General features: G+C 33.7%; 6 protein-coding genes, 1 long non-coding RNA gene and 4 pseudogenes across 7 annotated transcripts; 5 read left to right on the top strand and 6 right to left on the bottom strand.

Moving 5' to 3' along the window:
* Nucleotides 1-126: 126 nt before the first annotated feature.
* On the top strand, nt 127-753 carry LOC142605588 (germin-like protein 9-3). Its single transcript, XM_075777005.1, has one exon. It carries the CDS (start codon nt 127-129, stop codon nt 751-753), a length of 627 nt encoding a protein of 208 aa, XP_075633120.1.
* A 1,296-nt stretch (nt 754-2,049) lies between these two features.
* Nucleotides 2,050-3,974, bottom strand: LOC142606719 (uncharacterized). Its single transcript, XR_012839166.1, has 2 exons — nt 3,760-3,974; nt 2,050-2,682 (listed from the first exon to the last, which is right to left on the bottom strand). It is a non-coding gene; the product is annotated as an uncharacterized LOC142606719 (long non-coding RNA).
* A 2,436-nt stretch (nt 3,975-6,410) lies between these two features.
* Nucleotides 6,411-7,098, top strand: LOC142608457 (germin-like protein 9-3; annotated as a pseudogene).
* A 1,306-nt stretch (nt 7,099-8,404) lies between these two features.
* Nucleotides 8,405-10,441, bottom strand: LOC142608176 (uncharacterized). Its single transcript, XM_075779888.1, has 2 exons — nt 10,273-10,441; nt 8,405-9,043 (listed from the first exon to the last, which is right to left on the bottom strand). The coding sequence occupies exons 1-2, from the start codon at nt 10,400-10,402 to the stop codon at nt 8,628-8,630; spliced, it is 546 nt and encodes a 181-aa protein (XP_075636003.1). The 5' UTR covers nt 10,403-10,441; the 3' UTR covers nt 8,405-8,627.
* Nucleotides 10,442-14,456: 4,015 nt separating this feature from the next.
* LOC142605725 (germin-like protein 9-3) lies at nt 14,457-15,081 on the top strand (annotated as a pseudogene).
* A 4,846-nt stretch (nt 15,082-19,927) lies between these two features.
* Nucleotides 19,928-21,993, bottom strand: LOC142605654 (uncharacterized). The gene is made up of 2 exons (XM_075777085.1): nt 21,816-21,993; nt 19,928-20,628 (listed from the first exon to the last, which is right to left on the bottom strand). The coding sequence occupies exons 1-2, from the start codon at nt 21,943-21,945 to the stop codon at nt 20,225-20,227; spliced, it is 534 nt and encodes a 177-aa protein (XP_075633200.1). The 5' UTR covers nt 21,946-21,993; the 3' UTR covers nt 19,928-20,224.
* An 18,394-nt stretch (nt 21,994-40,387) lies between these two features.
* On the bottom strand, nt 40,388-41,407 carry LOC142605715 (protein S40-7-like). The gene has a single exon (XM_075777150.1). The coding sequence runs from the start codon at nt 41,312-41,314 to the stop codon at nt 40,550-40,552; it is 765 nt and encodes a 254-aa protein (XP_075633265.1). The 5' UTR covers nt 41,315-41,407; the 3' UTR covers nt 40,388-40,549.
* A 13,029-nt stretch (nt 41,408-54,436) lies between these two features.
* Nucleotides 54,437-57,845, top strand: LOC142608085 (small ribosomal subunit protein uS11x-like). Its single transcript, XM_075779791.1, has 6 exons — nt 54,437-54,612; nt 55,401-55,520; nt 55,621-55,666; nt 56,841-56,926; nt 57,082-57,211; nt 57,557-57,845. Exons 1-6 carry the CDS (start codon nt 54,610-54,612, stop codon nt 57,622-57,624), a joined length of 453 nt encoding a protein of 150 aa, XP_075635906.1. The 5' UTR covers nt 54,437-54,609; the 3' UTR covers nt 57,625-57,845.
* A 3,245-nt stretch (nt 57,846-61,090) lies between these two features.
* LOC142608369 (germin-like protein 9-3) lies at nt 61,091-61,894 on the top strand (annotated as a pseudogene).
* A 1,827-nt stretch (nt 61,895-63,721) lies between these two features.
* LOC142605689 (germin-like protein 9-3) lies at nt 63,722-64,362 on the bottom strand (annotated as a pseudogene).
* A 1,609-nt stretch (nt 64,363-65,971) lies between these two features.
* On the bottom strand, nt 65,972-69,284 carry LOC142606423 (germin-like protein 9-3). Its single transcript, XM_075777776.1, has 3 exons — nt 69,047-69,284; nt 68,711-68,955; nt 65,972-66,016 (listed from the first exon to the last, which is right to left on the bottom strand). The coding sequence occupies exons 1-3, from the start codon at nt 69,282-69,284 to the stop codon at nt 65,972-65,974; spliced, it is 528 nt and encodes a 175-aa protein (XP_075633891.1).
* Between the last annotated feature and the right edge of the window lie 2,805 nt (nt 69,285-72,089).

The following is a 72,089-nucleotide window of genomic DNA, read 5'->3' as shown; positions in this document are numbered from 1 at the left end:
AACCAAATTGCCTTTCCTTAAGTTCCTATAAATACTGGCCCTTCTATTAAGTCCAAGCACACACTATAACCATCATTTTAAGTACCATATTGGCATTTTACTTCACAACACCTCAAGTTCTCTTTCATGGCCTCAACAACTTTCAACATGAAATTCTTCGCGCTACTGATGTCTTCATTTGCCATCATCCAAATGGCAATAGCTGGAGACCCAGGCATCCTTACAGACTTCATAGTCCCGCCTAATGTCACCAATATTGATGGGAATTTCTTCACATTTACTGGCATGCGTGCCCTTTTGGGTGGCTTTCCCACTGTCTTCAGGGTCACAAAGGCAAGCTTGGCTGAGTTCCCTGCTCTCAATGGTGAGAGTGTTTCCTATGCTGTCCTTGAATTCCCGGCTGGCACCATAAACCCACCCCACACTCATCCTCGCGCTTCTGAGCTCCTTTTCTTGACTCAAGGTACCCTTCAAGTCGGGTTTGTTGATACAACCAACAAGCTCTTTAATAAGACACTACAAATGGGTGATATCTTCGTATTTCCTAAGGGTCTTGCGCATTTTCAATACAATGATGATGTAAAATTTCCAGCTATAGCCATTTCAGCTTTTGGGAGTGCAAACGCTGGAGCAGTTTCACTTCCCAACACTTTGTTCACCACTGGTATTGACGACAATGTCTTGGCTAAATCCTTCAAGACTGATTTTGCCACCATTAAGGCTCTTAAGGCAGGTCTTGCTCCCGAGCCTTGAGGATAGAATTGATCACGAATAAAGGCTACTTTATGATATCTTCTTGTTCCTTGGTGTTTTGTGTGTACATGTGTGTTTTTTTTTCAAATAATTAATCTTCTAAATCAGAAAAGTATGCATGTATGTATCATGTTTGAAAGCTTTTATTTGAATGTTGTTTCTCCTATTTAGCATCAACGAGACACAAAATCTTTCACTTTTTCTATTATTTTGAATATGTATGCATTTAAACATTGGAATTTTGTTAATTTTTTAATGATCAAAAGGAGAGAAGTATTATATTGTTACAGCATGAAATAGATGAGCTTAAAAAGGGTACACTGAACGATAAATGGATAAGGTAAACTAGAGTTCAATCACGACATTTAAAGTTAGGATCAATAGCTAATGCCTAAATAACTAGTCTCAAGACTCTCAACAAAGAAATGATTACTGATAAGAGTAAAATAAGATAGCTGAAGTTTTACATAATTTGTGCGTCAATAAATTGAACTAAGATGGTGAGGATTGGAATGCTCTAACACCAGGACATTGGTTTGATGAATATGGGGAAAGTGCAATCAAGAAGTTACAACTTAAAATACAATTGAACAAAATTTTGGATACAACTTGCCAAACACTTAATGATTTTGGACCTAACATGGTTATGTAGGGTTTAGGTCAATTACAAAAACATCTCCTTGGGTTTCAGTTTTTCCTTATAAATATCAAGAGTTTTATATTACCAAATTGGTTATGCGACTAACTTTCCTTTGCTCTTATGGACGAAAAAATTACATGACCACATCGGTGATGTGGTCATGTAAACCGATGTGGTCATGTAATTTTTTCGTCCATAAGAGCTAACGGTAGCTAGTCACAGAGATTAATTTAGCGGATATGAAAATTAGATGTGCCTGTAGTATTATTACACACATTCACATATATAATCATTTGATGGGCTAGCGTTTGGCCAGAAAAAGTTAAAATAATAAATAAAAATATTGAAGGAAATTACTCTGTTAATCTTTTGGTAGAAGGGGCAAAATTTTTCTCCAGAATTTTGTGTTGTACTTCACTATTTTGATCATCCTTCATGTACATTGTAAGCTAAATTAATTATCACAGACATTAAGGGGGGCGGGGGGGGGGGGGGGGGGGGGGGTTGCACCCCAAATTTATTTATTTATTTTTTAATTTATATGTTTTAATGAATTTCCATTTCAACCCAAAAAAGAAAAGAAAAAAAGAGATGAATATATTACTTGGCCAGAAGAAAAAGAAGATTATTAGAAGAAGAAGAAGAATAACAAGAACTGATATTCTAAAAATGTAGCAATAGAAATATATAGTAAATTAGCAACACATTCCAAGCAGCGTACAGTTACGTCTTATTTGAGTCCATAACTTACAATACCACAACAGAAACTTCTTGAAAGTATTAAGAGTCTTCTTCACACAAACATATAGTGCAGCCCTATATTATACCATTTTTACCCAACACAGTAGATTATTATACTATATAAACCACTTTCTTAGATAATCAAGGTATGCCTATGATGGGAAAGAAAGGATTAATGTAATAGCTAGATGGTGCTATACCCCACTCCGGTGGCAGAGGAAGATCGATGGTCTTGGATGAACCAAACTTGTTCTTGATGGGCTTGCATTTCGCAGCTTCGATGGTAGAAGGGCAAGATTTGGAAAAGCTGAGAGGAGTGGAGATGGTGTAGGTGTTAGGCTCATGGGTTGTAATAATTTTGGATACCGTGTTTTTCTTTGAGGCATAGAGCTGGGTTGGACCCCCAAGAAGCTTGGCATGGCAATTCAGTGGAGGAGATGATTTTGGAGTACTGTCTGAGGGAAGCTCGACTTCAAAAGAGCCATCATCTTCTGTGATTGCCGTAGCCAACTTTTTGACTCGATCACACTTCACAAGAACCTTAATGCCTGATACAAAATAGGTAGAGTATAGAAAGTTTAGCTGGTTGAGAGACTGGGCTAATTAATCAAGTCATTCAATGAGTCAAAGTTGGTTCAATTCATAGAAGCCAGCTGGAAATACTTTTTCACGAAAAATTTTACATCGATGTATCGATTGTGTGCCCAAAACCCATAATAATTGGCCGCAACAAAAAATTTATATAAATGTAATAAAATAATTTATGACTATAGTATTACTTATTTTATAATCAAAATGTTTACAAATTGACTAATAACTAATAAGTGTCACTTTCACAACCAATAAATAGAATCTCATTTATCTTTATGTGATTGATAACACTTCATCCAAATTTGTAAGGAGTATAATGTTTATTATACACACCCTATATAAAATAAAAAGATTTACAAATTGACTAATAACTAGAAAGACTTACAAATTGACTAATAACTAATAAGTGTCAATTCAACCACCAATAAATATCTTAGTTATCTTTACGTGATTAATAACACATTATCAATTTATAAGTTTTATTTTGTAAAATTTGTAGGATAATGTTTATTATACACACCCTATTACACACACAAACTCTTAAAATGCATTGAAATTACAATTTCCAAGTTTGAAATTTTGACTTCATTTCAAGTCATGATTTCTGTGTATTTCAATTTTCAAGTGTGTATTAGAATGTGTGTAATAGGGTGTTTACTAATATTTTTCCAAATTTGTATTATCTTCGGCATCGCTTAAAGTCATTTATTTCATCATGTATATTTGCCCCATACCTAAAATAGTAGTGTCCATGCAGTTTTAAAGCAATGCACTATAGTATAACTTAGCCCCACACACACACACACACACACACACACACACACACACACACACACACACACACACACACACACACACAAAAAGAAAAAAAAAAAGAAAAAAAAAAAAAGAGAGAAGCAAAACACTAAACAATGTTATAATGACACAAATACTATAATTTCCCTAGCTAAAATACTGAAGAGATGGCAACATAAGATTGTTTTGTTTAGGACTTCAAGCATGTAATTTGGAGGGAAAGAAAGTTGAGCACAAACCCGAGAAGACATCATTGTGACTGCAGTCATGGCAGGCGGCCTTGCCCTTCACAACGTAGCATGTTGAAATCTCTATCTTCGAAAAAGCCAAAACAAAGAGAAGTGCTGTGATCAACTTAGGTAAAGCCATGGAAGCACAGACTGAAAAGATATGAATGTGAACTTTGAAGAGAAGATGCAACATAAATATAGAGACTATGAACAAGATCTATACTAAATGAAAAGGGCCCCAGGGTTTGTTTAGTAGTTGGTGATAAAGAAATGCATTTATTTTACTTTCCTAAATTTCTTGAACACTAACAGCACGTACAGGAAGTCTTTTCAGCATCAGATTTTATTTCACAAATGAATGGGAGATGTGGACCACAATGACAATTGAAGTACTTGGTTTGAAATTTGCCACGTACGATATACTCTCCTTCGAGCTGGCTCAACTTTCTTTTTTTTCAATTTATGGAAAAAAACTTACGCGCTTTACGAGTGCTCCCTCCTCCCACATGAGAGGTGGGCCCCACACATAAGTCCCACCATAGGGCTCATCTCTCATGTGAGAGGAGGAAGCATGTAAGAATTACTCCCGATTTATATGCTTGAAGGGTCTTGCTAGCTCAACTTTCTTTCCCTCCCATTGGGCTCTTTGAGCGGGCTCATGCGTGCTTACTCATGAAGAAGTATAAAATTAAAAGGCTAAAATGTAAAACTGAACCTCTAACTTTCTTTAGATTTCATTTTAGTTTTCTAACTTTTCGTTTGTTCATTTTAGTCCTTTAAGTTTCAGATTTATTCAATTAAGGTTTTTCCGTTAATTTTTATCAAATTTTTTTTTGAAAAAAAATCTGAAAAATATTTTTTTAATCATTAATTGAATTTTTTTAATTTTAAAAATTTGAAGAAAAATTTATAAAATTGAAAAATTAACCACAATATATAGCAAAAGTTGATGGAAAAACCTTAATTGAATAAACTTGAAAGTTAGAGGACTGAAATGAAATCTAAAGAAACTTAAAAGAGTTTTACATTTTACCTAAATTAAAACTTAAGAAGTATATTCTTTTGAATTTCTTAATCCTACATACTGATTTTTCTTCCTCTCGAAAATCTCATTGGATAGTTGTGGAGGGTAAAAGTTTCCTAACAAACATTTAGGCCTTGGGCTTTATTGACGGGTGCCAGTTCGTTTTTGACTAAAGGCCTCTAGGCCCACAAGTCAGCTCACACTGGGAAGGTCCTAGGAGTTATCCGAGGATGAATGTCTCCTCGAACAGACTCGGCGATGACCCTGGAACTTGTCAAGAAGATTAAAGGCAAATTTCTAGAAAAACTATTGGGTAAGAGGGGGATCCAAGGACCCTCTAAACGCAGCGGTGTGAGAGAAATATATCAGAAAAAGGCTGCTGCCTCCACATTAAAGACCCTGCACCTACCTCTCTGGCCGCATTAATGAGGAAACGACCCCTGAACAGTAGAGTTTAGCTTTCCTGCTATTATTTAAAGACTTCAAGAATGTGGTGGAAGGTAGAGGTATCAAAAGGATAAGATTCGTGTGACACGTGGATGAATAGGGAAGAAGAAGGAGTATTTAAGAAGAGAAGAAAGGAAAGAAAAGGGGATCAGTCAGTTAGCTAAAAAAGAAGGAAGAACTATAATTTTTGGCATAGAAAGAGAAGCAATATACAAATCGTTATCAGCTTACGTCCGAGAAGGTTCCCTTATCATATTTGTTTATCATTTGCAAAGATTGTGGTATTCTAACCTACTTATCAAGTTTCCAATGTCCCTAAACTATATTTCAAATCCACACTCTACAAATCTTATTGTTTAAGGTTCATTGGACTTGAGCCCACGTCTATCTTTGGGTCCAGGTGCAATTGTGCACTTACAATAGTGTTACATGACTTGTGAACAAGAACAAACCACAGATTTGTTCTTGACAATTCTAAATTTACTTACTATTTTTATAAATAAAAAAACCATAGATTTGTTAAGTTGCATGGAAATGATGTAAACGACAAAGATTGAACAGATGCATTTTCTATCTGCAAGCTATGATGCTAAATCCAATTTCTACACTGACCTTGTTCTAAATATTCCCTCAAATGATACCGAAGACAGATGTAAATTTCGATCCAATCTTTAAATAAGTTGATATTCTATTCAATTTTATTATATATACCAAAAAATATTTAAAAAAACAGTATCAATATGATTAAAAGCCTTGAAGCTTAAATGATCACTGACATTTATTATCACCAAGAATAACTTCCGCTCAAGAATTGTAATTCAAGTTCTAGCATATTAAGAGACTCTATGCTAATTTCAAAAGGCATGAGCCCTTGATTCTTCTTATTAATATTTTTATTAAGTTTAGGAAGGCAGCTTTAAGGAATAGAAGGAACTAAACTTTTTAACATGTTCTATATCAATCACATAATGATTATAAGAAAAATTTGTTACTTTCTTGGTCTCATTTAACAGCCTAATGACAGAAATAAATAATATTATAAAAAGAAATGTAGCGACAGCAAGAATGACTTTGTAATTGTCATCTAAATTTTCCATCCAACAGGCCTGCACAGAAAGATTACGAACCTAATCTCCATTCCTTAAAGTTTCTATAAATACTGGTCCTTCTATTAAGTCCAAGCATACACTATAACCATCATTTAGGTACCATATTAGCTTTTCCCTTCACTACCCCTCAAGTTCTCTTCCATGGCCTCAAAAACTTTCTACATGAAATTCTTTGCGCTACTGATTTCCTCATTTGCCATCATCCAAATGGCAATAGCTAGAGACCCAGACATACTCACAGACTTCATAGTCCCTCCTAATGTCACCAATGTTGTTGGGAATTTCTTCACGTTTACTGGCATGCGTGCAATTTTGGGTGGCTTTCCCACTGTCTTCAAGGTCACGAAGGCAAGCTTGGTTGAGTTCCATGCTCTCAATGGTCAGAGTGTTTCCTATGCTGTCCTTGAATTCCCGGCTGGCACCACAAACCCACCCCACACTCATCCTCGCGCTTCTGAGCTCCTTTTCCTGACTCAAGGTACCCTTCAAGTCGGGTTTGTTAATACAACCAACAAGCTCTTTAATAAGACGCTACAAATGGGTGATGTCTTCGTATTTCCTAAGGGTCTTGTGCATTTTATACAATGATGATGTAAAATTTCCAGCTGTAGCCATTTCAGCTTTTGGGAGTGCAAACGCTGGAACAGTTTCACTTCCCAACACTTTGTTCACCACTAGTATTGACGACAATGTCTTGGCTAAATCCTTCAAGACTGATATTGCCACCATTCAGGCTCTTAAGGCTGGTCTTGCTCCCCAGCCTTGAGGATAGAGTTGATCATGAATAGTGCCTACTTTATGATATCTTCTTGTTCCTTGGCGTTTTGTGTGTGTGTGTTTGTGTGTTTGTGTGTTTTTTTCAAATAATTATTCTTTTAAATCAGAAGAGTATGCATGTATTATTATGTTTGAAAGCTTTAATTTGAATGTTGTTTCTCCTATTTAGCATCAACGAGACACAAAATCTTTCACTTTTCTATTATGTTGAATATGTATGCATTTAAACATTGGAATTTTGTTAATTTTTTAATGATAAAAAGGAGAGAAGTATTATTTTGTTACAGCATGAAATAGATGAGCTTAATAAGGGTACATGGAACAATAAATGGATAAGGCAAAATAGAGTTCAATCACGACATTTAAAGTTAGGATCAGTAGCTAATGCCTAAATAACTAGTCTCAAGACTCTCAACAAAGAAATGATTACTGATAAAGAGTAAAATAAGATAGCTGAAGTTTTACATAATCTACATGTCAATAAGTTGAACTAAGATGGTGAGGATTGGAATGCTCTAACACCAGGACATTGGTTTGATGAATATGGGGAAAGTGCAATAAAAAAGTTACAACTTAAAATACAATTGAACAAAATTTTGGATACAACTTGCCAAACACTTAATATTTTTGGACCTAACATGCTTCTGTAGGGTTTAGGTCAATTACAAAAACATCTCCTTGGGTTTCAATTTTTCCTTATAAATATCTAGAGTTTTTATATTACCAAATTGGCCTATGCGACTAATTTTCCTTTGCTCTTACGGACAAAAAAATTACAAGACCACATAAAGAAGACTTACGAACTAATTCATTGGTCATGTAATTTTTTCGTCCATAAGAGCTAACGAATAGTTAGTCACAAAGATTAATTTAGCGGATATGAAAATTAGATGTGTCTGTAGTATTATTACACACATTCGCATATATAATCATTAGATGAGCCAGCGTTTGGCCAGAAAAAGTTGAAATGATAAATAAAAATATTGAAGGAAATTACTCTGTTAATCTTCTGGCAGAAGGGGCAAAACTTTTCTCCAGAATTTTGTGTTGTACTTCACTCTTTTGATCATCCTTCATGTACATTTTTTTTTGATGAACTCCTTCATGTACATTGTAAGCTAAATTGATTATCGCAGACATTAGGAGGGGGGGGGGGGAGGGGGAGGGTTGCACCCCAAATTTATTTATTTATTAATTTATGTGTTTTAATGAATTTCCATTTCAACCCAAAAAAAAAGAGATGAATATATTACTTGGCCAGAAGAAAAAGAAGAAGAAAAACTTATAACAAGAAGTGATATTCTAAAAATGTAGCAATAGAAATATATAGTAAATTAGCAACACATTCCAAGCATCACAGTTGCTTCTTATTTGAGTCCATAACTTTAGAATACCACGACAGAAACTTCTTAAAAGTATTAAAAGTCTTCTTCACACAATCATATAGTACAGCCCTATATTATACCATTTTTACCCAACACAGTATATTATTATACTATATAAACCACTTTCTTAGATAATCAAGGTATGCCTATGATGCCTATGATGGGAAAGAAAGGAGTAATGTAATAGCTAGATGGTGCTAAACCCCACTCCGGTGGCAGAGGCAGATCGATGGTCTTGGATGAACCAAACTTGTTCTTGATGGGCTTGCATTTCGCAGCTTCGATGGTAGAAGGGCAAGATTTGGAAAAGCTGAGAGGAGTGGAGATGGTATAGGTGTTAGGCTCATGGGTTGTAATAATTTTGGATACCATGTTTTTCTTTGAGGCATAGAGCTGGGTTGGACCCCCTTGAAGCTTGGCATGGCAATTCAGTGGAGGAGATGATTTTGGAGTACTGTCTGAGGGAAGCTCGACTTCAAAAGAGCCATCATCTTCTGTGATTGCCGTAGCCAACTTTTTGACTCGATCACACTTCACAAGAACCTTAATGCCTGATACAAAATAGGCAGAGTATAGAAAGTTTAGCTGCTTGAGAGACTAGGGCTAATCACGTCAGACAATGAATCAAAGTTGGTTCAATTCATAGAAGACACAGCTACAAATTTTATAAAGAAAATGCAAGAGATACACTTTTTTACAAAAAAATTACACTAATGTATTGATTGTAGGGCTTGAACCAATAAGAATTGGCCATAACAAAAAAATTATAAAATAGTTTATTATAACCATAACATTACTCATTTTATAATAAAAAGATTTACAAATTGAATAATAACTAATAAGTGTCACGTCAACAACTGATAAATAAATATTTTAGTTATCTTTATGTGATTGATAACACATCATTTTTTTTATGAGAATTGATAACACATCATTAGTGTATAAATTGCAGTAAAATTTGTAGGGTAATGTTTATTATACACACCTTATATAATAAATAAATTTACAAATTAATTAATAACTGATAAGTGTCACTTCAGCGACCAATAAATAGATTTACAAATTGATTAATAACTAATAAGTGTCACTTCAGCGACCAATAAATAGATATCTCATTTATCTTTATGTGATTGATATCACATCATCCAAAATTGTAGGATAATGTTTATCATACATACCCTATATAAAATAAAAAGATTTACAAATTGACTAACAGCTAATAAGTGTCACTTCAATGACCAATATATAGATATCTCAATTATCTTTATGTGATTAATAACACATCATCAATTTATAAGTCTTATGTTGTAAAATTTGTAGGTTAATGTTTATTATATACACCCTATAACACACAACCTCTTAAAATGCATTGAAATTACAATTTCCAAGTTAGAAATTTGACTTCATTTCAAGTCATGATTTCTGTGCATTTCAAGTGTGTGTATAAGAATGTGTGTAATAAGATGTGTACTAATATTTTTCCATATTTGTATTATCTCCGGCATAGCTTAAAGTCATTTATTTCATCATGTATATTTTGCTCCATACCTAAAATAGTAGTATCCATGCAGTTTTAAAGCAATACACTATAGTATAACTTAGCCCCACACACACACACACAAAGAGAGAGTGAGAGAAGCAAAACATGCACTAAACAATGTTATAGTAACACAAATACTATAATTTCCCTAGCTAAAATACTGAAGAGATGGCAACATAAGATTATTTTGCTTAGGACTTCAAGCATGTAATTTGGAGGGAAAGAAAGTTGAGCACAAACCCGAGAAGACATCATTGTGACTACAGTCATGGCAAGAGGCCTTGCCCATCACAACATAGCATGTTGAAATCTCTATCTTCGCAAAAGCCAAAACAAAGAGAAGTGCTGTGATCAACTTAGGTAAAGCCATGGAAGCAGAGACAAAAAAGATACGGATGTGAACTTTGAAGAGAAGATGCAACTTAAATATTGAGACTATGAACAAGACCTATACTAATATAGAGAAGGGCCCCACGGTTTGTTTGGTAGTTGGTGATAAAGAAATGCATTTATTTTACTTTCCTAAATTTCGTGAACACTAATAGCACGTACAAGAAGTCTTTTCAGCATCTGATTTTTATTTCACAAATGAATGGGAGATGTGGACCACAATGACAATCGAAGTCCTTGTTTTGAAATTTGCCCCAATACGATATAATCTCTTTGAGCTGGCTTAACTTTCTTTCCCTCTCATTGGGCTCTTTTAGCTGGCTCATGCATGCATACCCTAAGGAAGTATAAAAATTAAAACTTAGGAAGTATATTCTTTTGAATTTCTTAATCCTACGTACTGATTTTTCTTCCGCTCGAAAATCTCATTGGATATTATTACTTGACTTGTGAACAAGAACGAACCACGTACACAGATTTGTTCTAGCCAATTCTGAATTTACTTACTATTTTTATAGGGCTAATTACAATTTATTCACCTATAGTTTAGCTGAAATTTAAATTGTCTATTCTTAGTTTGAAATTTGGCACTTTACTTACTCTCTTAAAAATTGGCTAAATATATAATATTGCTCTCATTTTATGTCTCTTGCCTCCCAAAACAAAAAAGAACAAGAGAAAATAAGATTAAAAAGTGAGGGTTTTGTAAAAATTAAGACCAAACATTAACCCCATTTTTAATATTTCCCTAACCCTTTTTACTTTGATTGCCTATTTGTGGAAACGGACAAGGACATGATTAATCATTACAACCTCAACCTGGAGGATTTCTTGATCAATCCCTCTCCTTGTGTTGTGTTATACTTGCTATAGACTTTGTTAGGTTCTAAGACCTTTATGTTTAAATGTATTAAAACACTAATTTGTAATGTTGGCAAACCATGATCAAAACGTTTTAGTCTTGTTTAGACTACTCAAAGTAAGTGTCTTACATGTAAAGTTGGAATTGAGTTGCTGTAGAATTTATTGTGCAATTTTGCCTGGCTCCATTGATAGAGAATTAGACTCGACCGATCGAAAGTTGTGCAAATTATTTTTCTGCAGAATTTTTCAACCCAGCCTAAGCCCGTTTTACGTGTAGGGTTTTATGTTTTGCTCTAGATATAAAAGGGAAAACCTTAGCCATATTTTTTGAGAGTTGTTAGTGATGCTGTGTGTGTGAATCTTTTGTGAAATCTAGAGGTGTTTGCCTTCACACATACTTAGGGCTATCAATGAACAAGACTATGTCAAGAACTTGATGATCATTTCAGTTGTATATTCAAGAATTTAAAGATATACAAGCAGGAGTGTTTGTGCTTGCTGGGAATCCAAGAAGGCAGTAGTTCAGGGACTCAGAGTTGTCACGTGGTCGTGGTAGTAAGTTTCTTACTCGAGGTAGCAATAGGATGTTAGTGGTCTAAGTCTTTATTGTGTAAACTTCAATTCGTTCATAGTGGATTCAATTTTATCTTAAGGATAGCTAGGTTAAATCCTCCCCATATTTTTTACCTATTTGGTTTTCTTGAGTCATCATATCATTGTGTTTTTTATATTTCTGCTGCTTTGCATGATATGATTTATATGTGTTAACCTAGATCTGCATAATTTACCTAAGTTAATCACTTGGCTAAATAACTAGGTTAATCTGGTTGTGTTTAAGGGGTCTAAAAACGTACAGACTTGAACATGGTGCTACATTTCTGACTTCTACTACCTAGTATCTGAGTTTTAGGACCTCTTTTTTTTGCAGACATGCACTTGTACAATCAGGCCTGCCAACTTGCAAATGGGGAGCTTAATGGTTTATTTCTTTAGGGAGCAATCCTCGAACTAAGCCAGGTTGGACAGTGAGAGTGCACGGAAAGGTAGCCTTGTTATAATTGGTAAGTTGGTGTTTAATATGGACAAGCAATTACATGTTTATGGGTATGAATACTATCTAGACCTCTCTGGTTCAGGTCGTGTATCTTATTAATGAATTTTTCAAATTTATAACAAGTATAACACAACACAAGGAGAGGGATTGATCAAGAAATCCTCTTGGTTGAGGTTGTAATGTTTAATCACGCCCTTCCTGTCCGTTTCTACAAACAAGCAACCAAAGAAAGAAGGGGTTAGGCAAATATGAAAAATGGGACAAATGGTTGTTCTTAATGTTTACAAAACCATCATTTTTTGATCTTGTTCATTTACATTTTTTATGTTTTCGGTGAAGAGAGACATGAAATGAGAGCAAAATTACATATTTAGTCCTATTTTTAACGAAAGTGGGTTACAGAATCCTAACTGAGCTAATCTCAGGTGGATAAAATGTCAAATTTCAAACCACAGGTATAGGCAATTTAAATTTCAACTAAATTACAAGTGGGTAACTTGTAATTAGCCTATTTTTATAATAATAAAAAAACCATATATAGATTTATTAAGTTGCATGGAAATGATGTAAACGATAAAGATTGAACAAATGCATTTTCTATCTGACAGCTATGATGCTAAATCCAATTTCTACACTGACCTTGTTCTAAATATTCCCTCAAATGATACCGAAAACAGATGTAAATTTCGAACCAATCATTAAATAAGTTGATATTGTATTAAATTCTACATTAATATATACCAAAAAAATAATTTAAAAGAAAAGGATCAATATGATGAAAAGCCTCGAAGCGGTTATGATCACTGACATTCATTACCAATGTATGTTTTAGACCCCTTAAAACAACCAGATTAACCTAATTATTTAGCCAAGTTATTAACTTAGATAAATTAAGCAAATCTAGGTTAACATAAAACAATCATATCATGCAAAGCAGCGGAAAAATAAATAACATAATTATATGATGACCTAGGAAAACCAAACCAGTAAAAAATCTGGGGAGGATTTAACCTAGCTATCCTTAAGGTAAAACTGAATCCACTATAAAATAATTGAAGTTTACACAATAGCGACTTAGACCACTAACATCCTATTGCTACCTCGAGTAGGAAACTTACTACCACGACCACGTGACAGCTCCGAGTCCACTAACTACTTCTTTCTTGGATTCCCAGCAAGTACAAGCACTCCTGCTTGTATATCTTTTAAGCTCTTAATACAGCAATTGAATGATTATCAAATTCTTGACATAATCTTGATTCTTGATAACCCTAAGTATGTGTGAAGGCAAACACCTCTAAATCTCACAGAAGATTCACACACACAGTATCAACAACCTCTAAAAACGTGGCTAGAGTTTTCCCTTCTATACCTAGGGCAAAACATAAAACCCTACACGTAAAACGGACTTGGGCTGAGTTAGGAAAATCTGCACTCAAAAAAAATCTGCACGACTTTCGATCGGTCGAGTCTAATTCTCGATCGATCGAGCCAGGCAGAAATGCACAGTAAATTCTGCAGCAACTCAATTCCAACTTTACATAAATGACACATACTTTGAGCAGTCTAAACAAGACTAAAATGTTTTGATCACGATTTACCAACATTACAAATTAGTGTCTTAATATATTTATCCTAAAGGTCTTAGAACCCAACAACCAAGAATAACTTCCGCTCAAGAATTGTAATTCAAGTTCTAGCAAATTAAGAGACTTTATGCTAATTTCAAAAGGCATGAGCCCTTGATTCTTCTTATTAATAGTTTTATTAAGTTTAGGAAGGCAGCTTTAAGGAATAGAAGGAGCTAAACTTTTTAACATGTTCTATATCAATCATATATGAAGATAAGAAAAATTTGTTACTTTCTTGGTCTCATTTAATAGACTAATGACAGAAATAAATAATATTAAAAAAAATGTAGCGACAACAAGAATGACTTTGTAATTGTCATCTAAATTTTCCATCCAACAGGCCAACACAGAAAGATTAAGAACATAATCTCCATTCCTTAAGTTTCTATAAATACTGGTCCTTCTATTAAGTCCAAGCACACACTAAAACCATCATTTAAGTACCATATTAGCTTTTCCCTTCACTACACCTCAAGTTCTCTTCCATGGCCTCAAAAAATTTCTACATGAAATTCTTCGCACTACTGATTTCCTCATTTGCCATCATCCAAATGGCAATAGCTGGAGACCTAGACATCCTCACAGACTTCATAGTCCCTCCTAATGTCACCAATGTTGATGGGAATTTCTTCACGTTTACTGGCATGCATGCCCTTTTGGGTGGCTTTCCCACTGTCTTCAAGGTCACGAAGGCAAGCTTGGTTGAGTTCCATGCTCTCAATGGTCAAAGTGTTTCCTATGCTGTCCTTGAATTCCTGGCTGGCACCACAAACCCACCCCACACTCATCCTTGCGCTTCTGAGCTCCTTTTCCTAATTCAAGGTACCCTTCAAGTCAGGTTTGTTGATACAACCAACAAGCTCTTTAATAAGACGCTACAAATGGGTGATGTCTTCGTATTTCCTAAGGGTCTTGTACATTTTATACAATAATGATGTAAAATTTCCAGCTGTAGCCATTTCAGCTTTTGGGAGTGCAAACGCTGGAACGGTTGCACTTCCCAAAACTTTGTTCACCACTGGTATTGACAACAATGTCTTGGCTAAATCCTTCAAGACTGATATTGCCACCATTAAGGCTCTTAAGGCTGGTCTTGCTCCCCAGCCTTGAGGATAGAATTGATCACGGATAATGGCTATTTTATGATATCTTCTTGTTCCTTGGTGTTTTGTGTGTGTGTTTTTTTAATGATTATTCTTCTAAATCAGAAGAGTATGAATGTATTATCATGTTTGAAAGCTTTAATTTAAATGTTGTTTCTCCTATTTAGCATCAATGAGACACAAAATCTTTCACTTTTCTATTATTTTGAATATGTATGCATTTAAACATTGGAATTTCATTCATTTTATAATGATCAAAATGAGAGAAGTATTATATTGTTACAGTATGAAAAAGATGAGCTTAACAAGGGTGCACGAAACAATAAATGGATAAGACAAAATAGAGTTCAATCACGATTAGGATCAATAACTAATGCCTAAATAATCAATCTCAAGACTCTTAACAAAGAAATGATTACTGATAAAAGTAAAATAAGGTAACCTGAAGTTTTACATAATCTACACGTCAACAAGTTAAATTAAGACAGTGGAGAAGGTGTATTATGTATTTGGTACATGTATGATGTGTCCCTTCTTTCACATAGGGGTGAACTCTGTTAAATACATTATTAGCAACGCGATGTTTGATACTATGTTGTATATGCTAGAGTGGATGCGAAAGGAGAAGCATAAAATAGGAACATTGAGAACACGAGAGTTACGTGGTTCAGCCTTGTCGGCCTACATCCACGGAGGAATCCCTTAAGGGCTACATCTTTATTATGTAAGAGGATAATGCAATAACCTGTGTTACAATGAACCCTAATATGTGTATATATAAGCGACTAAACCCTAGACTACTAGTACAAGTAGGACTAAGCTTAGGCCTATTACATTGGGCTAATATATCTAATATATCTCTAACACCCTCCCTCAAACTCAAGGTGGAAGCTCAATGAAGGCTTGAGGTTGGATAAGTATGAGAAGATCTCTTGAAGATGCCTTGAATAATGCCTTTGAAGAAACCACAATGAAGAATATGCCAATTGACCAATTTTAGAGTTTCAAATGAAGAAACGGAGTCCAAAATTGGAATTTACGCGAAAAATTGAGCAAGATAGGCCCTTTCGTAAATTTTAACTTTGGTCAAAGGTCAACGCAAAAGTCAAAGTTAACAAAAGTCAATGGATCTTGGTCAAAGTCAACGGCCAGTGCTCACAAGTCAAATCCGGGCGGTCCGGGTCGGGTCGGTCGGGTCAATAGTCAGCTAGGTGACGTTGTGCTAACGAGGCGACACTGCTGATGTGGCTGGCTGACATGGCTGATGACATGTCTAGGGCTGACGTGGCTTGTTGCTTGCGTGGTTGCTGACGTGTAACGATGATGTCATCAGGGGTTCTTCGGTGCGTGTTGGCGAGTGACGGCGTTCACTAGCGCGTGCTTCTGTCACTAGCGCGTGGGTGCAAGAATCCAGGAGGCACATGAGAGCGCATTCGTGCGCGGATGAGAACCAGATTTTCGTGCTTCATAGATCGGCGGACGAGAAGGCCGATAGGTTGGCGCATGTGCCCAGAAGACAATCTGGAAGTCAAGAATCTATGGCGGCGCGTGGGATATTTTTCGGAGACAACTGCAACAAGTGGAGGCCCGTGGCAACGCTTCGGGTGACCGGATTTCTGGGTTTTTCTCGCAAGAGGCCGAGGTTAACGTCTGTATGGTTGGTTTCGTCGGGCAAAGACTTGATGTGCACAGATCTGATAGGGAGAGGCACGGATTGCTTGGGCTTGAGGATCTGGACACAGCAGTGAGCCATGGCGGCTGCAAGATGCCGTGGAGTCTAGATCCAGCGGATAAGCTTGTGTGACTTCTAATGGTGGTGTGCAAGCGAGAATCTTCTTTGCTTGCTAGAGATGTTTGTTTGATGCCAAGAACGAAACTTGGCTCTGATACCATGTTAAATACATTATTAGCAACGTGATGTTTGATACTATGTGTATATGCTATAGTGGATGCGGAATGAGAACTATAGAATAGGAACATTGAACACGAGGGTTACGTGGTTCAGCCTTGTCGGCCTACATCCACGAAGGAATCCCTTAAGGGCTACATCTTTATTATGTAATAGGGTAGTACAATAACTTGTATTACAATGAACCCTAACATGAGTATATATAGGCGACTAAACCCTAGACTACTAGTACAAGCAAGATTGGGCTTAGGCCTATTACATTGGGCTAATATATCTAATGTATCTCTAACAAACTCCACACTTTAACGTTGACCTCCATATAAGAAGGAGGAAACATACACCTAATACATGGTGTATTTTGCCACCAAGACATTGATTTGATGAATATAGGGAATGCACTTTATAGAGAAGTTACAACTTAAAATATAATTGAACAAAATTTTGGATACAACTTGCCAAACACTTAATTTGGACCTAACATGGTTAGATGTTGAAATAACTTATAATATAAAAACAAGATAAATACCCCTCAAGTACGGAGGCTCGAATTTCAAAATCCGAATAAATCAAGAAACAAACAAGTCCATTTGGTGCCATGAACTTGTGCACAACTTTTTGCACAACTTGCCCATGTGTCGAGTTGTGCACTAATTGGTGGCACCAGAATTTTTCGGAAGCAAACTTATGTGTGAAGTTTAGTAGTAATTATAGATATTATTACATGCATTCAAGAGTCCATTATATTGTGTCAATCACCACTTGACGAAAAAAAATCCAGATAATATCTTGTCTTGATATTTCTTTTCCTTCCCTTAAAAAGAAAAAAAAAAAGAAAAAAAAAAGAAAGAAATGAAAGAGAACACACCCTACTTTCTTGTGAATTACCCAAGAAACAGTACTGTACAAAATTGTTTTAAGTTGCACTAACAACACTTTTTTTAAAGGGAAAAAAAAAAACTCTCTCTAGGGTTTAGGTTAATTACAAATTGGCCTTTGGCAGGGGCAGAGTCAGGAATTTTTGTTTGGGGGGCCAAGTTGCGATGCTAATATATTTATCAAGACAACTTCCACACACACATATATATATACACACACGCACGATTTTTTATTATATATACACACACTTTTTTATTTGATAAGTTATATATATACACACACACCCAACAAAAAAAAAAGAGCTTAGTATTCTCAATCAAAATTATTTTTGATGGTGATCTTTCATAAAATAAAATTCATTTTTTCCATTTTTCATAGTTAAATTCTTAATAAGTTTTAAATACAAATTATCAAATTTTATGCTAAAGTAAGTAAAAAATATTTTAGTTGAACTAATGAAATTTTCAAATACATGAATGATCCAAAACTTAGAGGAATAAGTTAGGCTCCAAAAATATTTAAAACTACCTTACTTTAACCCATTATATGACAACTAAAGACATATTTTATGTGTAGTTTTAGTGACAAATTTTTTTAATGAGTCAATGACTTGTTAATTATCATATAACGGGTTGAAAAAGATAAATTCAAACATGTTTGATACCAAATTTTATCAAATATTTAACAGATATAGAAGCACATTTTATAATAAAAAATAGAATTGCGAAAAATAAAGTAATATCTATATAACTATTAGACCAATTTTTTTTTTAAGAGCATTATTGGACTAATTCAAATATTTGGGGGGGGGGGGGGGGAACTCTTATTTTTGTAGACTAAATTTTGAAAACATAAAAATAATTGTATATATATTTAAAAAAAATTCAAAATCATGGCCCCCCACCCTTTTACATGCCTCCGCCCCTGGCCTTTGGAACTAACTTTCTTTAACTCTTATAGATAGAAAAATCATGAGACTACATTAAGAAGATTTATGAACTGATTTATTGATCTTGTAATTTTTTCGTCCATAAGAGCTAATAGTAATTAGTCCATGAGATCAATTTGGTAGATATCAATTCTACCTTAGGGAGTTCTAAGGTAGAATTGTACGGTGAGTGTTTAATTAGCCTTTTTAAACTTCCCACTTCCTTTTGCCTGTTAGAGCAAAAAGAGTAGGGGTGGCTTGGTGGCTTTTGTTGATAATTTGGAATCATTCTACCAATTGTTGGCGATAAGAATTAGCGTTAGGAAGAAACACATTTAAAGTTCTATTAAATACACAACCTTACCTTGCAAACATGGGCTTTCCTGAAAAATTAATATTACAATTTAGGATTGAATAATAACATTTAGAATTTTAAATATCATAACACCATATATATTATTAGATACAAAAATAAAATCTTAGTTGTCACATGCTCTTGTATAACTTTGAAAGGAAAAAGAAAATAGCCTTGGGAAAAAAATATTCCCAAATATATAATTTGCAAAAGAAAATTCCCTCACACATTTGAAAATTCCCTCACACACTAATTTTATATGTTAAAGTAGTCTATTGTAATAAGTAGATACTTTCTGCCCACCAAATTTTACATGGACCCACATTTTTTTTTCAGCCATTCACAATCTAATATTTTTGTAAGTTATGAAAATTGGTGTAAAATTAAGTGTGCTTATAGTATTATTATTACACACACACACACACACACACATATATATATATATATATATATATATATATATATATTAAAACATTGAATGAGAGAACGTTTGGCCTGAAAATTATAAAATGATAAATAAAGATATTGAAGGAAATTACTGTGTTGATCTTTTGGTATAGAAGGCGCGAAATTGTTCTCAGGAAGTTTGTGTTGTATTTTCATCATCCTTCATGTATTGTAAGCTAAATTAATTATGGCAGACATTTGGGGGGGTTTTGCACCCCAAATTTTTTGTTTTTTAATATATGTGTCTTAATGAATTTCCATTTCAACCCATAAAAAGAAAGAAAAAAAAAAAAAGAGATGAATATATTACTTGGCCAGGAGAAGAAGAAGATTAGAAGAAGAAAAACTTATAACAAGTAGTGATATTCTAAATATATATGTAGCAATACAAATATAGTAAATTAGCAATACATTCCAAGCAACACACTAACGTCTTATTTTTTTGTCCAATAACTTACAATACCACACAAGAAACTTATTAACAGTGACTATAGGAGGATACAGAAACGCTGGAGGTGATTACATTCTTCATTCTTCACACACTCCACTAGTCATATAGTACAGCCCTACACTATACCCTTTTCTACCCAATACAGTATATTATTATACTATATAGACCACACTGTCATAGATAATCAAGGAATGCCTATGATGGGAAAGAAAGGAATGTAATAGCTAGATGGTGCTAAACCCCACTCTGGTGGCAGAGGCAGATCGATGGTCTTGGATGAACCAAACTTGTTCTTGATGGGCTTGCATTTCGCAGCTTCGATGGTAGAAGGGCAAGATTCGGAAAAGCTGAGAGGAGTGGAGATGGTGTAGGTGTTAGGCTCATGGGTTGTGATAATTTTGGATACCATGTATTTTTTTGAGGCATAGAGCTGGGTTGGACCCCCTAGAAGCTTGGCATGGCAATTCAGTGGAGGAGATGATTTTGGAGTACTGTCTGAGGGAAGCTCAACTTCAAAAGAGCCATCATCTTCTGTGATTGTCGTAGCCAACTTTTTAACTCGATCACACTTCACAAGAACCTTAATGCCTGGTACAAAATAGGCAGAGTATAGAAAGTTTAGCTGCTTGAGAGACTAGGGCTAATCAAGTCAGACAATGAGTCAAAGTTGGTTGAATTTATAGAAGGCACAGCAACAAATTTTATAAAGAGAATGCTAGAAATACAACTTTTTGACAAAAATTTTTACACTAATGTATTGATTGTGGGCCAAAACTAATAAAAATTTGTCATAACAAAAAATTATAAAAATGTTATAAAATAGTTTATGGTTATGAGGTTACTTATTTTATAATAAAAAAATTTACAAAGTGACAAACAACTAATAAGAGTCACTTCAATGATTAATAAATAAGTTATATATATGATTAGTTACAACACATTATCAATTTATAAGTTTTATATAGTAAAATTTGTAAGATAATGTTTATTATCATAAAAAGATTTACAAATAATAACTAATAAGTGTCAACGACTAATAAATAAATATCTCAATTATCTTTATGGTATTGACAACAACACATCGTCACTTTATAAGCCTTTAGCAGTAAAATTTGTAGGATAATGTGTATTATACACCACCTATTACACAAACTCTTAAAATGCACTAAAATCACAATTTCCAAGTTAGAAATTGTGACTTTGTACCCGTTTGGATAGTGTTGACGTTTGTGTTTGCGTCCTTTTTTTTTTTTTTAAGTGCATTTCGGCAAAATTTATATTTTTTCAGTGGGTCTCATGCACTGTTTACAGGACTTCCAACTTTTTTTTTTTTAGAGAAACTTTCATTAAAAATGAGTCTGATGGCACTATCCAAACATTTAAAAATTATTTTGCTACAGTATTTTCAGTTCTCAACAAAATAAGCGGTATCTAAACATACTATTTATTTTAAGTCATGATTTTAGTGCATTTTTCCAGATTTGTATTATTTCCGGCATCTCTTAAAGTCATTTATTTCATCATGTACATTTTGCTCCATACCTAAAATATATAGTAGTGTCCATGCAGTTTTGAAGCAATACACTATAGTATAACTTGCCACAAAAAAAAAAAAAAAAAAAAAAAAAAAAGAGCAAAACACTAAACAATGTTATAGTACCACAACCAATGCTATAATTTCCCTAGCTAAAATACTGAAGAGATGGCAACATAAAGATAATTTTGTTTAGGACTTCAAGCATGTAAATCGGAGGGAAAGAAAGTTGAGCACAAACCCGAGAAGGCATCATTGTGACTGCAGTCATGGCAAGAGGCCTTGCCCTTCACAACATAGCATGTTGAAATCTCTATCTTCGCAAAAGCCAAAACAAAGAGAAGTGCTGTGATCAACTTAGGTAAAGCCATGGAGGCACAGACAGAAAAGATATGGATGTAAACTTTGAGGAGAATATGCAACATAAGAGCTCATAAATATAGAGACTAGGAACAAGACCTATACTAAATGAAAAGGGCCCCACGGTTTGTTTAGCAGTTGGTTGTAAAGAAATGCATTTATTTTACTTTCCTAAATTTGATGAACATTTTACTAAGAAAAAATAAAATTGATGAACACTAACAGCACGTACAACTGTACAAGAAGTCTTTTCAGCATCAGATTTTATTTCACAAATGAATGGGGAGATGTGGAGATATGGACCACAACGACAATCGAGGTCCTTGTTTTGAAATTTGCCACAGTACGATATACTCTCCTTGAGGTTGGTCCCCAAAAGAAAAGTTATAGGAAACCAAAAATTCAAGCTTGTTTTGGTTTAAAAATTGAAAATTATTATTCGAAAATATTTGTAAAAATATGTGTAGGTGAAAAATATGTAAAAATATGTATAATATTGTTTAAAAACTGAAAATTATCATTTGAAAACACAAATCAAACACTTCTAACATCGTTAATTAAAACAAATGATTAGGTAAAAAGTGAATAATGGTAGTTGTTCTTAAGGCCTTATAATATTCATGAAATATTAAGTTCAAAATTTTTTGCATATTTTGAAGCAATCCTCATGAGATTTATTTATGTAATAATTTGGTGTGTGTGGAACGGGAAGACCGTATACACTTGAGAAAACAGTTAAATATTCGAAGAGATTTAGACACCATCGTTTATAATTTAAAAAAAAAAAATTAAGGATTGCCCTAAGAAATATTGATTTTGGCAAAAGCAATAAGCATTCATTTCATCATTTTTTTTTTTTTTTGGTTTTGTTGCTGAAACATTCATTTCATCATTTATGTTACCTTAGCATAGCTTGGGGCTCTCTCTCTCTTTCGAATGTATTATACCATATTATTCAGATGACATCACTGGATAATATCACCATGCATAATAACTCGCATGATCATCAATTGCATTGGATGAGTAGAGAGAGCAATTGTTCATGACTTCAATATTCTGCAGAATGGCAGATGATTGTCTCCCACGGTGCTAAAAAGTGCCAGAAGAAAAATCATGAATAATGTAAAATTCATATACAATTAGTAAGGAAAAAATTAAAAATGTCATAGTTAGTGCACAAAATTTCTATTTTTTTTTTTTTAAGATTTGATAGAAATGATTAATAAATAACCTATTCGCATTTTTTTTAGTGTGACAAATTCCTGGACAATTGACAAAACAATAAATTCAAATGCATGCATCTACAATATAAATTAGGGGATATTGGGCTTTTGCTCTTATTTTACAAAAATAACAGTAATATGTCTTTGTTTTGAAATTATTTAGATTCATGTCTCTGTTTATAAAACTCGATTTTAACAAAATTGAGTTCGGTATAAAACTTAATATCCTCAAAATCGAGTTATATGTAAATTTTTAAGTGGCAAAATATGTATAGAACTCGACATTGTTAATGTCGAATTTCCCTTGTAACTCGATTTTTTTAAAATCGAGTACTAAAACAAGAAAACAGACCTAAATAATTTCAAAATTAAAATATTGTGCTAGATTTTTTACAAAATAAAAACAAAAGTCGATTATCCCCGTATAAACCATGTGTGTGAACTGTGAAAGTGTTATGAGGAGAAAATGTCTAATGAGTCGGAATTATACACCATTTGTAAGGCTGACATGTGAGCCTCACAAGGGTCATACAAGATTTTCTCGTCATCGGTGAAAGTTGAAAAAATTCAAAAGCAGGCATCATCCCACCACCGGCGAATTAAATTAAGGAGACGCCATCCATTGTCTACCACATATATTCAATTGATCCATATCTTCTCCTCCAACTTCTGACATCGGACATTAAAAACCATTAATTACATTGCACATCTTTGTAGGAAGTGCGTCGTTTTGTGCTCAACAATTGAAACATTGAAATTCTGCAATATATGTGGGATCGATATACTCCTATAAAACGAGTGTAAAGATGGTACTGAAAATTCAAAAGTGCTTGCCAACTCCCAGAATATGAATATCGATAAAGTACTCAATTAATACACGGTCAAAAGAATCTACCTCAAGTCCAAATGAGCAGCATATATGTTCCAAATAAGTCAGATACAACTAAATGATATTCAGAGATACATGTAAGCTTCCCCTACCATTTTTTGAGCTAGAGTACTGAAAAATAAAGGGTCCCTTTTCATAGTCATGCTTGCTGACATGTTATTGAAGCTTTCCTGCACAGAAAGACATTTTTTAGCTACAAAACAAAGTAGCTAGGGTTTAAAATTATTCAAGTTACACTCTTAAAATAATATAAAATTATTATAGCAAATATTACCAATCTATAAATTTAGTGCAAAAAGTGCCAACAAAATTCAAGTAGCCCGTATCTTGAGATTGTAGAAGACTTAAGATCTTTGGGACGGAAAATTTGTTTCCAAACTGAAACCATCTAAATAATTTACATACCAAACGCAATTAATAATAGGTAATTAAGTAATTCAAATTAAATGCATAATTGGGTAGGGTTAGGATACTCAAGAAGTAACACCAAACCCTTCCTAAATGCATTAAAATTTCAAAACCCTTACTATTCAGGGTGGAGTCGGAAAACCCACTGAACAATATTCATTGTCATTTCTATTGGAGAGAGACATAATAACTAATAAGGTTACTTCTTGTTACTAAACTTAATAATCAATCAAAACAAAAAGGACAATCACAATTATTACCATTATAGTATGCTCTTAAAACATGGAGGTACCCTACAGTTGGTTCATGACATTTAAAATTCTCCACTTATTACATCGTTTCAATTAGATTGTTAGTTCATAAAGAGGGTTGCCGGGTTGGAAGGGGGGAGGGGGGGGGGGGGGGTGGGGTTCTTATATTTTAATTCTGCCAATTAATATATTACATCGTTTCAATTTAAATCAAGTTCAAGCCACTATCCATCTATGTTATTAATTTATGCCGTACTGGGTTGTAATGGAGTGGGAAAAAAAAAGGGAAATTGTTGACAAAACTTTTATTTTCACCTAAGAGGTTTTGAAACCTAGATTGTTCATTGAACCGTAAAAGGAAAAGGTTCAAGATTTTTGAAGTCAGACCGAAATTTAACCAAGGTCAAATCGTAATGACATCAATTAATCTAATAATTATTTAAAATATAAATTAATATATTATGTAGGGACGCAATTTGGGGCAAATGCCCGAAAGAGAAAAGGGAGAGGTCCAATGAGTCCAATACAATGAATTTGTAGAGAGTGGATTAGAAAACTAGGTTTTAATGAGTTTAGATAATAATTATAATGGATAAAGATGACAATAGAATAAAGATGAACTGATTTTATCTAAGAAAAATCGTCCTTGGACACAATCTGAGAAGGTTGGTTCTTGTATCTATTTCTTTTAGGGTTAATTACAAATATTGTTCTTGATTTTACAATGTTTTTCTCTCCATTCTCTGATCCCTTCCCCTCAGGGCCTCCCCCCTATTTTATACTATCTTCCTTCTTGTATCTCTACTCTCCACTTGTAGATCAGATTATTAGTATTGATTCTTGTCCCATCAGCACCTTCTTGAAATCTTTGGGAGTAGCTGTAAGGCTAAAAAACTACTATTCAGGTATCACTTCCTCATTAATATAGTTAGAGAGTTAGTTACAGAGTATTCACTACAGTGACAACAGCTTTCTCTTAGATATTTTATAATTTTCCTTTGCCTTGTGCTCTCACGATGTATATCCTTATCAATAGAGTCTCCTGGAACGTTGCTTCTGGACAGCAAATCATACCTTCTGAACTCTGCTTCGCTCAGCCGAGGAAGCATCCCTCCTCAAACCCCTTTCTCGGATCATCATAACTAGACCCCTTTCTTTATTCATCAATGCCAACCTCTATAATAACGTTTACCATCTTCGGACAACAAGGCGTCCTCGGATCGGGCCTCCGGCCCAATATATACTATTGGGTCTATCATCCCTACATATTAAATTAGTATAAACATAAAATTTGACTAAAATAAACCAAATAAATATAAAGGCCATCTTTCAAATGTATTTTTCATATCACAACTTCTATTCTAGTGTTCAAAAATCAATGCAATATTATCAATTGTTAATAATAATAATAATAATAATAATTGTAGGGATGACAGGCCCAGTAGTGTATATTGGGCCGTGGGCCCTATCCGAGGATGCCTAGTAGTCCGAAGATAGGTAAACGTCATCGCGGAAGTCCACGTTAGTGAATGAAGAAAGGGGTTTGACCATGAGGGTTCAAGAAGGAGGTCTGAGGACAAATGACACCTCGGCTTGTCAGAGCAGAGGTCAGAAGGGCGGGCCTGCCATCAAGAGTAGCATTCTGGGCAGTTCTACTGGTAAGGATAGTCATCAGGAAGGGATAAGGCAACGAGAAAGTAAGAAATATCTAAGGGAAAGCTGCTACCATCGCATTGAATGCTCTGTAGCTAACTCTTTGGCAGTATTAATGTGAAAGTGATACCTGAACAATGATATTCAGCCTCACAACTATCTCTAAAAGTTTCAAGAATGTGCTAATGGGACAAGGATAAGGGCTAGCCATCTGATCAACAAATGGATGGCTGAGATGGAGCAAAAGAAGGGCGATATAAAGAAGAAAAATCCCATTGTAGAGGGGTATCTGAGAATTGGTGGAAAAACATTGTAGCAACAAGAACTGGACTTGTAATCAAATTCAAAAGAAATATATACAAGAACTAGTCTACTCAGATTGTGCCGATGACGATTTTCTTTGGATAAAACCAGTTTATTTTTGTTTTCTTATCATCTGGACCCACTATAATTGTTATTCAACACATTAGAGCCTAGTTTTCTAACTCACTCTCTACAAAATTGTATTGGGCTATTTGGGCCTAAATCCTTTTACCTTTTGGGCTTAGTAACCAAACTGTGTTCTTACAATAATAAAAAAAAATTATTTATTTACAATATATTATCAAGGTAAGATTTACAAAGTAAATTAAATAAATACTTACAACATTATACACTTTTATACAAATATGTATAATATTGTACACTCATTATAAATATATACAATGTTTTAAGCATTGTTTTAATCTACAATACAAAAGCAATAAATTATTTTTTTTTTTTTTTAAGTTTGTAGCATGCTATTATGATGTGCCATTCAAATAAAAAAAAGCTTTTAAAAAATTACAAACCTAAATGAAAGGCGGAAACATAGCCAAATGTCCAACTTTTCACATGGAGAAAGGTGGTGCCTGTTAATGCAATAGACCGTAGAGGTAGACAGAAGAAGAAAGAAGAAGGAAAATGTAGATGAGGAAGAAGAAGAAGAAAAGGTTTGTACTTGTCATCTCATTGTACGTGAATTTTCTGATTTAGTGTGTTTTGGGATTGCAATTTCAAGCTTAGGGTAGAGAAGGCATAGAAAATAGCACAAACAACTTAGTTTCACTAGAGATGAACTGAAGTCTTTTTTTTTTAGCTTTAGCCTGAACCGTGAGACCCTGTCACGGTTCTCAAATTCGGGCAGTTTGACCTCGGTTTGCATGGTCCACTGAATTTTTTGTATAGAATGGGTTTTGGGGTTAAAAGAACTGTCCAAATGAACGGTTCTCAGTTAACCAGGTCGGACCGTAACGACTGGTACGAATGTCAAAACCATAAATAACCAATTTTGATTTTCTAACAATGATCAATTTCTCACTCCAAGCAAATGTTTCTCTCTCTAAACAGAGTTTTCAATCACGATGGTTTCTATTATATGGATGTTAAATTGATTTATGAACAAGCACAATCTGAAATGTAGAATTTAATTAGTGGTTTCCTTTTTTTATCTACTTAATTAGTACCCAAAATAATGGAAATAAATAATTGCCTTATATTGAAACTATTTCATAAATATAAGACTTAAATTAACAAAATAAAAAACATGGACCTATAAAACATGGTAGAAACTTTGGGACTTTTATGTAATTTCCCCCAGAGAGAGAGAGAGATTTTTATTCCTTCTTACTCATAATTTCTCAAAATTACTCAAAGTCCACATATTTGGCCTACCATATATATGATGCCTTCTCAAACTTTGAAGAAAAAGACAAGAATACCCCTCTAACCTCCCATAATCACATGCAACAAGCACCCTTAACATGTAGTCCTGTAGTCTAATAACTTACAATACATATTTGTCATCTTTTTATTAAACTCGAGAATGTGTGATATGGTGGGTGTCATGGATAGATGCTAAGAAATTATAAAATTCATGAAGTATTCCATACAGCTGGTGTATTACACTTCTCTTTCAGATAAATATAGATTTCCTATGTATAGTTTACGCTTATGTGAGAGGAATGTATACTACATCAGGCGTCGTAAATAATTTCATATATAAGTTAGAGAAATAGAAATTTTTTTTTTTTTTTTTTAAGTTTTGCATAATCAAGTGATGTTAACACTTGTTATGTCATCAAATTTTATTAAAGTTAACCAAACTAATAGATGTAAGCACAATGGGTGTCACAACAACATCACAGAGTACTTCCTAGTTTTAAGGGCATGCTTAGTGATAATCACAATTATCTCATAGAAAATTATGGTTGAAAATTAGTTGATCATGGACTGTTTCTGTTACAATTCTAGTATCCCACATGGATTAAGTATAAGTTTAATCGTGTGTTTATAAGCTTTTGGGCACCCTCCCCTTGCAAGCCGATTTTTAAGGATGAGTTATACTCACGAGTTCCTAACATTTAGTATCAGAGCCAACCACCACCCCGATTAATCGAGCGTAGCTCATTGAGTATGAAATCAAATGAATTGTTGTTTTGTGGTCGGATCTCAGAGGGGCAATGTAGAGGCTAGATTAAAATAACTGATAGATAAGTAGAGCCACCAAAAAGAGAAAAGCTTACCATCGAGTTAGTGTTACTAGAATTAGCCGTCGTGGACGTTGGCTACGAAGTATGGTGATATGTTATGATCCTAGTATCCCACAATGATTAAATATAAGTTTAATCATGTGCTTATAAGCTCTTAGACACCCTCTTCTTGCAAGCCGGTTTTAAATGGTGAATTCTATCCATAGATTCCTAACAGTTTCCAAAATTGATTAAGATTCTTTTTATGGTCTTGCCTCTTGGAATGTAGTAGTGAATAATCTTGCAAAAGATATATAATTCTATCTAATGAGACGTAAATTTTCAACAATGAAAAAAATTCTAGGCTCTTGTAATTTGGAATCCCATTTTTTCAAGAGCACTATTTGTTACACATGTGTAATTACGGGTTGAACCCACGTTTTTAGTTAGAAAATGTAGTGTGTAAAAACTTTTAGCAATTTTTTTCAAACATTGATCACCTGCTACACCTACATTAGATTGACTACATTTGGGAAAGATGTGTTAGAAATATATGATTAAATGATTAAATTTACCATATCTTAATAGCTTAAACTTTTGGGACAATCAGTAATTTAATATGGTATTAAAGCTTGATCCTTGTCTCCTTCATTATACTTTTCATTTAAATTGTCACATGTTGGGCCTCACATATTAAAATGTAGTTTCAACTCAACTGATAAAGTCTCTGATGGTTGAATAAGAGATATGAAATTCAATTCCCGTCTACACCAAAAACTGATTGGTGTCTTGGTTTGATGACAAAGAGCGGATGCTATAGGTTAAAACTTTCTTTAAAAAAAAAAAAAAAAATCACACCTAAGGAAAAATGTTAAAAATATATGGTTAAATGATTAAATTTATTATATCCTAATAATTTAAATTTTTGGATCAATTAGTAATTTAACAAGACAAGCAGCCACATGCAAACCTAAAGAACACGACAAATGATAAGTCTAAGATCGAAGTCTAAAATGATAAGCCACATGCAAACTTCGCAGTAATTAAAGCCGTAAGTTTAGATTTTGTTTCAGAGAAATTTAGTAGGATTTTATTGGATTGAAAGAGGGTCCATTTCCAAGTTCTTAGATTAGACTGCTACGATATGAACTTTTAGGAAAGGGAAGTCATTTTCCCGAAAGAAAATTGGTAAGTCTCCATTTTAAAAGGTTTCTATTAATTCTTCACTGGTGGGGAGCTACATTGGAGATTTTGATACCAGCTAATGTCCTCAAACAAGGAAACTCTGCAATATTTGTCGTTAATTGTACAAACAGGAAGTGATGGCATCATTTCATCAACAAAAAAGAAAAGAAAGTGATAGCATCATGTGAGAAACAAGGATATTTACAGCTTTGTCCCTCTGATAAAGAACAGAAACACAAAAGTCGATGTTTATTTGAAGAAGATATATACTAGCTTTGTTATTTCTATTTACATCCAACCAAAAGTTTAGGCCTTTTATTATGCGTATGTATTAGTTGGTGTATGTCACCATCCTCTTTTATATTTTTTCTGCATGTAATTATGGTTGAGTTGCAAATATAGTTGAAAATATATACGCGAGCCACAATTTTTAGTTGATTATGAATGGTAGACTATTACGTTCATAGTTTCTAAAAAAAAAAAACAAAAACAAAGATTATCACGTTCACATGGATCTATCAATTTTTTTCCCATTCCGGCCCTCACAATTGACCACTGAAGAGTTGAGGTGAGAGTTCTAATGCAAAATTTGTCTCTAGACTTTTTCGTGTACATGGTATTTTATATATATATATATATATATATATATATATATATATATATATATAATAGAGTTTCAACCTATGACATTCGCTTTTGTAATTTTTATTCTTTATTATCAAATCAAGACACCAATCGATTTTTGGTGTATAGGCAGAGATTGAACTCCAAATTTCTTATTCAACGATTAGAGATTTTATCAGTTGAGCTAACTAGAACCCACCATGATATAATATATTTAATTGTATGGTACAAGCTCATTTTATTTTGTTTAAGATTAAATCAATACAATTAAATATACATAATAAAAAAACATAAATCAACATACTTACAGGTATATTAAAAATTTGAATGAAAAATTCAAGATTAAAAGAACATATTTATTATATTTTAGTATATTTAGTTTATATTAACATAATTTTATAAGATGCTATAAAAAATCAACTAGTTAAGCATTTAACATGTTATATCTAACAATAAGATTGAATCATTCAAATTATATATATAAAAAAATCTGAATGGAGAAAAAAAAATCACCATTATAATAAAATATGAAAAGAATGATGTTAATATAAATAGTAAAATAAGGAACTAATTAAAAATATTAATTTTTGATAATTTCATTGTCGTATATAACAAGATAAACAATTATACTATTAATAATAGTATTTAAATTTAGTCAAGTTAAAGTATTTTTGTACAAGTAAAATACAAAAGGAAAAAGTTAATGTATATTTTATACATTTAGATATATAAAACTTATATTTTCCAGAGTACTTTTGTTTCTTACAGTATACTGGTGTTCTTTTATTTGTTTTTTTTTAAATTAAAAAGATGGACACACATACATGTAATATTGTAATATATGGTATAGTATGTGTATTTTACTATTACTAACCATTTGCTCTCCTTTGTTAGAATTTCTTCCAAATTAAATTTTCTGTTACATGTTTTTAAAAAAAACAAAATTCCTAATGGCAAAGGATAAAATTCTTATTATCAATAGTTAAGAAAAGAAGTTGATCAGTTTTTGAAATTTAAGAAGCACAATACTAGTGCAACAAAATTAATGGGGGAGAAGTTCACTAATTTATTTTTCTAACTTTGCTCTTTACTAGGAGGTGTTTGTTCATTCACAATTCAACTATTTAGGCTCTTTTGTACTATTATTCATCCTTTGGACATGAGTTCTGAAGTTCATGTTCAATTTAATATGTGTCTTTCGATTAAGGTCAACAAAATGGTTATTAGAAAGGTTTTATTTCTCTTATTATTCCAAAACCATGAACTGCAGCAGGCTAAGGATAAATTATTAAGACACAGGACAATGCATTGTTGTAGATAATTTTGGGGAGTTCATGGCTAGTTGGTGTTGGGTGCTGCTAGAACGTTAGACCAGACTATTGGAAAGGGTAAAACTGTCCACGCTCACTTTCAAGTTAGGACTCACCCACTGTTCATTTGGAATGCCGTATTCATATTGTAACCACTAGCGGCTTTACATGCAAGCCAAGGTGGTCACAGGACCACCCTAACTTGTAAAAGATTACATATATATACTTGCCAAAAAAAATTATATGTTAAACCTACCTATTGTGACCAGTGTTGGCTCTATATGTGAACCAACTGATGCGGCTGTCTAAGGCCCCAAGTAGAAAAAAGTTCCCTAAATTTTAATCAATAGTTTTTTTAATATTATAATAGTATTAATTAATTCCAAATATTAGCAAATAAATAATATAATATTTTTTTATCAAATGAAAAACAAAAAAAAAATGTTACATCCACAACATTTTTTACAGCACTTTCAAAATAAATCCTAAGAGATAGGTTGTTACTGGGTATCATTGATGATAAAAAATTATTTTTAGTGATGAGTTCAAATTAGAACTAGTAACAAATTAATACCTATGAAAATATTATGAATGTAGTACTTCTAAAAAAAAGAGCAATACAAAAAAAAAATTCACAACATTTTTCACAAGTTGAGTTGACAAACTTTTACTAGTTTTTATCTAAACCCACCACTAACATCATTTTTTTTTACTTACCACTATCAAATTATCAATCTGCCACATCAACAGTGTGAAAATTTTTGTCTATAGACTTCCAAAAAAAAATCTACACGATTCATGTTAATTAGTAGTAATTTTGCATCTAAAAAAAGATAACAGAATTTAAGTAATATTTAAAATTTTAAAAATCATATTTAAATATATAAAAGACCTTAGTTTCAGTTTTCGCCCTAGGCCCCCCAAATACATTAAGCCATCCTTGATTGTGACCACTCTAATAAAAATATTGAACACCCTGACTTGAGAATTACAAAAAAATGGGTTCAACAAAAATAAGAATAATATTACATTCACATATTTTCACACTAACTTTACAACAAATCCAATGTGGTAAGCTGTTACTGATTCTAATTTGGGTTCAATAAATAATGATATTGCTATTTTACCTACCAATAACAGTTTTTTGCATAATATTTATTGTAAAATAATTGTGGACGCAACAGTAATCCAAAATTAATTCTGCCCCCCAAACATAATTCTTAATCCCTTTCATAAATTTTTTTTAAAAAAAACCTAAAATAACAACAATGAATATTAGCCCAAATAATAACAAACATAAACGAAATAAAAACAAGATAAGACCAAACAACAACAAGTGATCTAATTATTCAACAAAAAACCTAACTATAAAACAAAAAGATAAAAATCGCTAAACATTCAAATTTGTAACTTTTTCAAGTTTCAACCTATTCAATATTCTAATTTTATTTTTCCCTAAAAAAATGGAACCATGAAAAATATAGTGGTTGTCAACTCTTCTTGATGGTGATGATAGTTATATATTTTTTTGGCTTTACAGTCACAACAATTTTACTTTTTTTAGTGACTCAACTCACAATTATAGTATATTATAACAGTGTAATAGTGTCCTATCTGCTGTATTATGTTATAATTTTTCAAAAATTGCTCATACCTCCCTATCGTACCTGTACCGTGCTCGGTACAGGTCTTAGGCTATCATTGGATAGGAAAATTTTGTTTAAAAAAAAAAAAAAAAATTCGACTCCCTCAATTCCTCAAGCTTTCTTACATTTTTTTTTTGAGCAGAGCTTTCTTACATTTTCTAGAGAACCAAACACAACAACAAGGAGTACAAATCCTTCAAATCACCCATCAACTACAAAGACATACGCAATATGAAAAGAAAGAAGCATGATAATTTGAAATTTTCCAACAGCAAGCAGCTTGATTGGAAATTTTCAGACTCCTGAAATCTTAACAAAAGCAGCTCATTGAGTTTTTGTCAATCTAAAAAGTCAAGTCCGGCCCCCTCCCCCTAATGATGCCCACGATGGGTGTCGTCTTTCAAATCTCACAATCCAATGAGATTTTAATTAATGCAAATGAAGAAAGAAATATCATCTTTATCCTTGATACATTAAATCTGGTGGGTTTTTGGCTTTCGGCTTCTAGGTTTCTTGGACCACTCATCTAATCAGTATCCTCTACTTGCTTTACATCTTGCTTTCTTTTTGGTTACAACTTACACGTCTCTACAACTTCGGTTAAGTTTGTCAAGTCACGTCTAATGAGTAGTCTTTATAGGTATGGTCTACACTACCTTGGCCAATGTCGACCTTTGATGGCTACACACCTGCATGACATCTAACATTAGCATTGTATTCGATCTATGCTTTGGTAGATCATAATTTCCATCCAAACTTAAGTTTCATCGATGTCTCGCCTTGAGTTTGAAGGAGGATGTTAGAGATTTAGGTTTTTAAGACCTAAGCCTATTGAATTGTCCAAGTCTTAACTATACTTTTGTAATCCTAGGGTTAGTCTAGGATACAATTTGTTTAATTAATACATAGTATCAAATTTGGTATCAATTTGCCACTTGAATCTACTCCTTCGGTTAGGGATCTCCCTATTCACTATCGATTGAACTATCAACTGAGAGCGACTACAAGTTATTTTCGGTTTAAAAGTCAAATTTGGTTGGCATTTGGATTAGGCTTCATTATAGTGTGCAGAGAGTGGTAGTGAGACTAGAAGCAAGCAATAACAGCACCACTACACCATAAAACTAACAACAAAAAACAATCCAAACCGAAATTTTGAATCAATTGCATTAATGCATACCAGTTGGAATGGCCAGAATTTTTTGTACCAAGATGGTAAACGACGGATACAACCAACCTATTGACTACACTCAACAACCTCTGTATTTGTTTTAATGTTATAAACCTTTTTCGAATTTATGTTGGTTAATGAAATGAAATGAACTATCAACTTTTTGTTGTATATTATATATATTTTGGTAATCTTGAAATGTTATACTGGTAGCAAATATTATGTTTAATCTCAAGGGGTTGACTTAAGGGTTCTTAAGATGACATGAAATTCATGAGATCTTAGATTTGAAACCTCTTGTCAGCATCTTAGGATCATCTCCTTAATGTGTGGAATAAATGGATTGCACAAACTTGAGAGAATAGTTACATACTCAAAAAGATCTGGATACTCTCGTTTCTCCACACACACACCCAAAATAAAAAATGCATTCCATTAGCCAAAAAGAAATGGTTCTCAAAATGGAATTCAAAGCATTGATCCAAACAACCACAATTACTAAAGCACTATACCAATTTAACGACAATAAGCTTTCAAAAAATGCTAAAACTACTACAAACTTTATAACAAAATGTTTACAACCTTATGTGAGAATGAATATGATTGGTAGATTTCAACAATATAATAAATAAATATCATAACCGCTTTTATGTGATTAGTAAAGCATCAATTTGTAAGATTTTTGTTTATAAATTTTGTAATACCTCTAATATCGCTCTAAGGTTTCACACATAGCTAGTTATTGATCCCTTTACCCATCCAATCTTTGGAATCCTACCTTTTCAACTTCACAACATTAGTGTCAAATTTCAACCCAGCAACAGTTGTATCGGCTCCGGACTAATATAAAATTTCCGTTATAACCACTAACCATAAAAAATGGGGAAAAAAATGTATACACTGAGAGCACAGCAGAGGCATAGAGATTACAAACGCAACAATCTGGGAGAAAGAAGCATGGTTAGATGCTTACATGAAAGAAATAGTCATAGGCTATGGGAAAAGGGAGAAAGTGATAAGGCTAAAGAAATCCCTTTAACCCAAAAGGAATGTCAGGCTTTGCGAGTGAATTTTTTCAAAAAAACCCAATACCTACCCAAAAAATCTAGATTTTTGAACTTGTTGAGCCCAATTTTCACGAGAATTTTTTTCCCCAAAACCCAAGACCCATCCCAAAATCTAGTAGATTTTAAGTTGTTGGGCCTAATACCAAACAATCCATTGGTTAAAATCGATTGTATGCTGGTATGTTTGGGATGCACAACCATAATTATAATACTTAAAATTCTAATGGACCATAATTATCATATTCTGAAAAGTGAATCATTTTTCATAAGCATTTAAAAAAAAATTATCTCTTTATATATATATATATATATATATATATATATATATATACTTAGTAGCAACCTTAAAATGAGTTGGAAAACTATTTTTTAACTTCTTTTATTTAGCTTAGCGTCATATAGAGTTGTTTTATGGTGGAAAACAACTCTAAAAACTACTTTATTTCACACTAAGCTAAATAAGGAAAGTTAAGAGATAATTTTCTTACCAAACATAGAAAAATGCAATATATATAAAGGTTCTAGAAACGTCTTAAGGCAGCTCAGTCTTATCCATGCTTGTCAGGAACACTTATTGCCTCTGTAGAAGCTTATATCTAGAAGCAGCTAGCCGGACCCTTACTTCCATCAACACCTATCAATCAAAAGCCAAACCCCTACCATCTTGTGAAAAACAGATTGTAAATTGTATTTGAATTTGGTTTGAGTTCCATTATCTATAAATAACATCTTTGTATCTTTGTAATGGCAAGAAATAGCCTCCCTCAAAAGTCCTTATGACCTATATAAAGAGTATTTTGAATATAATAATATCCGTCACTTTGTTGTATCTAGTTCTCTGTTCTATTCCATGCTTTCAAGTAATCTTCTATATTTCTTTAGCATTATGTTTTCTTCACTTGTTCCTATAATCTTCTTACACCCTCTTTCCCTCTATCTCTTTGTCTTTGTGTGTGTGTATATATTGGTATCAGAGCTAGAAACGTCCTAAAAACGTCCTATGGCCTAGAAACGCCCCAAGGCAGCTTTATGTGAATATATATGTATTCACATAAAGTATTCACATAAAGCTTATCTATTAAAACAAACGGAGAACTACTTTGTCGCCTGGAAAACTGCAAGATTCCTAAAGAGAATTTGGGTATTGATGGACTGCAAGTTTTGAGTAAATCAGACTATCAATTATCTTCAACCAAAACTTTAACATGCTGAACAATAGCCTCCTCACTGCAAGTACAACTACTATGGCTACTGGCATTTCTTTCACTATGAACTGCATATAGCTGATCAGGAAGCTTCAAAATAATAGCTTGTGCACTTCTCTCTTATACAATCAATAGCCCATCGCAGCTCCTCATTCCAATCTCCAATCTGTCCAACTAAGCAAAGAGATCTCAGTAGTTCCTTCCAAAATATTCTTCAAAACACAAACAAATGGTCCCTACATTCCAACACTCCACATAAAACACATGGTATCTACATTACAACACTTGTATTACAAGATTATTGATCCCTGGAGTAAATGAATTCAAATCAATAATCTTCCAACAGTGCAAATCCTCAAACATTGTTTGTAGACATATGATTCAAAAAAGGACACCTAATATAAAAAATTTTAAAAAAAAATAGTAGAAAAACAAAATACAAAACAAGTTATCATATTCGCCCTCCCTGGTATACTAAATCTCGAAGTTAACCAATTCAGTCTGAACCTTATCACCTCAATGAATACCATAATAAGTTTTCTCCCATTTTAGCATAACATCAATCCAACATTCTGCCAAGTGCCAACTGTTCCATTGTATTTAGTATTGCAGACCTGAAAGGAATAAAGACCCTAATCAACAATTACAGGTACTCTCATACTTTAAAAAAAAAAATGAATTTCTCTTTCTTCCACTTAGGATTAAAAGCTTCTGCATCAGATGCAAAAGGAATGAGCATAAAGAGACATATAACCACCATCCATGGGAAAGGAGAACACGGCCACCATCACATTCATTTTACTTTAAAAGAAATCTTCCCAGTCACAAATGAAGGTCCAGGCTCCTCAAAAATACTTCCAATTAGTCCACAAATTCTAATTCACCAATGCAGTCAGTGATTAGTAACTAAAATGCAATCTCAACTCTATATGAGGTTGACAAGAAAATCCAGAATGCAACCACATGATACATATAGCATTACCCTGCCGAATACAAGATTGAAGTGCATGACATCTTGAAAGCTATATGAGCAAAAATGCAGCCCAAATCCCCCACCATTCCTTCTCCCATTGACTCAACTGCAAACTTTTTTTTTGAGGGGTCCAGCAGCAGCCATGGGCAGAAGGGGTAACAGACAATTTACAAAAATTGTCAGCTTACCAGACACCAAGAACTCTTCAAGAAGACCCCTGTTGCAAAAAGAACTGCAGTGCAGAATCATTGGGTGGAATGTTAAGAAACAAAAAGATCCTTTGGTGAACCATGTCCCAAACAATAGTGACATGCGAAAATGGATAAATAACTAAACCCCCCATCCCAGTACGTTATTTCGGTAATTCTTCTAAGCAGTCCCTTACCCCAAAAATTACTGTTCTTCACTAAATGCCCGAAACTCTCATTGGAATTTGTATAACTAGTTCAATTCCTTTCAAGCTAACCTGAGTTATATGTATTCAGTAAAAACTATAAACGTGTAATGAACACATGGAAGATTGGTCATGGATTACCAAAACTGCATATATGCTTTAAAGTTGGCAAAACACAACTGAAGTAATTAAGGATACACAACACATCAGTTGAAAGTGTACATTGTTATCTCTCAAGTATTTGCACAATTAGGTATAACGAACAAACTAAAATCCAACTTCAGTTCAAAATGAAGCAAAGTAAACAGCAAACATATGCAACTATAACGAGTTCCACACTTGAGTTGGCCATTGATAAACTTCTGTATTTCATACTTTGAGACTAGAAATTACATGATAACCCCTTACGAAAAGAAGAGATTAGGGGAAAAGATTAAAACAAAAGGCATAACAAACATAAGGTTAGATGCTGTGTAACATTACATACTTGTTTTTTAAGTCAGGAGATTACACGCAAGTAATTGACATCTTCATCTACGCCTAAGAAGATAAATACTAATATATTATAAGTCAATATATGTTAAACCTAAATCTTTACATGCTACAATAAAAGGAGTAGCGTAGAAAGAAAAATATGAATTGTAACTGTAGCTCATCAACAAGGCCATATTCTTACTACTAAAGCTTGAATAAGGCCATATTCTTACTGCTAAATTTTGAATATTCAAATTTCTAATGGAACTGAGATGTAGGTATGATTTGAAGGGGATGGAACCACAGCAAAGTCGTCTGATGAGAGCAAACAAGGATGGCTCAAGCTGAGGATCTAGCTTCCTACTAAGGAAAGAAAAACCTTCAGCACAACCAAGGCCAACTGGTGGGGTTGACCATAGGTGCTCTCTGATGGTTAAGTCAACACACTAACCCAAAGTGGATTCCAGCCCATACTCCATGAGACCTCCCAGATCACCTCAACAAGTGTACTACCACTAGACATTGTCCACCCATCCATCCACGGGACTTTTGACAGTCCACTTTCACCAGGATAACACAGTCATATTCCCAAAGGCATTTTCTCCTTGATCAGTCAATCAGTACAGATTCACTCAAAATGAGAGCGCTCTGAATGCCACTGACTCCTCATATTAGCTTTTAGTGAGCCTCACCAACTTTCGAACATATTTAGTGCTATTGGACTTGTCCCCCCATGCTTAGAGCTTTAAAAAAGCCATCCTAGCACATGTCCCCCAGCCAACCAAAGAAAAGAGTCGCCTAACAAACCCAAAAGCCTACTTTTGGGAGATTATTCGCGCCAAATCCAGAAAGCTCCCACATTCCACTGACTAAGTTATGTCATATCTAGCTACTATTACTCTGCTACTCTAAAAACCTAATCAGAGCACCTTTGATCAACTCCACCAATTGGCCGTAATTGCACTGAAGGTTTTTCTTTCCTTGGCAAGAAGCTAGATCCTCGACTATAGCCATCCTTGTCCTTTTTCTGCCTCACCATTAAAATTTTCTCCGGCTCCATCCCCTTCAAATCACCCACCTACATGAAGGAATATTACTCATATGTAAGCAAAAGGTTCCACAGTCTTACACCAAAAATATTGGAACAAAACTTATAGGCTTGTTGCCACTGAATTGTTATTTAGTCACAGTTCAAATTAAGAAAATGTAACTTATGTTTCTCACATATGCTGTAGCTTTGCTCACCTAAAGTTATCTCAATAAGAAAAACTGTCACTTCAAGTCATTTAAACTAAAGATTGAAATCCAAATTCTCCACATCAAATCCCTTTATCCAAAAAACCATTGGTCAAATTTCCATCTTTATCCCCATTGGCAAACATTGTTTTAAAAATATCATTCAAAACCATAGTTTTCTCACCTACCAAACAAAACTTAAAAGGAACAAACAGATTTAAAGCCATTCACAACTGAAAGTAACAAGTACCTAAATTTCCATCTAAAATCGAATGCTTCTTCATGCTTAATTAAACCAAACACTTACACTTTGCACAAAGTAATTGTCAATGAGCCAAAAAAAAATATTAAATAAAAAAATAAAGACACAAATTTTCTTCATTTTTCCCCAGAGAAATTGGAGGGAAATCGAAGTCCTCAGTCGAGAAAACCTGTCCGGCGCCACACCGCATTGCGAACCCGCCGGAGATCCCTCCCTTTGAGGGTCCTCCCGGCGCCTTCGAGCACCGAACAGGCCAGCATCGGCGACTGAGCTCTCGCCACAATCTCGTGCGGCGGCAACATCTCGCCGTCCACGCCGTCGTCGTCGTCGTTCACGTCGTCGAATTCGTGCGGACTCCGCATCGGTTGAGACATGACCGGCACGTTCACCGGCGCCGACTGGTACTTGACCGAAGAAGGCAGCGGCATTCGGTCGACCGGCGGCTTAGGAATCGCCGGAATCATGCGGGAGGAAGAGGAGGACGAAGAGGATGAAGACGACACGGAAGCCTTGTGGTAAAAGTGCGAAACGTTTCGGACGCTCGGCGAAGCCGTTTCGTTCTCCGGAAGCGCGGCGAGGATGCCGAAACCGTTGGCCTCCGGCTGAGCGAAGCTCTTCTGGTAATTGAGCTGGTGGTTGTTGCTGTTGTGGTGGTGGTGGTGGAGGAGGTGGCGAGGTGTGGAAGGAGAGGTCGAGTGGTGTTGGCTGTGGTTCTGGTTTTCGTCCGCTTCGGAATAGCTTCCGGTCCAGAACACATCGTCCTCGTTGAGCTCCACGGCGGCGTTAGATGTGGTCGTCGTCGTCGCCGTCGTCAGAGAGGAGCTAGGGTTTTCGTGAGACGCGTGGGAAAACGCGCCAAGAAACCGTTCGCTGGATGTGGATTTACGCGGTCGAAACCGGGTCGGGCCGTTGAGCTCCATGCGGGCCGGCCGGTCGGGTCGTAGAGAAAATGGTAGCTTTTTTTTTTTTTTGGGCGCAGAATTTGTTGCTTTGAGATAGCGGTGAAGAGTGAGAGTTGGAAACATATAAATAATCAGCTGAGTGGGAAAACATACCCTACATTTCACGTAGGATATGTGCAGATATTTCTAACCGCTGATCTACGTATAATCGGCGGTGATTTTGTTTAGCTAAGATATGATAGAGGTGCGTGAGTGACGTGGCGGATCAGATATAGGGGAATCGGTAAGCAATGACATAAACGTGGGACAACAGTGAAGCCTGAGAAAGTGGGTTACTTTTTTTGAGGGGAAGTGGGACCCATGCAAGGATCTTTGATTTTGTTGATGCTGTCTCGCTGGATGGCAATTTTGGCATTTTATGATAAAATAATGGAGAAAAATTATTCATCCTAAATTATTTATGGGCGATAAAATTGGAATCTCTACTCTCTAGGAACAAATAAGAAATCTCTATATTTGTTTTTCTATATTAGTAATTTTTTTTTTTTTTTTTTTTACATCTCCCACATACTTTGAGGGGAACAAATTTATATCTTCGATCTCCCTCAATCATGGAATTAATGTGACAGCCATATTTAGGAAACTAAACGACAAATTGAGAGTGACCAAACAATTATGAGAAGAGATGATTGAACAAAAATTATTTGGTAGTGACTTCACATGCTGCCTACAAATATGGGACTTTTTAATAATATAATACATCTTTTATGTGGAACTTCATAATCACAATGAGATGGGTGGGGTCGGATTAAGGGTGTCTTATAATTATTTCCTTTTTGAGTCATGAAAAAATTGAACGAGACGAAAGCAGGACAAGTTCAAGATAAGATGGGTTAAAGGTGATTTTGGTACGATGAAAGATAAAAATGAGAGATAAGCAAAATGTTTTTAGATGGTAATAAAATTATTCTTCAATTAAGGCATATTCTTACTTTTCAAATTTCATACTTTCGTTTCTAATTATTGTGGAGATTTTTTTTTCTTTTTTGGAACAATTATATGTATTGATTCTTTCAAACTAATTGATTATTTGTCACATCCTTTCATGATCATGTAATTTATTGTCATGAAATTTGTATGTATACTCTCCATTCAAAGAATGTCTCAGGCACCACTGTACACCCTTAAAGTGATGGTCACTTCACAAGTATAAGTGTTTGTGAGGTGTGTGGGACAAAAATTGGGGTTCAAGTCTCCAAGAAGGAACTTCACACACATATACACTTAGATTATTCTAGAGTAATATATATATATATATATATATATATATATATAGATATTGTAAAAAAATAAATAAATAAAAAGGAAGAATGTTTTGGGCTATCTTCCAAATTAGAGGTTTAAGCCCTTTTTTGACTTTTAAACTTTTGAAGATGTTTACAACCAACATAGACTAATCTTCCAATTACAGCAAACATTGAGATGTTATCTTCTTTTTTTTAAAAAAATCAATTGGAAAATCACAACCATTAGTTTTTACATATCTAGTCAACATTTGGGTAGTTTTTAACTGCTTTAATAGCTAGCCTAATGGCCTCCTCCAAAAAGACTGGAGGAATAACAAAAGTCATTTGGTAGAGTTGTTGTCCTCCAAGGATTAGGATGTCTTTCCAAATCTGGAAATTCTGCCAGTGCTTCTTCCTCTTGGATATTGCTTCTTTCAATTCCTTGTTTGGTAGGAGAATAAAATCACTCTCTCCATACTTGCCTTCTTTGCTCTAGCAAGGGCTTCCCTTATTGCGAGTAGCCTAACTGTTATGTTGAATATAGGCTGAATTGATAGAGAGTTTTCTATTTTTTTATTATAAAATATATATAAAAGAAAAGACAAAAAAAAAAAACTCTTTTATATATGTATTTGAATAACTTTACATTGAGTTGCCCTATGGTAATCGGGACCGAAAATTGGATGGTCTTCTCAAGGAGACATAAGAAGGTTAATTTTGAGTATAAATTTTATTTTAGTCTAGTCAAACAATTGAATAACTTTGTCCATATCCCCTTGGTTTGTATTTTGGAAATCAAACTAGCTATCTAATGAAATTTTGCTAGATTATAACTAGAGTGTCGTCCATCAAAGACTTGGACCCGAGAAATTTGTCTAACCCAGAGCCACCTAAATTGAAACTCGCTCAATTTGAGCAGTGTGCCCCCACTCCCCCACCCCCCAAAAAAAAAAAAAAAAAAACTAGTGCATATATATGTGATGAAATTTTAGATTTTGGTCCTAATAGCCCCCAATTAAAAAAAAAACTGGTATACATATGTAATTTGAAAAATTAAGATTTGCCCTTATATATATATATATATATATATATATATATATATATATATATATATATATCCGCAAGTGGCGGAAATATGCAAATTGAATTCAAACTTCCTAAAGCACATGTTTGCCAAGATAACATGTATTTCAAAACCACATTTGTTCTTGTCAAAAATATGACAGACAGGGTCATCTTAGGAAATTCTTTCCTCTGCATCTTGTACCCTTTCACAGTGGATAGTAAAGGACTTACTACCCATCCCTTTGGCCAAACCATCAAGTTTAAGTTTCTTAGTGGACCAGTGCCTAGAAACATTAGCACCATCCAGGCAGACTCTGTCTCCAAAACCTTAAACCTGATCAGTGCCAAGACCATACATCTTAAGTACCTCCAGGAGGAAATGAGATACAAGAAAGTTGAGGACCAACTAACTTGCAAAACCCTCCAAGAAAAGATCAGAAAGTTTGAGGAAAAACTTAAGCAGGAAGTCTGCTCTGATCTACCCACAGCTTTTTGGCATAGAAAGAGACACGAGATAGCTCTCCCATATGTCAAAGATTTCAATGAAAAGGATATCCCTACCAAAGCTCGACCCATCCAAATGAACCAAGAACTCATGGATACTTGCAGAGCAGAGATAGAGGACCTCCTTAAGAAAGGAATCATCAGAAAATCTAGATCACCATGGTCCTGCCCAGCCTTTTATGTCCAGAAAAATGCTGAGATAGAAAGAGGTGTTCCTAGATTAGTCGTCAACTACAAGCCCCTTAACAAAGTCTTAGAATGGGTAAGGTACCCAATTCCCAACAAAAAAGACCTAGTCAATAGGCTTAGTAAAGCTGTAGTTTTCAGCAAGTTTGACATGAAGAGTGGATTTTGGCAAATACAAATCAGAGATTATATATATATATATATATATATATATATATATATATATATATATATATTTGGATCTCCTCTGAAATAGCGTCGAGTTCTATTTTGATAAATGTGTTGAAATGTTTAAAAAACACTTATTTTATATGTAATATTTTGTTGAATATGAAATAGAGTTAAGTTTTATTTTGATAAATGTGTTGAAATATTTAAGAAACATTTATTTTATATATTATACTTTGTTGACATTTTTATAATATCAAATGTTTAAGAAACATTTATTTTATATGTAGTATTTTGTTGAATATGAAATAAATGTTAGTTTTTATTTTCATAAAAAAATTTGTTCTAAGCTTTGGCCCCCCCCCCCCCCCAGGTTTGAATCCTGGTTCCGTCCCTGATTGTGAGCCATATTCTTTGAATTATGCCATTGAAGTTTGCAAATTTGAGGAGATTTCTACCAAATCTAGAATAGATTTGTCATCTCCGTCAAATATGGTGCAGATCTCCACCAAAACTGATGAGATCTTGATCATATCTTGCGAGTTTCCATCATGTCATGAGGCATTGATAACCCATCGTGTTTGATAAGATTTCGACTGATCCAATTGTTGGATTTACAAGGTTTAGGCGATTAGTTTTGATGGAATCGGCTATCGGCGATGGGTCTAGAAGTTCAAGACTTGAAGTTATTGGGTTGGGTAGTGGGTCACCCCAAACCCAAGCTGACTCGACCTATTAACACCCCTAATTATAACCAATGGGCACATGACAACATTTTTCCATTTATTAATTGAAGCACCATCTCCAATATGGAAACCAAAAATTTTGAATTCATATTTTTTAATGGAAAAAACAAAACAAACACACATATGAACAACTTTACAAAACAAAACAAACACTCACAAGGCTCTTTTTGATGACCTATTTGCAATCCCAAATGCCTTTCCACACCAATAACTAAATTTAGCATCAGGGAATTTTAAAAATCCTCTTCCTTTCAAGTGTTTTATCTTCAATAAAAGCACCCATTCTCTATCGAGGTCCTTCATTTCCCAACAAAAGGCTATGCTAATAAGACTCTAATGAAAACATAACAAGTCCTTCAAATTTCAAGGTCTTCTAGCATTTTAATTTTACAAATAACCCTCCATATTATCAATGACTCCTTCAATCCTCAAGAAAAGAAAAAGAAAGAAAAGAAAAAGAAAGAAAAGAAGAGAGAGAGAAAAAAAAAACCCTCACTAAGCATTAACGAGCATTGAACTTTTTTCAGTGTTACCACTCGATAACTTTTATTTAGATATTTTTTATATTACTTGGTAGATTTCATTGTCTTATTATACCTTTTAAGCTTGCAAAATGTTAACATAATCAAAAGATCAATAACTATCTAATTTGTAAAAAGTTTAAATTTCAAGATTTGTAAAGCTTTAGGTAGAGCTTTAGCAAAGCAAGGTAGGTAGCTTTCACTTGGCATTACTTATATGAAATATCCAATTCACAGAATGACTTCATAGATTGGCTCCCTTTAAGCCCTTTAGCGCGGGAGTGGGGACGGTCCTACATGCTCTTGTTAAGTACATGTTTGATCCTTCTAAAGAAACTCCCAGGTAAGTAAAACAATTAAGTTTATCAATAAAATAACTAAAATAACATACGATTGATATAAAAATTAAAATATTACACACCTATTAAGGTACATATATAACATGCAATCTAATTGTGGATTTTGTTTAAACATTAACCAAATAAAAATTAGGTGTAACATTAAGGAAGAATTATACTGTATCATATAAAACACAATTCATATAATATATTATATGAATTAAGACATTGACTTATTTAACATGTAATTTTATTTTGAATGTTTTGATGGCATATGACTAGTTATTATATAACACTAGTCGTGGACCCGCGCTTTGTGCGTGATAATATTTTTAAAATGATCTCATTAAAATTATTTTTTGCAGTTTGAACTAATTTAATAAATAGTAATGTATTTCATAATCATATTTTTATTTATTATAAGAACAATCACAAATGTAATATATATATATATATATATATATATATAATTTTTGTCGTACTAAAATGAAAACAATATAATTTTTCTCGAGAATTCAAAATGTAGTGAAAATATTAATTTTTTAATAAAAATTATTTATAGCATTTTGTGTATTATTAAAAAGTATATAAAATTTGATTTTTTTTTTAGTTTTAAAAAAACTTTTTCAAATCCAATTGTATCTACCGTACCATCAAAAACACCAAAAAAAGTATTTAAAAAAAAAACAACAAAAATGACAATTCAAAAAAAGAAAGGGAAAAATAAAAATCATAACAAAGTCAAACTTCTTCTTCCGAATATGTAAAACATTTCAAACATGATGTGATCAAGCCAAATATCCAATGCATAATCATATTCAAAAATTTTAATAAGATTTTGAAGTGATGCAGTAGAAATATGTCATTATTCCTAAGAAAAAAAGTATTGGTTATAACTTTATATATAATGATTGTAACCAAGAGTACAAAAATAAGAAGTATTATGTTAATACTATCATAATCTAATCCAAAAGCTAATCTAACATATGAAAAATGAATAGATAAATAAATAATTTTAGACAAAAAAAATTGAATTTTTTTCTTAAAAATCTCAAAGAATACATGAATGAGATAAGGAATAAGCAATACAAAATATTCGAATACTCAAGCATCTAAAAATATCATATAATAAAGACATAACAATTTGCTGCTAATTTGTTAAACAAAATATTTACAAATAGTGAAAGGAAATTGTACAAATACCATCTTCTTCAACTGCATTAATTATTCTTCATCGTATTGTCTAGACTATACTGCTATTTTTCAAATTAACTAAAACCTAACAACAACACAAAATATGGGCATATTATAATATGATTTTTTCCTAAATCTGATCAACAACATTAAAACTATTTTGTGTTGTAAATGAAATGATAAAAAAAATACTTGCATCAAGTAACACATATATCTTAGTCAATAATAAGATAATGGGAGTACAAACCTCATAAAAAAAATCCAACAAAAAATGAAGGAAAAAAAAAAGGGGCAAAAATTAACCTTTTGTGTAGGAAAAATATACAAAAAACGGGAGAGAGTAACAAATTTATAGTAAGAGGATAAGAATAAGACGAGCCAAAATAAAGGAAGATAAATGGACAAAATTATATGTAAAGTTAAAACCGTCTAAAGATGAATATGTATAGCTAAAGTAGGTGAATATATAAAGTTAAAACTGCCCAAGATGAATTTGTAAATCCAATATATTTATATATTTAATATTGTCAAAAAAATTAAAGGTAAAAAAAAAATGAAAACAATAATAACGTGGCAATGATGTAGAGGATAAAGTGATTTACCAAGAGTGTAACAACAATAAATATTACGCGTCAGCTTTTAGATATAAACTAGTCGCAGACTTGCATGTTACACGTAATAATTTTTTTTTTTTATGATAGTGTTATTATTTTGAATATTTTTCAATGTATTACTACTTAAGTTGCATTATATATGTATGACCAATATATTGTAGTATTCATGATGATAGAAGGTTTTGGTCTTGGAATTAGATGCGGAAAGTTTCGGCAATGATGCCTTAAGTTGTAAATACCGGAATCCTAAATTACACCATACTATTTGAGTCTAGATTTTTAGTACTTAATATAAAGTAACAGATAAGCGTAAATAATGATCTATATCTTGCATATGTATTTGCAAATTTTTTTATTACAAAATGTTATTAAAAGTAGTTATCAGAGTACAAAGGATAAAACTATAATTTATTCATTTCAATTTAGTAGGTTCTTAATCATAGCTCTTACTTAGTTGCCTTACTCGGCCTTGTAGTCACTCCAGAGCTGATCAACCATCTTCCCAAGTTAGTAAAATTTAATTGACTTCAAAATAGATAGATAGGATTTTATAAATTTCTAGTTAGTCATGCTAGGTAAAAACTTTAGAGGCCTGTAATTAAGTCCTTGTAAGTCTTTTTAAATAAATAGTAACAATAACAAAAGATCTATTCTTTTGAAGAAAGAGATTAGTATTATAAATAGGATGAGGAAATTTTTTTGTATTCTTTTTTTGGGAACATAATTTCTACCAAACTCGGTTGACTAATTTGTACACTTCCAAGTCAATTGAGCACATTTTGCATGCTACATGTAATTCTTTGTTTCCATAAGGGTAAGGGCATTCATGATCCCAATGACCCACTTCATTTTTTTGCATGCTTGGTTTTTTGGGATGCAAAATGTGTTTGTTCCAAAAAATTATATGTCGAATGATTTGTCGATAGTTTTGCAGCAATTGTTTTCCATCTGGTTGGTTTTGAATTGATAACAGTTGTTTTATTCCCTCATCATTTGATTCGCATAACAACATAATTACTAGTCCATACTTTGCATTTTTGTCTCCTTCTATGTTTGTTTGAAGAATGATTTCTTTTCACGCTTTAGTTTAATCTTGTACAAAATATTTATGAGCTCTGACCTAAAATAGTGCTTGTTTGTTTCTAGCCCTAAAGCATTGATGAATGAGTTTTTCTTTGTTGTTTCGAAGGAATAATGATTTTGGAGCAGTCCAATTAGATTGATGTGGTGAAGAACTTTTTTCTTTTTGGTTAGTTGATTGAATCGCTTGTAGCTGTCTTTTAAAAACGAAAACACATATTAAGAAACTAATGTGTTTTTAAAAAAATCAACTGGTGACAAAACATGACAATAATCATATATTAAGGATTACATGTGAACATTATTAGCATCACAATCGCAATTTGGATTGATGAAGCTAAAAAAAAAAAATTCTTTCAAAAATATAACAATGACGCTAGAATTGTGCACGACTTCATAATATAAAGTTAATAAAAAGAGAAAATATAGGACTACAATATTTTGTGCCACAATTCTGGACATGGTAGTGTAAGAGACTACATCCCTAACCCATTTTTTTTTTTTTTATGTTGGGTTAAACTCACTTGAATGGGTGGAGTCGTATTATTGCCTCTCAAAATGGAAGTTTGACTGATTATATTTTCCCTTTTAGATTAAGGGTTTTACAATGGAGTCACCACTTATTTAATTATTGGAATAAAGAAGAAAACCAAAGTTGAAAAATTCCTCATTTTATTGATTTGCAAATGAATTTACATCTATCATAAGAAATTACATGGCTTTGGTCATAGATACAATCTAAGATAAAGTACATGGCTTTGTTTTCTAGTTACAATTTAGAAATTGATAATTACATGAATAAGTATTGATCTATCAACCCTTGATCTAAGCTCGGAGGCTATGCAAGATGGGAAGGTGTTAGGCACCCATCTTGCTCAGTGAAACTGATCTTTTAAACTATAGTAGCCAACATTCATATCATATCATCAAAATCACTCAATTGCATGTTGAATTGTAATGTGTGTGCATGCGATGAACCCTAATTCAATTTATTAATCCTTGCAATTGGATTGAAAAGTAAATTCTAGTGAATGTGTGTGAATGGTGATATCTTAGATTCAAGAATTTGAGAGAATTATGAAATAAACATGTTTTTCATATTTTTAATGTAGATTTATGATCAAAGTTAGTGTTGTGCACAAACACGTGATGAACAACTAAGAACATGTGAAAAATACATAAGAACATTCAAACATATTCAATGAATTTCAACAAACACTAGCATGCTCTAATCTTAAATTAACATTATAGCAACATGAAAAACGAGTTAAGGATAAAGATTATACTTGCATGCAAGATCCACACAGTGGAGGAGGAGACTCTTGATGAAGGTCCTAACAGTGGAGTAGAAGAAAAAAAGAAGAAGATGGAAAGTGAGTCTCACTCAATACCTTGAGTCTCTGGAAAACCAAGATATGACAAGATTATTCTTCTTCACTATAACTCAAGAGAGGAGAAGAGAAGGGTTTTGGTGTGCTTTTTGAATAGAGGAGAGGAGGGTTTATATAGTAGTGGTAGAGAAAATATGAATGGAAGGTCGACATTTAATGAGGGTTGACAAAGGACCAAAATGAATCATGAACCTAGATCTCATTTTAGACTTTAGGGAAATCTGGTGCTTTAAATGTAGAGATTGGTGGGAGTGATGAGTAAACAAACTTCGGTTTTCCCGTAGTTACTGTAACAGCCTGCAGAGCCAAATTAAAAAAATCATATCTTACTTAATTCTGATCAGAATTGTCTCATTCTTGTGCTCAAATTGAAACCCTGGATGTCGATTAGGGCTTATGATCAGTCGATTTGATCGTTATAACATCAAGATCATTTTGATGAAATGAAATTAAGGATCTAATGGCCACAATTAAGATGCCTATTTTCAAGGTGAAATTACGCCTTTATCTTCCATGTGAGGTTAAATGCGGGTTGCAAAATAGGGTGTCAACAAGTAGATTATGATTAGTAGAGAAAAAGTGGGGAGTTTATGTGAAAGTAACAAACATGAAAGGTGAAATTAATTATAATTGTGTACCTCATTTTGATGTTGCCTAGAAATTTTGGCGATTGTCTCCTAGCATTGGAAAATATTTCGAGCAATAATTAAGTTGGTAATTCATGTTGCATGCTCATTTTTGTGATTGTGGAAAGAGTATTTTTATGATATTTTTGGGGTGTATTCTTTTTGTTGTTGTGATTTATAGTGTTTTGATTGTTGTATGGATGAGTGATTGTTTAATTTATTAGCAATTATTTTTCATTGTTTTTTTATTTTTTTTTATTTTATGAATTGAAGCCTTTCATATACCCTTCTCTATAAATCTTAAATCTTATAGTATTGAATATATATATATATATTGTAAATTACGTTTGACTGTTTAGTGTTCATTTGGTTTAATTTATCTTTTGTGGCATATATGTGTGTGTGTGTGTGCAATTTTTATTTGTTGTGTTTAACTGATAAATTTATTATTTTCTTAAGATTAAACATTTCAACAATATTTTTCAATGAGAAAGAAATAACTTGATACAAAAGATTTATTGAAAATGAACATGACATTTTGGTGATAGGTTTAGGAACTAATGGTATATTTCAATACAATTATTCACAAGCCTTAAAGAAACTGCATGTGTGCATTCCTAGCAACTACTTAATTAAGTTGTGTTTTCGATCACATGATGCCAGGCATAGTCTTGCTAGAAAATTAAGAAAACTCTTATCCGTTACTTTTATTAATTAATGGTAAAATAACAGTTGTGGACATGTAACCTATTCAATAAATAGCTGTATATTTATGTTGACAAACCCTGTGCTATACAACCACAAGCTTGCTTTTCAGTAGTTTAAAGCAGTGTAGAGAATGTGAGAAGACAGAAGTTCACTTGTAACATATGTATTGATGACAGTCCAATCATTAAATATTGCAAGCAGAAACCAAAAGAGAGCTGTCCAAAAACAAAAGCTTAATAAGTTGTATCAATATATAAATCAATTATTATTAAATTTGAAATAGCTGGAAAATCTTTGATATCCATTTCAGTTACTGAAGACAAAGTTATTAACTTTGGTGATGGTCATTACAAAATAGATTGATATTCCCCTTTCAATTCCGTAGAAAGCATTGATATTCCCCTTTTAAAGAGGGGTAAATGGAGGCCAAGAAAGCTAATTTAGGTGTCATTATGTAGTGTAATACCATAAACACATGATTCCTCAATTAAATTAAACCCTTAATTATATGTGCATTTTATTATATGGTAAATGCATCCTATACTTCAACCAGTACAAATTTTATATGTTAGATGGCCTGGCACGGAACTAATTTTCTATGTTTATGATTAATCTACTACTATCTTATAGAAAGATGGTAGTAGGAATAACATTTTTAAATATATATATATATATATATATATATATATATATTATATGGATACAAATTTTTATAATCTCAAGAATGTTTAATATGACAAGAGAGAACATTCAAAGCATTTGAATAGAATTTTAATCAATGTTTTCTGCTAGTGGGTGGCTTAAGATTCATAAATCACATACAAATTAAAACATAAACAAAAACTTTGAACAAATAGTCAGCTCTTGGGATTAGAAGAAAAAAGACTAAACATCACTAGGTCTCTAGTTTTCTCCTTCAAAATCATATACTTCTTTAGAACACATTCCCTCTGGAACCAGCCTTCTCTAGCACCCTTTGGGAGCCCACATTTTTTATATCAACTATAGCTTCGAGCCTTTTCAAGTTTGGTTATTCACCAAATATAGTATTAGCCACCTGCTTAACTGCTTTAGTTGCAATCCTTCTGTGTCAATACTTGGAGCCCAAAACATAGCCAAGTTCACTTCTACACTTATCATTGTTTGAATTTTTGGTGACTGAAATGACACCAATAGGGTGACCATTAAGGCAAATTGCCCTGAACCATGGGTGAGGAATAACTTTGGTAATGATAAAGTTGATTGCATCTTCTTTATTAGTGTGAGATTCCCATGTGCAAAAACGGGTCCACTTGGCATTGTGTTCAGATTACATGGGAGTTTTCTGGAATCTAGTACATTTTATAGGCCAGATTCGGTATTGATGTTAGGGTCTTGTTAATGAGATGCTAGGCAATGTTACACACTGCAGCTCTTAATTAACTTACCAACAAGTAGCCTTTTTTGTTAATTTTTTTTTAATAGAACTAAAGCATTCATAGATCCAAGATGGTATTTTACATCAAGAAAGCTTCAAATTAAAAAACTTCCCAAACTAAAATATAAAAACTGCTACATCCTATAACACAACCAACAAAAAATAAACTTTAGTCAACATTAAGATCAAATATTTGATACAATTTATTTAAATTTAAATACATACACAGAGGAGATTTGTACAATATTTGGCATTGTAATAAACACAAAAAAATTGTTTCAGCTATAACAATATTGCCTTATTTTGCACAAACTACACGAACTAATCTAAGTCGCATCACAACACTCTAGAGGCAGCAGGCAATAACAAAATTTAAGAAGGGAATAAAAAGCAACAAGCAATCAAACAAAAAGAATAGAGCATAAAATAGACTGGGATTTAGAGATACCTGAACTGAAATATTCAGCTTATGTCAGTATTTATATATTGTGAGGAAAGGAGTAAAAAAGACAAAGAGGTTGCCGTTAGAAGGTGGGGAAGGGGAAGGAGCGCATGAGAAACAAAAGGGGCGTAAGGATTTTGCCTTTAGAACATGGGAAGGGGAAGGAACACGTGAGAAACAAAAGGGTAGGAAATCAAGAGGTTGTAAGTTGTAACCGTGGATTTCTAAGGGCCTTCAGTTTAGAAGGCTTGGGTTTGGGCTTTAAGTTAGAATTAAATTTAGAAGAAATGGGTTGATGAAATTAAATTTAAAAGAAGTGGGTTTTATGGTGGAGATAGGTTGGAAATAAGTAATATATAGAATATAGACATAGAAAAATATATAGATAGATATAGAATATACTCACATATGGTGTACCAAAAGTCCCACAATTTCATTTAGAAGGATTTTTTTAAAAGATAAAATTCAGTTACAATTTATATGAATTTAATTACTTTCACTTAATTGTGAAATTTAAAATTTTAAGATTTAATTAGAAACCGCAATAAACCATAAAAGGAATTATATAATTTGCCAAAATTTTAATAAAAGGTAGCCATTTGATCTAAATAGGGTTTGACAATTTGCTATAATATTGAAAAGATAATTATTTTACAAAACCACAATATTTAGTACTCAATTATTATTATTATATAACATTTGAAGTATATTATATGATTAAATAGATTTTAAATTAGGAAGAAGAAAAAGGAAAAGAAAACGTATAAAGAGGGTCCAAGGCTTAAAATGAAAAAAACAGCACAATTCAAGGCGCTATTTAACAATACAAGTAAAACGCAGGGACCTACGCATCAATTCACAAAACAGTTCCCGAACCCTTAAAACCCTAATCCCCACCTTCTCTCTCATATATAAACCCAATATCACGACCTGTGATTTTCTTCTCCATTTCGTCTCGAACCCAAAGCCGCACTCCTCAGCCCATCAACCGCTCTCTGCACACTCTTTTCATCTGCACGAAGCAGCCATGGTAAGCAAATCCAACCCCATCCCTAATCTTTTCTGCAAAATCAAAACCCTTATGTATAATAATGCTTTTTTGTTGTTGCAATGCTTAGCCAATGTTGTGTACTTGATGAAATTTTTGGTTTTACTCGTTAAAGTGATAGAGCTATATTGGGTTCTTACAAGTAGGCGTTTTTATTGTGTAAAGGTTAATGGGTTTGTCACATTTTCTGATAAATGGTGGTTTATACTCAATTGCCAAGGTCTTTCAATGTTTTATTTGAAATAATGTTTGTCTTTAGTTTTAAAATTTTTTGGAAAAGCTATTGAGAGGAAAAGATGCATCTGGGTGTGCTGAGTATATAAGCTCACACAAGTATGATTCAATGCCATCTCTGTCTACATATTGGGAGAGTGGTTTGGAGGGACAACTCTTATCCATCCGAACTTTTTGTGTCATTTTATGTGTGAAGCACTGCTAAATTTGACATGGTGGTATAGTTGGACCAACAATTGAAGTAATTGGACTGTGCTTTTTAAATGTTACTTTAAAAGATTTCATTTTTCAGAAGTGTTCTAGTACTTCTGGTCTATGTTTATCAAAGCCGTGCGTTTATTCTCCTGTTCTGCATTGTCACTACTGCTTATGCGCGAAAACATTCTTTTGTTCTGGTTTGAGTTGCCCTTCCCCTTCTCCTATTGATCACTCCAAAACGAAAAAATCTGACACTAATTAGTATCTGAAATCTTGCTTTTTGAGAGATAATATACTAATTTTCAAATTTTCCCTTTTATTTTGATGGGGTTTCATAGTCGAGGCGAAAGCAAAGGGAACCAAAAGAAGAAAATGTGACACTTGGGCCTGCAACACGTGAAGGAGAACAAGTTTTTGGAGTGGCTCACATTTTTGCATCTTTTAATGATACATTCATTGTAAGTATCATTATTCATTTTTGTAAAGAAGATTTTTGCTTCTCTATTTACAGTGTTCAGAACCTGATTATAAATTTATTTTTTTGCTTGAAAAATACAGCATGTAACTGATCTGTCTGGCAGAGAAACACTTGTTCGCATCACTGGTATTATAATCTTACTTCTGATTCTTTAGTCAGATGACAATTTGTCTCTAATTGTATTTTTAGTCATAAGTTCTCGACAATTTTGATGCTTTTTAACATTTGAGTTATCCTAGTTTAATTAAAGAAAATTTATGAAGAGTTCACTTTGGGCTGTCAGTCTAGGCCTAGGTTATGGGTGGTTTGTAAAGCATTCGTTTTTGGGTATCAAGTTAACTTCTTTCATTGTGGATAGGTTTTTCTTCTTATTCTCTACCTCTCTCTCTCTCTGCCCCCATGTGTGTGTGGGGGCACCTCTGATTTTTGGGAATTGAATACTCTCCATTTCAAGTGAAATAGAGAGTGCATTTTAACTGTTAGGATATTATTTATTATGTCAATAGTGTATATGATTTTGTGTCATTTAAAATTTTAAATCATGTAGCACATACACCTTTAGATTTGTAGTATATAATTTGAATATTGAAATGGAACCATATCAATTGGAGAGGATCCTTTTCCTTATTTTTGTGTACCACTAGAGACAAATTTTTTTCCCCTATGAGGGCAATGATGGGCACTTTCTTTTTGGTAGGGGAGGGAGGTTGTGTGGGCTGTTAAAAAAATATTAATACAAGTAGTAAAATTGTAAAAAAGTACATGTCAATTAAGGAAGCATCATGCAGTATGACTTCAGATATAATAGATTGGTGTAAAAGAGCACGTGGCTCACCCTGCCTAGTCTTTTAAGAATCGACCCACAAATTTTGGGACTAAGGCATCGTGGTTGTTTTTTTGGGGGGGGGGGGGTTGGGTTCCTTTTTTGGGCTAAGCATGGCAGTTGGGTTTTTGTGTTGTCTTTCATGCATTTTTTAGTTACAAGTTGTTCGTTTGTTTTTGTTATATATATTTTTCCTTTTTCACATGAATGCTCACGTGCATGGCTTGGTCGTGTTTTTCTATATGCTTGGGCATTCTTTTGATCTTCTCACATCGGTAAGGGCATCTATGACTACATCTAGAATAATTGACATGTAGCATGTGAGTTTTTTCTCTCGTTCAAAATCTTAGCAAAAAAAATGAATTTCTTTATGTTTGCATTTATGTGCGTGTAGTATTATTTTCTTGTGTCCATCTGATTAAATTTCATTCTTGGTGCCTCATGAAAGGTGAATATTAACTTTTCTTTAAAATGTAGGTGGTATGAAGGTAAAGGCCGATAGGGATGAGTCTTCACCTTATGCGGCTATGCTTGCAGCACAGGATGTATCGCAGAGATGCAAGGTTTTGTTTCTGTTCCTTTTAATTTACTGCTTCATACTATAATAAATTTATTTTGAATTGAGCCTTGCTAAATAGGTTTCTGGGTTTTGTTACCAAATAATAAATTTCCCTATAGTGTTTGTTACATTGAACAATTGTTGTTCAATCCTAAGCAGGAACTTGGCATCACTGCTCTTCATATCAAGCTCCGTGCTACTGGTGGAAATAAAACCAAGACACCTGGTCCTGGTGCTCAGTCTGCACTCCGGGCCCTTGCTCGTTCTGGAATGAAGATTGGTCGCATAGGTAAATTTCTCACTATTCGAAATTCATGAAGTGTAAGCATTGCCGTTCTTATTTATGTTTCTTTGTATGACATAAATACCTGCTGGGAGATGTGGACATCTTGGAAGTTGGTATAAGGATTTTGCAAAAATTATTGCAACGGAGAATGAATTTTTTTAGATTAATTCCAATTTGGGCTTGTTTTACCAGTTCTGTTCTTGTCTGGATGGGCATCTGCCTTACTTCAGCTTTCAGAGAAATTCTTAAATTGGGCTATAAATATCCATCCCAGGAAAACGTAATTTTTTAAAACTCTTTGGAATCATAATGTGGCCTTGAATCTTACATTATGTTTTATGTTCACAGAGGATGTGACTCCCATCCCTAGTGACAGCACTCGAAGGAAGGGTGGTAGAAGAGGTAGAAGACTGTAGGCTGGCTTGTGTCGACCATCTCATTATTCAACTCTGGTGCTGGTTATGAAGTTGCCTGGCTACATCTTGGAAGGGTATTAGTTGGCATATTTTTGTAGTTTTTGAAAATGGTTGACTTTTGCTTTATATCAAGCTTATTACTGTAGAATCAGAAGGGTGTGAGATTATCTATGGAGTTTGTGTTCACATAAATGAAGTTTTTGACTCGATGTTTCCAATTAGTTTAAGTTTCTCTATCGCTTAGTCCATGCTCCATTGTTGTGCATTCATCATGACATGCAATGCTTATTGAGATTGCCCTTTATTTCTAGGTGTTGACTAAGGCAAGTCTTATTGCATGCTTCATCCAGTAGGCCTAGAGTTTAATCCAATTATGGGTTAAAAAAAAAACAATTAATGTGGCCGATACTCTGCATGGGATAAGGTTCTTGCTTAGTGTGTTTTGCAAAAATTAAAAAAGTTAGCTTATTTTACTATTTAGCTTATTTTTGGTACTATTTATGAGCCCACTGCATGTTTTGGTACTATTTATGAGTTTTACTGTACTATTCTAGTTAACTTTTACCTTTATCTACCGTACTTTTAGCTAAAAGTTTTCAGTTTCAACAAAATAAGTGGATATCTATATTTGACTGAAACTCATTGGTGATAATTTCATCACCGTTAAATGCAAATATATTACGTGATGCTTTGTATTTTCTTCTTTTATCTGGTACGGTTCTGAAGTTTTGAATTATCGTTTGGCGTTGGGATCAAAGTTATCAATTTTGTACTATGGTTGCAACATTTCGCATCGGTTGCCAAATTGGTATGTTTGAGCCATTCAAAACATATTGGTCTGTTTTGTTTGTACTGACTATTTCAGCTAGTTATGGTAATTTTGCCTCATTTTCTTCTTTGTAAAGTTGGCCTGGAAGCAGAGTCGTAAATTACATAACCTAACTTTGTTAAGCACTGAATTATTAAACCCATATGTTCACCTATCAAAGATATTTCTGGTGCTGGTCAAAGCCATCACCTGAAATTAGCTCAGCTTTGGAATTGTAACAATTGTTGGTCAAACTCTAAACTGGAGTTTAAAACTGAACCATAACATAACAGCATTGCGGTTCTGACCTTTCAGTTTACTGGTAGCACTCTATGAACCCAGCTTGAAGAAGTAGCAGAGCTTGTTTAAACCATAAGTGAACAATTACGCTTTACCCTCGTGTTGCTTGGGCCAGTTTAATGTTGCCCAACTGGCTGTGGTTTGAAAAAGTGTTACTCTAGTTAGTTCCAATATGTAGGTAACTCACCTAGCTCTTCTGTTTGGAAAAACACTTTTAAAGAATAAAAGGTAACTCACCTAGCTCTTTTTTGTCTGAAAAAACACTTTTAAAACATAAAAGAAAGCGAATATGAGACTCTCTAGAAACCCTTCATTCATCCAATCATAATCCATTCCTCCAGCACTCGCATCACCTACATCACCTTGGACCCCTACATCAAATATGTTCATCTATCTCACCCGTATTATCATCGAAAATAGATTCTTCATCTCTCATATTCTCACCATTTTCCCCAATATCATTTACATTTTGACTTAGCATTTCCACTACAAGTGACTCCTTCTCACTCTCTACGTACAATGTGATCTTATTGGTTGGCCATGCAACATGTATCTCACACACTTATATAACACATCATCATCGCCAGTAATCAATCTTAACCCTTACTCTAAAATACCCCCAAGGATTAAGTTATGTAACCTAGTAGTACTCTTTGCCCCTTCTTGAACACACGTCTTGTATTTCAAAATAACTCAAAAGGTTTGGTTTTAACGTTATAAACAAAACTCACTTTTCCACCTACAGAAACTAGATCTGGCTTCCACTTAAAAGACCAACCTCTACAAATCTCAAAAGAAAATCGTAAGTCAACCATCTACATATTAAGAATTCCACATTAACACAATTAGGTAACACACACACAAAAAAAAAAAAAAAAAACCATTTTTGGAACCATAGACTATAGTCATCAGAAAAGTAAGGGAACACTGAGAGTAAAAATCCATAAATGTGGTGTTAGGGGAGACAAAGCACAAGGGGGAAATTAACAATTCATCATAGGAACCACAATCAACACATGCAAGCTCAAACTTCACTAATCCGAAAGATTCTTAGGGACCATAGTCAGCACAGTACCAAGGCCGACTCAACAATTTTGGAGACATTAGGCAAAAATTTTAAGTGGATCATTTTTTATAATACAAATGAGTTGATTACATGGTTCAATAAATTAGTATCACTATAATACAAATGAGTTGATATAATATACATCAAATTATTCATTGGTGTGATAATTTATAATAATTGATAAAGTAAAAATTTGCATTAAAAAAAAAAAAAGATGTGATAACTTATTAATTAGTGTGGGGCTATGTGGGGGCTAGCTGTGAAGTTACTAGTGTAAACTATGGGCTTAGCTTAAGGCCTTGTGATGTGTTGTGGTTTGTGGACAAGACTATCAAGTTGTGTGTATTGTTATTGTGTCGTGTACGTTCTGCATTTTAGGATACAATGTGATATTTTTAATGCATTTTATTGACCAATAAAAGTACTTAAAATTTTTTTTTTGTAATTAAAATATATAGATAAATATATTATATATATAATAATTATTATTTTTTACAAGTGGGGGCTTTTTTTATTTGGGGCCTTAGGTGATTGTATCAATTGCATCTATTGTTCAGTCGGCCCTGCAAAGTACACAAATGGTCTCTGCATGTTAAAGAAACAAGAGAGAAATAAAATGGATATTATTTCAAAATTCTTAACCAAATCTACAAAATTATAAAAAAAAATTATAAGTTATATTCATCAATTGTTTTGGAAAATTGCAAACCCTAATTCAAGAACTTACCTTGATTTCACATTAGCGATGCAAATGAGGTATTCTTGGTCATAATCAGCAGAAATCCCAAATTCTTATGTTGATGAAACCCCACTGCTGCTTCAATCGAAAGAATTTGGGCACACATTCCTCAATTTCATAATAGTGAGAGAGAGTTTTTCTAGAGTGTCTTGGATTTGTTTTCTTTAATTTTTTATGACTTATAAGTGTCCTTCTAACGAAAAAGAGAGAGAGGTGTTTCAAGGCTGCTAATAGAGCTAATTTTAGATGGGTGAAGTGACATTTTTTAAAACTATATACACACAATATCAAACCGGCCTAAACTATACATGGATAAAGCGTAATTATCCCAATCATACATCATATGTAACAATAAACTGCCAAATGACAAACTGAACATAACTGTAGCTACAACAAAGACTTCGATGGTTTCCATCTCTAGTTGTCAATATCAACAAGGCCTGCAAAAGGAGTACACTGTACACAGTCACCTTTCGGTAATATTCTATATGGACAACACCCTATAAATACTGGCCCTTCTATTAAGCCCAAGCACTTCATTCCATCACAATAACCATCGCCAAAGTATCATATTAGCCTTTCCATTCTCTACACCTCAAGTTCTCTTCCATGGCCTCTAAAACTTTCACAATGAAATTCTTCTCACTACTAATTTCTTCATTTGCTATTGTCCATATGCTAAAAGCCGGAGATCCAGACATTCTCTCTGATTTCATAGTCCCTGCTAATGTCACCACAGTTGATGGAAGTTTCTTCACATTTATTGACATGCGTGTCCTACTCAAGGCAGCCCCTCCCACTGCCTTCAAGGTCTTGAAAGCTAGCATGGCAGAGTTTCCGGCTCTCAATGGGCAGAGTGTTTCCTTTGAGGTCCTTCAATTTCCGGCAGGCACCCCTAACCCACCCCACACTCATCCTTGCGCTTCTGAGCTCCTTTTCCTAGTTCAAGGTACCCTTCAAGTTGGGTTTGTTGATACAACCAACAAGCTCTTTACTCAGACATTACAATCGGGTGATATCTCTGTGTTTCCTAAGGGACTTGTGCACTTCCAGTAGAATGCTGATCCACAAGTACCTGCTCTAGCGATTTCAGCTTTTGGGAGTGCAAATGCTGGAACTGTTTCAATTCCCAACGCTTTGTTCACTACTGGCATTGACAACAATGTCTTGGCTAAATCCTTCAAGACGGATGTTGCAACTATTCAATCTCTTAAGGCTGGTCTTGCTCCCAAGCCCTGAGGATAGCATTCATTACAAATAGCAGCTTCTTTACGATATCTAGTTACTCTTTGGTGTTTTATGCTTTTATTTTTATTATTGATTCTTCTTGTTTAGATGGGTGTGTACTATGTATCACCAAGTTTGTCGGCAATAAATGTTGTTTCTCTTATCTATCTATCTAAACTTTTAACTTTTCCACATTTCTGTGGTTACGAATACATATGCATCAAGGGTCCAAGTTAATATAGAGGAAATTGCAATGTTCTTGTCATGCAAGCATATGCACTTAATGTTGATAGGGCCATTTAGCATTCGTAAGTTGGAGTCATATTACGCAGCCAAAATATGTGCCGACTTCCACAGATATTCTCTTATTGAATGAGATGAAAATATGCATAGGCGGCTTTAGTAACCTGACAAATGAATTGTGAGGTTACGATGCATAGTAAAGTCCTAGTGAGGATTTTAAGGGGCAATAAGGTGATGACCTTACAGAAATGTTTGAACTCTGAACTGGAACAAGGTGAGGCATGAAATACAAATCCTTTATGAGCTGCTAGCCTGCTACATTTTGCAAAAAATAATGAAGACATTATGCGCAGCGGCCAAATGCTAATTCTTTTGACACTGGAGGGTCTCATGAATAACAAATAACTTGGTGACAATTGAACATCAAATTAGTGAAGTCTTAACAGAACCTCACTTAATTTTTTGGGATCATTTTCAAAATTTATTCCGAAATGATCCTGAAAGAATTAACTAGTAAGCCATGGAAAATTCTGTATCTCTAGTTTTCAAGTATCAAACAGTGTGCAATTTGGAGTTTTCAAGAGGAGGTTATGGCTATAGATAATTTTGAATTCTATTACTTTTAGTCGTGTCTTTTTGCTTTCCAAAGTGCATTTTCCAATTCCTAAGTCCTGTTAGTTGTGTTTGAGTATTTGGTCAAGACTTTGGTATTTATTACGGCTTTTGTTAATGAGTGTCCTAGGGGCACATATCAAAAATTTAAGTCAAACTATGCACATGTCACCATTTTCTTATTGATTTAGGTCAATTTCAGTCCATTCGGTTCACTTCGATTCATGTTGATCCAATTCGGTATAGTCTGTCCATTCAGTCCACATTAGTCCATTTCAGTCCATTCGGTCCATTTTGGTGCATTTACTTAAGTATGGACAAAGACAGGTTTGGGCTGAGAGTACCAATCCTAAAGACATCTCTAATACTATTTGTAGTGCTATACCATCATAGCCTTGATAGTTGAGATTTGGTGGTGCGGTTTTTTCAATGAAGCTCCGATAATGTATAATTGGTGCATTGCATTCTATTTGTGTTTGTGAGTGTGTGTGTATGAGAGAGAGAAAGAGAGTACATTAATGTACATATGATGTCGTACTAATTTTATAACCATGAGATTTATTTGGCCATGACTTGAAGTATAATTTCAGTTCATTGATATGTAGGGGCTAAGCTACTTTTTGGACCCTTGAATCATCAAATTCAATGATGTGTTCTTCAATAGTACATTAATGGTCTTTTGAACCTTTATCTCTTTCCATTAGGATGTGATGTCTCATGTCTCCAGACTCCAATCCCTCTTCTTTGGTATCGGAGAAAGGATGGAGAAGACATTAAGCCGGCTCATTGTATAGCATTTAGTGGTGCCTTCGGGCTCATATAACTTCATCTTTTTAATGGTCTACTTTTATCACGCTAAAGCGACGTGAATTTAAAAAAGATTGGATGCAAATAGCTATCCAACAATGTCGAAAAGCATAAAAATTGATACGTCTTTGATGATAGATAAGAGAACAGCATTTAATGCTGATAAGCTTGATGATACACAGTCATACCCTTCTAAACAAGAAGGGTAATTATTCCAAAAAAAAAAAAAGAAGAAGCACAAAACACCAAATAAGTAGGAGATATGGTAATGTAGTACTCTTAATGAATGCTATCCTCAAGGTTTGGGAGGAGCAAGACCAGCCTTAAGAGCTTCAATGATGGCAGTATTGGTCTTGAAGGATTTAGCCAAGACAGCATCATCAATGCCAGTAGTGAACAAAGTGTTGGGAATTGAAACAGTTCCAGCATTTGCACTCCCAAAAGCTGAAATCGCTACAGCATGTTGATTTGCATCAGCATTGTACTGGAAGTGCACAAGACCGTTAGGGAACACAAAGATATCACCCGTTTGTAGTGTTTGATTAAAGAGCTTATTGGTTGTATCAACAAACCCAACTTGAAGGGTACCTAAAACCACAAAAAGAAGCTCGGTAGCGCGAGGATGAGTGTGGGCCTGTGGGGTGGGTTAGTTGTGCCAGCCGGGTATCCAAGGACAGCATAAGAAACACTCTGCCCATTGAGAGCAGGGAACTCAGCCAAGCGTACTTTAGAGACTTGGAGGGTAGTGGAAGGGCCTCCCCTATAAAGCTCACGTAAGCCAGTGAATGTGAAGAAAGTCCCATCAATGTCGGTGACATTTGGGGGGACTACAAAATTAGTGAGGATGTCTGGGTCTCCAGCCATTGCCATTTGGATGATGGCAAATGAAGAAATTAGTAGTGAGAAGAACTTCATGGTGAAAGTTTTTGAGGCCATGGAAGAGAGAACTTGAGGTATAATATGGTACTTTGATGATAGCTTATTATGTAGTGCAATGAGGTGATTTGGGGTTGAAAGAATGGCCAGTATTTATAGGGTGTTGTTATGCTTATGAAAGGAATAAAGTTAATCGAATTTTCATCCCTTCTACAGTCCTTACTAGAATAAACATCCAGAGATAGAAACTATGAAGCCATTCTTGTTGTAGCTGCAGGCAGTTGTCTGGGTTTGTCGTTGGCTTATACACGACACCCACAAACTACTAAACTTTTCTTTATCTTTGATAATTAATAATACAATAACTATGAACTACATGCTCTGCTACCCCTTGAAGCAAGATTGTTAGGGTGATATCTTTAGAATGAAGATCCTAAATTTAGTGTTAGAATGAAACTCAATAAATATCATAAATACTAACTTGTTCAAACTTTGTTCATTTTTTTTTTGTTGAACAAACACGCGCTTTCTCAAAAGTTATTTGATGAACTTATTATTTTCTCATATATAGTAAACACTATAATTAATATTTTTTAGGCCTTCGCTAAACTATGCTAATAGTTTTTTCTTTTCTTTTCTTTTTTTTTCCTTTTTAATTTTATAATTTGATAATTGAGAAAGAGGAGATGTCTTTGTTGGAAATGCAAGGTAGAGATTCCCTATAAGTCTTCGAAGAAAGGAAATGAGCGCTTTGCCCTAGTGAAGATGCATGAGAGAAGTTCACCAAATTAGGGACATGAAAAGAGTCAGTTAAGCTACAAAGCTCTTTGCAAATCTACGCTAATAATTAATACTAACTAATTAAATTATATTGAAATTATTTTATTTGAATTAATTAGATTTTATGATTTTTGTTTGTGAACTTATCAAAATTAGATTCACCAACCAAGTACTGTCAAAATTTTAATAATTTTTTACTACAAAATGAACTATTTATGTAATCAATAAATTTCAAATAATTGAATAATTATTTGATATCTTATGATGAGCTAATTTATAAATTTACACAATTTAATTCCAAGGCTATATAATATAGTATTATATATCTATAGTATAGCTATGATGAGTAATGAGCTTGTTCGTGAATATATTATTATGTTTGAGCTTTGCTCATTTGCTAAATAAACAAAAATAAATAAGCTTTATCTTGAGTTGGGTCCGATCTTCATTGGGAATTCCAACAAGCAAATGCGTGATAGTATCTAATTGTTTTAGTTTATAGATAATTGATTCTTTGCAACCCCCAAATTTATAAGGAAAATGCTTAACAATTTTATTATAAAATACATACAAATTGACTTAACAATAAATATTATTGATATCACATCATCATATATAATAAATAAATTTCTCAGTATCTTCTTTTCATCTTTTGTTTTGTATTTTAGAAGTTGACGTTATTGTGTAGCAGTAAAATTTGCCGTATCTTGGATTAAGACGTTTTGCAAGTCATGTAATCTGATGCCAAGTTTTAACTGTAACACTTCTTTATATGCGTGAGCTCTGATCCATCTCAGAAAATGTAATAGATGAGATTTAAGCAAATACATTTGCATGAAAATATTGGAGCGTGCCAGTTATCTCATTTTCTTTGGGGGCACCATCTGGCTCATTTCAGCAATCCAAAAATACACGTCCACAATTTGGGATATAGCTGAAGAAGAACAAGATCAGAACAAGCTTACAATGAACATTATCCCCCAGCTGGGAACTAGTTTATCAATTGGCTTTTGCTCACTAGGGGGAATGCTAGTAAATCAACACACACACACACACTAGTACTACGTATACAATGTGAAAACTAGAAGACCTGTCATATCTGTATTTGCTTATGGTAGTGCAAATGCTGGAGCTATTTCCATCCCTGCCAATGATTTTGCCACTGGCATTTGATAATGTAATCCTTGGCAAGGCTTTCATATTGATACTGGGGCTTAACACTTAAAATTGCCCTCCAATTTCTTTGGCTATTCACTAAGAAAATAAGACGTGGGTGCTATTTGAAAATCAACTCTGTTGTTAGAACTGATTTGATACATTAAATTGATGAATTGTATACTCTGACAATTGGAATTGGGGCTGATCAAGTTTTGCTACAACTATTGTGATTTTAATTCCACGTCTTAAATTAATTTGTTGGAACTTGCATGTTGGGATTTTATGAACCAGGTTATGGGGTTGGCAAGAAAGAGTTTGAAATGAAGTTAATTTGATAAATTTGTATGTCCAATTTATGTATTGTCGTAATGAAAGATAATTGAACTTAGTTGCACCTTAAATGCATTGGTTTTTACTATCTATGTTGTGCTGAGAAAGTAATGACACCTTGCTATAGAAATTCCATGATGGGTGGAACTATTTTCTCTTTTAGTTGGTGACCTTTTGTCCACCTCTCCAACTCCCTCCATTTAAACATAGGGCTAGTTCTTACTCATGAGATTAAATGGTTTGACCTAAGATTTGCATATGCAAAAGTGGGATGTGGTATCTTACGCAAGATTTTAAAGGAATGGATTCAGATATGAAAATTGTAGATAAGCTATGTTAGGCTCCCAATTCACATGGCCTACCATTTGGTTCATGCTTTGGGGGGTTTTTCATAGGTGGTGAGTGTTCAGAATGTAGAATCACAATAAGGACTCTAACTAAACTGAGAGAGAGAGAGAGAGAGAGAGAGAGTTTGGTCCCTCAGAATTGTTTGGGGAACTTGCAGATGCAAACATAATTCCTAGATCAGGGACGTTGATCTCTGATCCTCTGAAGATTAAATTAGAAGACTCGTTCAAGTGAGAGTAATGAATACCTTGCTTGGTTTGGTCTTTACTTCTCGGATCACATTACAAAGGAATACCTTGGCCTGTCCAGTATTGTTTGTAGTGCCTTTCCAAATAAAGGAATGGTCTAAGTTATGGACATTGAAGACACAAGAGAGGCTTTTAAGTTGCTTAATTTTATGGAAGCTTTTGTGGAGTTCTTGTGTCATTTAAAGATCTTTTGCTACAATGGTATGAAGTGGGAGAGACCAATTGCCTGTTGTGTAGACACAAAAAAGAAACTTTGTTGTACATTTTTTGTCAATGCCCTATTACAATATTGTTGTGGGAAAAATTCTCAACGGCCACTAAGATTAAACAAGCTTAACCTCCAAACTGTCTCCTAGTGAAATTCAACTATTTTTCATCCCAAGTCGGCACTCAGGTCACAGGTGTAGACATTAAAGAGCAATCTAACTTTACATTGTTTGCTGCTATACTTTGTGACAGGATTTGGTTGATGAGAAACAGAGTGAAGCATGAAAATGAGAGGGTTGATCCTTCCAAAATACTTGCAGAAATTAAATCACGCTAAAATGAACTGAATTCAAATTCTTGTTGCATACATATTCGTATTCAATAAAGTGGAAAAGTGAAAGAATTTGTGTCTTTGATGATAGTAAAAAGAAACAACATTTAATGCTGCCAAACTGAATGATTTATACTCTTCTAAACAAGAAGAATAATTATTCAAAAAAAAAAAAAATCATAAAACACCAAAGAATAAGGAGGTCAATATCATAAAGTTGTTACTTCTCGAGGCTTGGGAGCAAGACCAGCCTTAAGAGCCTGAATGGTAGCTGTAGGGGTATTGGGCCCAGTAATTTATAATGGACGGCCCAACAAGGTCTTTTGGGCTAGAAACCCAAATCCGAAAACATCAAAATGATCGTGGAGTGTTTAAGTGTCCCATACCGTCCGAGGAGTAGATTTGTCCTCGGAATGTTAAGCCGAGGATACACAGTATACGTGGAGGACAGCAGAAAGAGCGGTGGAATGTCTAAAGTAAAGCTGCTACCACCGCCCATATATTAAAGACCCTGTAATTGATACGCGAACAATAGAGATGGAAGGATGGGACCTGAGCATAGAGCTTGGAACTTGGTCCCAAATCCCAGCGGGCTTTAGGGAAGAATGGATGGGACAAGTATCCAAAAAAGGAAGGTCGCGGCCATAAGGTGGAAGATGATGAAGAGAAGAGGAGGAGTATAAATAGGAGGGAAGGCATACGAAGGAGAGGGAGGCCTTTTGAGAGAGAAAAAGTGTATGATAAACATTATTTGTATCCACACTTGAGAAATACTATTAGAAATTGTCCTCGGAAACAGTCCGAGGAGGAATTCTCAATATTACTCTTTGCAAACGATTCTTTGTTTTGTTCCATTGGGCCCAAAGCCCGTTCTTTTTGTGATTGTCTAAAGCCATCCTTAAAATCTAAATTATAAACCCATCCTCTACAAATTCATTGTGAAGAAAGGCCTTTCAAGTCCATTTTCCTCCTAGTCGTGGTTTGGGAATTTGAATTGTGTCCTTACAATATCAGTCTTGAAGGATTTAGCCAAGATATTGTCGTCAATGCCAGTAGTGAACAAAGTGTTGGGAAGTGAAACTGTTCCAGCATTTGCACTCCCAAAAGATGAAACTGCTAGAGCTGGTATTTGTGTATCAGAATTGTATTGAAAATGCACAAGACCTTTAGGAAATACAAAGATATCACCCGCTTTTAGTGTCTGAGTAAAGAGCTTGTTGGTTGTATCAACAAACCCGACTTGAAGGGTACCTTGAAACAGGAAAAGGAGCTCAGAAGCGTGAGGATGAATGTGGGGTGGGTTAGGGGTGCCAGCTGGGAATTGAAGTATAGCAGAAGAAACACTGTCCATTGAGAGCCGGGAACTCGGCCAAACTTATTTTTGAGACTTTGAAGGTAGTGGTAGGGGCAAGGAAACGCATGCCAGTAAACGTGAAGAAACTTGCATCAACTGTGGTGACATTGGGGGGGACTATGAAGTCAGAGAGGATGTCTGGGTCTCCAGCTCTGGCCATTTGAATGATGGCAGATGAAGAAATTAGTCGTGTGAAGAATTTCATGGTGGAAGTTTTAGAGGCCATGGAATTAGAGAACTTGAGGTATAGAGAATGGAAAAGTTAATAAGATACTTTGATGATGGTTATTGTGCTGTAGTGAGGTGCTTATTCATTGTAGAAAGGCCAGTATTTATAAGGTGTTTTCGGAATAGAAGCTTAAAGAGAGGCCATTGTGTTTGTACTCCTTGTGCAGGCTTTTTGGATGACAAAAATAGATAAAAGCTACAATGTCATTCTTGTTGTACCCGTAATTTTTTTTTTTTGGCCGTGTGATTTGGCTGTCAAAAGAAATCAAGAAAATAATTTTTGATGAATAATAGCTCAAAAGCATATGATCTGCCATTCGTTAATGCTAGTTTCTTAATTTAGCATAGATTTTGCTGAAGTTCATGGCGAGGGTTGGGCCTGCATTTGAATTTTGAGGAATATTTTTAGCTATAGAACAAGGTCAAGTAGAAATTGGACTTATCGTAGCTTTTATTTATTTAATTTATATAAGTACTTAGCATCATAGCAGCTAAAAGATAAACGCATACGATCAATCTTGCTGTTTATAGTTGACGCTGTCCAACATTTCCATGTGATGGAATTGCTTAAATTTCATCAAATCAACTTCTTTAGCTGAATGAGGCACAACCATATGATTGTGGTATAAAAATTAAAGGGTAAAATACAGTGTTGGTTCCAAAATTCCATTAGCGGTTTTAGTCCTCGAGATTTAAAGTTATAAAATTCCCATTTTGCAACCTAACATAACAAGGTTATGATTGTCAGCTAAACCGTTTGATGAACGAGAACTTAATTATTACCATCAAAGCTCCTAAGGATCAAAACAACACCTCAGGTGAGAAGATCAACCGATAAATCAAGAGATCAAGTCACACCATATTTTTCCGTATAATAAGCATTCTTGAAACTAAGATTAATCACGGGTGGTTATGACTAATTACTTATGATTGGTTCTAAAAAAAGTAATTACTTGTCAAAATCTTATTGGTTTAAGCTTAAGGATAGTGTACAAAAATGCACAGGATAATTCTAGTGTACAATTATGGTTTTGGATACTTCTTTATTACTATCTCAAAAAATAGGGATGGTTAATAAAATTTTAAACCCTATAAGATCCCCTAGCAAAATATAATCATTAAATGGATACATATCTTCTATAAACTCATAATTTTCCCGAAACTAATAAAAAAAAATCAATTTAAAATCAGTTAAGCCAAAAAAGTGGCCTAGAGGTCAAATCGTCAAAGTGTCTATCATCATTTTGACCTCCAAATAATATGTCAAGAATCTTGTAACTTAATTGACACCTCTCTATACTCAAACGGCTTGGAGGTTTAGGGGGAAAAGGGTTCGACTTACAGGGTAAATATTATAGCTATTTAAAAAAAAAACACTCAAATTTTCAACTAAAAAACTTGATTTTTCTGATATTGATGTAGGACAAAATCTATTATTTGATTTTTTTAATTATTTAATTATGGTATTTTTATGTAATTTTCGTTATTTTAGATTTAGATTATTTATTTCCTTATTTTTAAGTGCTTTTAATGCTTTTTAGGTCAAATTTGATTCTTGCTATGGTTATGTATTGATTAGGACTTATTTTAGAATATATTTTTTTGTTTGTCAAGTTTAATGAAGCCCTTAAATAGGCCTTAAGTCCGTAAAAGTTTTTAAAAAGAAATTATTATCAATAAAAAACAGACTTTTGTCAATTGTTTTTTCTAGTGGATTCCAGATTTATCACCTTGTGGATTCAAGGGACCCCTTGTGGATTCAAGAGACCCCTTGTAGATTTGAGATTTACTTTAAGAAGCTAATAGTTTAGTTTCTATTCTATCAAAGAGAACATTGTATATACTTTCTTCAGACTTCTAGAACATCAGATATCCACTTTTATCCTATCACCATGGCAGAAATATGAGTTGTGATAACTATGAAATTTTGGAGTTGGGATTGAACTCTAAAACTTTGACCTCCTTTCCATAAATAGTGCAGGATACACAACCAACAAGCATCAAGAGGCCTCCGAGAAGCACTAAGAGAGAGTTAAGGTTGCTACCTCTCACAAGTAATATTCTCTCTCCTTCTTATAACTTTAATTTGATTTTTGATTGAGTTAATACTTAGTTATTTTGGAAGTGAGAATTGAATTTATATTAAAATACAATATGAGTGTGCCTATCATTTGAGTAATATTAAGGGAAATTTTGTTATGATTTTTTTTTTTATATTATCATGTTTAATTTTTAGGGAGAACATATTATCTTTAACAAATTTCAGGAAAAAAAAATTATACATTATACTACAATTACAAAACAGTTATCGAGTTTCATGCAATAGGTCTGTGACTAGTTAATATAATTTTATTTGATGACATGGATTAAAGCATAATAATATCACATGTTGCCAAGACTAGAGTTTTAACTAGTTGATACGACTTTCATGATGAAAATTTTGATTTTGATGAATAGCACGACATGAACTGATCAAACTGATGCATAGGATTTCACATGATAACATGAATTGATAAGATGGTCAAAATCTGATTTTCAGTGCTTTGAATGATTATTATATGTTCATAAGAAGAAATCGAATTGGCCATGGTACGGTTCATTGCATGATCACATGAATGATTTTTCTTTTTATTTATTTTATATTAGCACAACATGTTTATATGATTTTTTTTTTTTTGATAGGATGTTTAGATAAATTTGATTATGTCATGAAAAAAGCCATTATTTCCTCGAAGACTTATTTAAGTGGAATGAGATAAGTTCTTAATACCTACCCATCTCATAATCTTTATTTTACATTAGT

This window comes from Castanea sativa, chromosome 8 (assembly GCF_040712315.1).
Source record: "Castanea sativa cultivar Marrone di Chiusa Pesio chromosome 8, ASM4071231v1".
NCBI lineage: Eukaryota > Viridiplantae > Streptophyta > Magnoliopsida > Fagales > Fagaceae > Castanea > Castanea sativa.
The sequence above is the reverse complement of the archived record's forward strand: the minus strand, read 5'-3'. Positions and strand labels throughout refer to the sequence as shown.

What these genes read in the sequence shown, in the direction of transcription:
- LOC142605588 (XM_075777005.1), top strand. Translation starts at nt 127, where the DNA reads ATGGCCTCAACAACTTTCAACATGAAATTCTTCGCGCTACTGATGTCT.
- LOC142608176 (XM_075779888.1), bottom strand. Translation starts at nt 10,402, where the DNA reads ATGGCTTTACCTAAGTTGATCACAGCACTTCTCTTTGTTTTGGCTTTT. An exon ending in TCACAATGATGTCTTCTCGG is followed by an intron (nt 9,044 to 10,272) that starts GTTTGTGCTCAA and finishes ATTTTGTATCAG; the next exon opens with GCATTAAGGTTCTTGTGAAG.
- LOC142605654 (XM_075777085.1), bottom strand. Translation starts at nt 21,945, where the DNA reads ATGGCTTTACCTAAGTTGATCACAGCACTTCTCTTTGTTTTGGCTTTT. An exon ending in TCACAATGATGCCTTCTCGG is followed by an intron (nt 20,629 to 21,815) that starts GTTTGTGCTCAA and finishes ATTTTGTACCAG; the next exon opens with GCATTAAGGTTCTTGTGAAG.
- LOC142605715 (XM_075777150.1), bottom strand. Translation starts at nt 41,314, where the DNA reads ATGGAGCTCAACGGCCCGACCCGGTTTCGACCGCGTAAATCCACATCC.
- LOC142608085 (XM_075779791.1), top strand. An exon ending in CTTTTAATGATACATTCATT is followed by an intron (nt 55,521 to 55,620) that starts GTAAGTATCATT and finishes TGAAAAATACAG; the next exon opens with CATGTAACTGATCTGTCTGG. An exon ending in AACACTTGTTCGCATCACTG is followed by an intron (nt 55,667 to 56,840) that starts GTATTATAATCT and finishes TTTAAAATGTAG; the next exon opens with GTGGTATGAAGGTAAAGGCC.
- LOC142606423 (XM_075777776.1), bottom strand. Translation starts at nt 69,284, where the DNA reads ATGGCCTCTAAAACTTCCACCATGAAATTCTTCACACGACTAATTTCT. An exon ending in CCCGGCTCTCAATGGACAGT is followed by an intron (nt 68,956 to 69,046) that starts GTTTCTTCTGCT and finishes TCCTGTTTCAAG; the next exon opens with GTACCCTTCAAGTCGGGTTT. An exon ending in AATCCTTCAAGACTGATATT is followed by an intron (nt 66,017 to 68,710) that starts GTAAGGACACAA and finishes GTTCTTCTTCAG; the next exon opens with CTATATCCCAAATTGTGGAC.